At 41.6% G+C, this 70,652-nt stretch overlaps 7 protein-coding genes across 7 annotated transcripts; 2 read left to right on the forward strand and 5 right to left on the reverse strand.

Moving 5' to 3' along the window:
• Positions 1–12,220: 12,220 nt before the first annotated feature.
• On the reverse strand, positions 12,221–16,487 carry LOC311491834 (uncharacterized protein; the record flags this gene model as incomplete). Its single annotated transcript, XM_084549873.1, has 9 exons — positions 12,221–12,920; positions 13,032–13,154; positions 13,234–13,323; positions 13,415–13,527; positions 13,609–13,757; positions 13,836–13,935; positions 14,029–15,705; positions 15,793–15,906; positions 16,433–16,487. 9 exons carry the CDS (start codon positions 16,485–16,487, stop codon positions 12,696–12,698), a joined length of 2,646 nt encoding a protein of 881 aa, XP_084405999.1. The 3' UTR covers positions 12,221–12,695.
• A 131-nt stretch (positions 16,488–16,618) lies between these two features.
• On the forward strand, positions 16,619–18,449 carry LOC311491674 (glutamine amidotransferase-like class 1 domain-containing protein 3, mitochondrial). The gene is made up of 5 exons (XM_084549659.1): positions 16,619–16,774; positions 17,340–17,452; positions 17,571–17,742; positions 17,831–18,032; positions 18,126–18,449. The coding sequence occupies exons 2-5, from the start codon at positions 17,345–17,347 to the stop codon at positions 18,316–18,318; spliced, it is 675 nt and encodes a 224-aa protein (XP_084405785.1). The 5' UTR covers positions 16,619–16,774; positions 17,340–17,344; the 3' UTR covers positions 18,319–18,449.
• Positions 18,450–19,303: 854 nt separating this feature from the next.
• LOC311491764 (L-threonyl-[L-threonyl-carrier protein] 4-chlorinase-like) lies at positions 19,304–20,991 on the reverse strand. The gene is made up of 6 exons (XM_084549786.1): positions 20,735–20,991; positions 20,231–20,492; positions 20,063–20,154; positions 19,733–19,872; positions 19,538–19,642; positions 19,304–19,449 (listed from the first exon to the last, which is right to left on the reverse strand). The coding sequence occupies exons 1-6, from the start codon at positions 20,862–20,864 to the stop codon at positions 19,363–19,365; spliced, it is 816 nt and encodes a 271-aa protein (XP_084405912.1). The 5' UTR covers positions 20,865–20,991; the 3' UTR covers positions 19,304–19,362.
• A 3,924-nt stretch (positions 20,992–24,915) lies between these two features.
• Positions 24,916–27,112, reverse strand: LOC311491284 (L-threonyl-[L-threonyl-carrier protein] 4-chlorinase-like). The gene is made up of 6 exons (XM_084549187.1): positions 26,590–27,112; positions 26,086–26,347; positions 25,918–26,009; positions 25,589–25,728; positions 25,393–25,497; positions 24,916–25,304 (listed from the first exon to the last, which is right to left on the reverse strand). Exons 1-6 carry the CDS (start codon positions 26,717–26,719, stop codon positions 25,218–25,220), a joined length of 816 nt encoding a protein of 271 aa, XP_084405313.1. The 5' UTR covers positions 26,720–27,112; the 3' UTR covers positions 24,916–25,217.
• Positions 27,113–30,983: 3,871 nt separating this feature from the next.
• Positions 30,984–32,486, reverse strand: LOC311491835 (L-threonyl-[L-threonyl-carrier protein] 4-chlorinase-like; the record flags this gene model as incomplete). The annotated part of the gene is made up of 6 exons (XM_084549874.1): positions 30,984–31,070; positions 31,159–31,263; positions 31,355–31,494; positions 31,685–31,776; positions 31,853–32,114; positions 32,357–32,486. 6 exons carry the CDS (start codon positions 32,484–32,486, stop codon positions 30,984–30,986), a joined length of 816 nt encoding a protein of 271 aa, XP_084406000.1.
• Positions 32,487–37,495: 5,009 nt separating this feature from the next.
• LOC311492200 (L-threonyl-[L-threonyl-carrier protein] 4-chlorinase-like) lies at positions 37,496–39,324 on the forward strand. The gene is made up of 6 exons (XM_084550409.1): positions 37,496–37,916; positions 38,174–38,435; positions 38,508–38,599; positions 38,790–38,929; positions 39,021–39,125; positions 39,214–39,324. The coding sequence occupies exons 1-6, from the start codon at positions 37,787–37,789 to the stop codon at positions 39,298–39,300; spliced, it is 816 nt and encodes a 271-aa protein (XP_084406535.1). The 5' UTR covers positions 37,496–37,786; the 3' UTR covers positions 39,301–39,324.
• Positions 39,325–40,427: 1,103 nt separating this feature from the next.
• On the reverse strand, positions 40,428–46,024 carry LOC311492199 (uncharacterized protein; the record flags this gene model as incomplete). Its single annotated transcript, XM_084550408.1, has 5 exons — positions 45,541–46,024; positions 42,122–42,820; positions 41,489–41,994; positions 41,103–41,228; positions 40,428–40,655 (listed from the first exon to the last, which is right to left on the reverse strand). Exons 3-5 carry the CDS (start codon positions 41,759–41,761, stop codon positions 40,428–40,430), a joined length of 627 nt encoding a protein of 208 aa, XP_084406534.1. The 5' UTR covers positions 41,762–41,994; positions 42,122–42,820; positions 45,541–46,024.
• Between the last annotated feature and the right edge of the window lie 24,628 nt (positions 46,025–70,652).

The raw sequence follows: 70,652 nt of genomic DNA on the forward strand, positions 1-70,652 counted from the left end.
TGAAATTTTACTGAGCTGTGTGTTTCTGATCTTCAAGAGCAAGGCAGGAAACCGCTTGGCGCCCCAGGCCAGTATGGTGCCCCCGAGGGCTGACAATAGGAGGCCTCTGTAAGTTGGCCCCACTTGACACAAGTCTCCACTCTCAATCCTGTTGCATGTTGCGTGTGTGACTATCCCTCTTTCTATAAAAAAAAAAGAGGAAGAGCAGAATAAAAAGCCCAAACCATGGTGAATGAACTAAGTACAACTATTCAACTTTTGTTTATCCTTCTCTAGAGACAGAGAATATGACACAAATTAAATGGAAAGCTCAAAGTTTTTAAGGTCAGAGTGTGAAGAAAGAGTTAGGCCTGACAGCCTCAACTGTACTGCTGTGTACTTTATTTATTATCATTTGTTTATTGTCATTGTCCGGCGAAAAACATCAAAATACAGTTTGGCAGCTGTTTGGTTTGGGGGGGGGGGGGGAATAGAAAGTATAGCAGCATAAAGATATAAAAAACAGCTAAACACAATAAAATACAGTAGCCTGCAAATGAATGCTACTGTACACAACTAAAACTGTTTGTATGATGTTCACAAAGCAACCACTGGACATCATTAGCTTGTTTGATGTACAAGGTGGATGTGCCCCACCTCCCATGTCTGACTTTCTTAAAAAAAGGACTCACAGCAGTCTCATGACCAGGGCCTCCTCTTGAAGGGACTGTGAGGCCACAGAAAAACAGCCTTTGGATAAAAAATTCTCCTTCTGTAAAGGCCAGTAAGATCTGGAACAGTCTTCTACGTTCCATAAGGGAGTGTCCCACATTATAAACCTTCAAAACTCACCTCAAGCAGTGGTTGAAAGCAAACCAGTCTTATAACCACTGACTTTTATTTTCTTAGTAATGTACTGTCTTGTGATGTGCTCTTATTGTGATCTATTGTCCTGTCCTATGTCTTATCATGTTGTTGTGTTACCTGCCTAGGGACTGCGGATACAAATTGGCATTGTTGCTATAATCCAGCATATTTACGTCTATTGCTGTCTGAATAGATGTTCATTAATGAACTCCAATCTGGATTTGATTGGAGTTGACTTAAGTGTCGACTGAGGAACAGAAAACCGATCTAAATCTTAGAAATATCAATAAACTCCATAGAGTAACTTGACAAATCTGCCTTTTTACAGTCTTGTCCCTAGCAAAGTAAATGATGGTTAAAAGACCTCAATATTTTTTTCTCAGACACCACCACCCCAATAGCAACCGAAAGAGAAAGTGTATTAAGGAGGAAACACTTCAATGTTTTTCTTAAATGCCTCATACATTCTGACAAATGACACATTGACAAAAACCCTCATTGTCATTGTCCTGGTATGATAATGATGCCAAAGATAGGAAGATGGAAGAAATTACTTGACCAGGGATTAACAACCAAAACAACTATAGCATTGTTCTATCCATTTCATAGAAACTCCGAAGTAAAGTAGTGTCACGCTACTGCAGTTACGTAAAGTCAGGAGGACAACTGGTAGTGATTACCAGCTACAAGAATTCCTTCTTTGACTTCTTTGAGCTCAACATTTAGCGTTCTTACAGTTTGGTTTCCAGTGAACTGTGACACTTGAGCCATTAAAAAAGCTCCTGTTTCAAATCAAATCAAACATTTAGAGAGGGATTATGAGTGACTTGAAACACTCCTGATCACAGAATTCCCTTGCGGATACACAGAAAGAATCATGCTTCTTGTTCCTCCGTTCTGTTTTGTTGGTTTTGCTTTTGAAAAAATATTTGCACTTTTTGATGCTGTTAATGTGACATGTATTTCTGGACATGAAGCTCATTATCCATGGTTTAACAGTTTTTTTTCAATGCAGCCAAGAAGGATCGTAACCCTAAACACGATGAAGAGATGCGGGGTTGTATTATATAATAAGTAAATCCTCTGGTTCCTGTTTGCAGTACAGTTTCTGTTTCTTGGAAACATATGCCACTAACTAGGGGTGTAACAGTACACACGAGTCACGGTTCGGTTCGTACCTCGGTGTGGGGGTCACGGTTCGGTACGGGTTCGGTACAACGGGAAAAAAGCAACAAAAACTCACACATGTTTAGCTATTTTCATTTATTTTGAACAGACACCAATAGTCACCAAAACTAAAAAACACCTCCTGTTATAAAAGTAAAGTAAAAGTAAACATTTTCAATGGGTCTCAGGTAAATTGCCCAGTTGGGCCCCATTTAAGATCCAGTCTGATCCCTCTTCATACCTATATGGCCAAATATATGGGGCCTACATGGGTCCTGTGCAACTCACCAAGTTGGGCCAAACCTGAAACCCAGTCAGAACCCACTTGGAACCCACATGGGCAAACACAGGCGGGGCCACAGTGGAAACTGCGGACAAACATGGGGAGTATCGCACAGCAGTCTATAAAGGAGAGTTTGAAGGTGAGGGCTTGAGGGTAGAAGCTGTTTTTTAATCTATTGGTTCTGGATTTGATTGGAGTTGACTTACGTGTCGACTGAGGAACAGAAAACAGATCTTAATCTTAGAAATATCAATAAACTCTATAGAATAACTTGACAAATCTGCCTTTTTACAGCCCTAGCAAAGTAAATGATGGTTAAAAGACCTCAATTTTTTTTTTTCTCAGACACCACCACCCCAATAGCAACCGAAAGAGAAAGTGTATTAAGGAGGAAACACTTCAATGTTTTTCTTAAATGCCTCATACACTCTGACAGATGACACATTGACAAAAACCCTCATTGTCATTGTCCTGGTATGATAATGATGCCAATGATATGAAGATGGAAGAAGTGACTTGACCAGGGATTAACAACCAAAACAACTATAGCATTGTTCTATCCATTTCATAGAAACTCCGAAGTAACGTAGTGTCACACTACTGCAGTTACGTAAAGTCAGGAGGACAACCTCTTCAACTTTCCCGTAAAGAACAACTGTTTCAAATCAAATCAAACATTTAGAGAGGGATTATGAGTGACTTGAAACACTCCTGATCACAGAATTCCCTTGCGGATACACAGAAAGAAACAATAGACACTGTTAGCCCTCATGCTTCTTGTTCCTCCGTTCTGTTTTGTTGGTTTTGCGTTTGAAAAAATATTTGCACTTTTTGATGCTGTTAATGTGACATGTATTTGTGGACATGAAGCTCATTATCCATGGTTTAACAGTTTTTTTTATGCAGCCAAGAAGGGATCGTAACCCTAAACACAATGAAGAGATGCAAGGTTGTATTATATAATAAGTCAATCCTCTGGTTTGCAGTGCAGTTTCTGTTTCTTGTAAACGTATGACACTAAGGGTGTAGCTGTAACAGGACACACGAGTCACGGTTCGGTACGTACCTCAGTGTGGGGGTCACGGATCTATGGATATACACACGTGTATAGCTTTTTTCATTTATTTTGAACAGACACTAACAGACTGAAAAAATTAAAAATCACCTGTTGTTATATAAGTAAAAAATGGAATAAAACATAAAACAAATGCATTAGGGTTCTCATACCATTTATTAATTTTGTTCATAAAGAGGAAAAGAAAAAGCACAATTTCTTGTCGGGATAAACAGAGGTAGTGAGGTAGCAACTGGCAATTTTGTTAAGTTTGCCCAGTTGGGCCCCATTTAAGATCCAGTCTGATCCCTATTTATACCTATATGGGCAAATACACTATATTACCAAAAGTATTCGCTCACCCATTCAAATGATCAGAATCAGGTGTTCTAATCACTTGGCCTGGCCCCAGGTGTATAAATTCAAGCACTCAGGCATGCAGACTGTGAAACAAGACATTTGTGAAAGAATGGGCCGCTCTCAGGAGCTCAGTGAATTCCAGCGTGGAACTGTCATAGGATGCCACTTGTGCAACAAATCCAGTCGTGAAATTTCCTCGCTCCTAAATATTCCACAGTCAACTGTCAGCTCTATTATAACAAAATGGAAGCGTTTGGGAAAAACAGCAACTCAGCCACGAAGTGGTAGGCCACGTAAAGTGACGGAGAGGGGTCAGCGGATGCTGAAGCGCATAGTGCAAAGAGGTCGCCGACTTTCTGCACAGTCAATTGCTACAGAGCTACAAACTTCATGTGACCTTCAGATTAGCCCAAGTACAGTACGCAGAGAGCTTCATGGAATGGGTTTCCATGGCCGAGCAGCTGCAGCCAAGCCACACATCACCAAGTGCAATGCAAGGCGTCGGATGCAATGGTGTAAAGCACGCCGCCACTGGCCTCTAGAGCAGTGGAGACGCGTTCTCTGGAGTGATGAATCACGCTTTTCCATCTGGCAATCTGATGGACGAGTCTGGGTTTGGAGGTTGCCAGGAGAACGGTACATTTCAGATTGCATTGTGCCAACTGTGAAATTTGGTGGAGGAGGAATTATGGTATGGGGTTGTTTTTCAGGAGCTGGGCTTGGCCCCTTAGTTCCAGTGAAAGGAACATTGAATGCTTCAGGATACCAAAACATTTTGGACAATTCCATGCTCCCAACCTTGTGGGAACAGTTTGGAGCGGGCCCCTTCCTCTTCCAACATGACTGTGCACCAGTGCACAAAGCAAGGTCCATAAAGACGTGGATGACAGAGTCTGGTGTGGATGAACTTGACTGGCCTGCACAGAGTCCTGACCTGAACCCGATAGAACACCTTTGGGATGAATTAGAGCGGAGACTGAGAGCCAGGCCTTCTCGACCAACATCAGTGTGTGACCTCACCAATGCGCTTTTGGAAGAATGGTCAAAAATTCCTATAAACACTCTCCTCAACCTTGTGGACAGTCTTCCCAGAAGAGTTGAAGCTGTAATAGCTGCAAAAGGTGGACCGACATCATATTGAATTCTATGAGTTAGGAATGGGATGGCACTTCAGTTCATAGAATGAGTAAAGGCAGGTGAGCGAATACTTTTGGTAATATAGTGTATATGGGGCCTACATGGATCCTGTGCAACTCACCAAGTTGGGCCCCACCTGAAACCCTGTCAGAACCCACTTGGAATCCACATGGGCAAACACAGGGGGGGCCAGCGTGGAAACTGCGGACAAACCCACTTGGTACCCTTATCAGCAGCCCAAATATAGTCCACATGGGCCACAAATGGATATACTGGCTAAACAGTAAAATGTAAACAGTGAACATACTCTCACATGAGTAATTGTTTAACACATTTGAATAATATCAAACAAGTCAAACAAATATTTCAAATAGTACTGAAAATCTCTTGAAAATATTACAAAATAAATAATAAGTGTTTCAATTACTCCAGCCTAGGGCTAATGGGCTTCATCTGATTTTCTTCGTCTGTAGGCTAATGACTTTGCTGGCAGCTTTTAGGCTTATTACCGCCACTTGGATTGAAGTGAGGACTCGATTTGTTCTTTTTTTCAATAGGCTACTCACTCAGATGTGTTCGCCGTGTGACTGTGTACACCGAAAGCCCGTACCGTGACACCACAGGACAAATACAAATACTATTACACCCCGACCACTGACACTAAAGAAACAACCGTTCCTTGAATAACAACAGATACATTAATCCCATTTGCTCATACCAACATATTTATATGAAGTCATAGCAAGAGAACAAACCCTTCTTTGTTCTCCTGATCCCTGATGAGCCTGTAAGCGTAACCCTTGCTCACTGACGAGATTTAGGAACAAGATTCAGAACAAGTTTGGGAAGTGCACTGGAAAAAAAAAGTATGACAGAGGCATGATGACACCACCTGATTCAGTCAGTCTGTCTGTATGAAACAATTGCACCAAAATCTGGGTACTCAAGTTGTAAAGACTGCAGCTCAGAGACATAATGGCAAAGAAAAAAAAAAGCACATGTCCCATAACTGAACCTGTATCCCAGGTTGGTTACACCAAGGAGTCCTTAGCACAGCTATAACATCACACCAGAATAAGCAGAATGACGCTTGCACTTGATGAAGAGGTCTTCAGTGTCAGGTCCATCCTAAAATACACCTCATTCATTCATCTACTGTAACCACTTATTCCTGTTAAGGAGGCAGGGCCGCCAGTCCATCACAGGGCTAACACAGAGAGACAGACAACCATTCACACTCACATGCACATATGGTCAATTTAGAATCACCAATTAATCTAACCAGCATGTCTTTGGACGGTGGGAGGAAGATGGAGTACCCAGAGAGAACCCATGCAGACAGAACATGCAAACTCCGCACAGAAAGGACCCAGTCAGCCCATGGATTCGAAACCAGGACCTTCTCGCTGTGAGGCATCAGTGCTAACCACCTCTCCACTGTGCTGCCCCTAAAAAACACCTCGTTTTTATATAAAAAAAAACTTTACTTTTCTTATCAGTGTACTCAAAGCCTCCTCCAGATGAGTGGAATTGCTTTCAAGACACCTTTAGGTCTGCAAGGAATCAAACCAAAACTTTTGTCAGGTTACCAGCTATCTCAACAAACACCTCCAAGCTCTTTCTGGGCACAAGCACACGCGGCCTAGAAGCGGTACATGAATTTCCTCTATCCAGATTCTGCTCCAAGCCTCTCTCCGATGTCAGATTTGACTGCGTCTGGAAGTATGTGCCCCGGCAGAAAAGATTTAAGGCAAGGCAAGGCAAGTTTATTTGTATAGCACAATTCGTACACGAGGCAATTCAAAGTGCTTTACAGAAGCAGAAGATATAAAAGCAGATTTAAAAGCATAGAACATAGAATATAGAAAACACAAAAGGAAATAAAAACAAATTATTTTAAATAAAATAATTACAGTAATTGGAATCATAAAAGACTGATTTAAAATCAATAAAATAATAAAATGTGTCTAAGAAAAAGCTGCAGCAAATAACAATGTTTTCAAGCCTGATTTAAATGAATGAACAGTTGGTGCGGACCTCAAGTGTGCAGGGAGTGTGTTCCACAGGTGAGGAGCAGAATAACTGAAAGCTGCTTCACCTTGTTTGGTTCTAATTTTGGGAACACACAATAGACCTGTCCCTGACGACCTAAGGGGTCTGGATGCTTCATATGGAATTAGTAAGTCAACAATATATCTTGGTGCCAGACCATTTAGTGCTTTGTAGACCAGCAGTAAGATTTTAAACTCTATCCTTTGGCTCACAGGAAGCCAGTGCAGTGATCTGAGCACTGGTGTGATATGATCCATTTTCCTAGTGTTTGTTAGCACTCTTGCAGCAGCGTTCTGGATCAGCTGTAGTTGTCTAATGGATTTTTTGTTCAGACCAGTAAAGACACCATTGCAATAGTCCAATCTACTGAAAATAAATGCATGAACAAGTTTTTCCATGTCTTCTTTGGACAAAAATCCCTTAATTCTGGCTATGTTTTTCAGGTGGTAATACGCTGATCTGGTAATGAGCTTTAGATGGTCATTAAAATTCAAGTCAGAGTCAATAATTACACCAAGATTTCTGGCTTTATCAGTTGATGTCAATGACATGGAGTTAAGGTGAGCCCTGATCTTTGATCTTTCACTTTTGGGGCCAAAGACAATCACTTCAGTCTTATCTGCATTAAGCTGGAGAAAATTTTGGCACATCCACTCATTGATTTGATGAATGCACTTGCTCAGTGAAAGTAAGGGACCGTAATCATCTGATGACATCGAGATATAAAGTTGTGTGTCATCTGCATACGTATGATAAGAAATATTATGGTCCTCCATAGGGTTGCACATCTCTCTCTGATAAACGATTCGATATGCATCTAGATACACAAGTTACGATTCGATTCAAAAACGATATCCTTTTATTACAGACAGATTCGATTCGATTCGATTCGATTCGATTCCGAACGATACGATTCGATTTGACGGTTAATATTCAAGACTCCAAATCCCCAAGCATTGTGGCTTTATGGCACTGGCAAAAAAAACAGAACAACAAAATCACATGTCAATGTATTTATTTTTTAGACATGGACCAAAAAAAGTCTGGCTGAATTGTTGGATGGGAACTCCAGAGGTAAAAGTAGCACAGAATAGTAACAACAAAGTGCAATATTTCAGCCTGAGCATAGTTGGGCATACAACGCTGGCATGCACGTGTTGGTCATATGATTTCGGGACGGTATCTTATACCTGGGCTCTAAGGTATGAATCAAATCCTGAAATCCTTCCCACTCAACAATGTTGTAAGGACATAAACCCTTGGCGATAAAACGCGTAATTGACGCTGTGATTTCCTTAGCGCGTGCTGAATTGTGACCAAGTTGCCCGAATAAGTTAGGAATGCCTGGCTGTGTGCTACTGCTTGCTGCACACTCCTGCTCGTTGGTACGGGGTTTTAACTCACCGTACTCTTGGCCGTGTTTCCTCTTTGCATGCTGGTCGAGATTTGTAGTGCTGCCAGTGTACGTCAACGATGCTCGACACAATTTACAAATAGCATGGCTTCTGTCGAGCTTCCCTTCCTTCTTATAAAACCCAAAAACTTTCCACACTTTAGATTTCTGTCTCCCCGATGCATTGAAAATCTTTCTCGGTCCATTATCACCTTCGGTCAGACTGACGCTTTCGTTCTCCTCCTCCTCCATTTTCCGTGTTGTCCCTTGTTTATCACTCGTGCTAATACCAGCTAGGCAGCTACCGCGTTTAGCGGGTAGCTTCAGCTCTCGCGTTGTTTTAGAGACGCTGGCGCATGTTGTAATGCCGCAAACCGATTCAAAGTCTCGCGATAACCGATCCATGACTCTATAACCGATTCAGCTAGGAATTCATGGATTATTCGCATCGATTGAGGAGTCTGCTACCGATGCAGCCGAGTCGCTCACTTGTTGAATCGAATATCCGGTCGCATCGGTTTATCGTTCACAACCCTAGTCCTCCATAATCTGGGCAAGGGGCAGCATGTAGATATTGAAGAGAAGTGGTCCAAGAATGGAACCTTGCGGCACCCCACACATAATCTTTTTTCGTTCAGACACATGTTCACCAATTGACACAAAGTATTCCCTATCTTGTAGATATGATTTGAACCAGTGTAGTACAGTGCCAGTTAGTCCCACCCACTTCTCTAGTCTGTCAAGCAGTATATCATGATCAACTGTATCAAAGGCAGCACTAAGATCTAATAATACCAAGACTGAAGTCATAGAAGCATCATTATTCAGATGTATGTCATTTAGAACTTTGATAAGTACAGTCTCAGTGCTGTGGTGTGGACGAAAACCAGACTGAAATGCATTAAAGAGATTGTTCTGCGTCATGAAAGCATGAGTTTGCTGAAAAACAATCTTTTCAATGATTTTTCCCAGAAAGGGAAGATTTGATATTGGCCTGTAGTTACTTATTACTGAAGCATCCAGATTAGACTTTTTTAGGAGAGGTTTTATTACTGCAGTTTTCAGTGCTTGAGGAAACTGACCGGACTGAATAGAGTTATTTATTATCTGCAATACATCTGAAGCTATACTATTAAAAACATTTTTAAAAAAGCTTGTTGGCAGAATATCAAGGCAGCATGTTGTGGATTTTAGCTGCGATACAGCTTCCGTCAGAGCTCTGTGATCTAGAAGGTCAAAATGTGCCAGATTAACTGGAGAAAAAGAAGGCACAAGAGGAGTTACAATTTTGCCTGAGCTGGAGCTGCAAACTGTTTGTCTTATCCTTGAAATTTTATCTGTGAAAAAGGCTGCGAAATCATTACATGACTTGCTGGATAGCAGTTCCGGAGGGACTGATGTTTTGGGATTTGTCAGCCCATCCACAACAGAAAACAAAGTGCGGGAATTGTTACAGTTTCTGTTAATAATCTCGGAAAAGAATGCTTGTCTTGCCTTCTTCAGCTCATAGTTGTAGGTGTGGAGACTGTTTTTGTAAATCTCAAAATGAACCTGGAGTTTGGTTTTTCGCCACCTGCGTTCTGCCTGTCTGCAGACTCTTTTCTGGTCTTTGACCAGTGCTGTGTTCCTCCAAGAGGCCTTTTTCCTTCCTGTCAAAATTTTGGTCCTAATAGGGGCAATGGAGTCAATAATAGTTGTAACTTTGGAACTGAAACTATTGACAAGATCATCAATCGAAGCTGAGGGCAGTGTTGGTGATGGTGTAAAAGACTGAGCGAAGACTGCACAGGTGTTATCATTAATATAACGTTTTTTGATTACCTCTGTGACATTTTTGTTATGGATAGCAGGCGTAGTTATTTTAAATGACACACAGTAATGATCAGAAAGAGCAACGTCCGTCACCACAACCTCAGAGATATTAAGCCCTTTGGAAATGATCAAATCTAATATATGCCCTTTATTGTGTGTTGGACATGTTACATGCTGAGAAAGCCCAAAATTATCCAGAATGCCCAAAAGTTCAATAGCACATCTATCTTTGAGATTATCGACATGAATGTTGAAGTCACCCACTAAGACAACGCAGTCAAAATCAATGCAAACAATAGACAGTAGTTTGACAAACTCGTCTGGAAACTTTGCATTGTATTTTGGTTGTTTGTAGATGGTTACAAAGAGAGATCGACAGGGAGATTTTAATTGAATAGCAACATATTCAAACGAGTCAAACTGCCCATAAGAAGCTTTCTTGCCCTGAATGCTGTCATTAAACAACACGGCGACTCCACCTCCTTTCTTATGCCTTCTTACTTCACTCATGAAGCTGAAGTTTGGAGGGGCTGACTCATTAAGAACTGTTGAACTGTTGTCTTGTGTTAGCCAACTTTCAGTTAAGAACATAATATCAAGCTTGTGCTTGATTATAAAATCATTGATTAAGAATGATTTGCCTGCCAGAGACCTAACATTTAAAAGAGCTAAGTTAAATGCGCTAAAAAGTTGATCATTCCCATGTTTGGAAACAGACTGTGGCTGACATGGAATGCGAATTGACATTTTTCTAGAAAGATGAACCAATCTTCTCCTCCGACCTATAGATACATGAATCAATGCAGCTTCCGACACAATGGGCCCTGGATTTTCCTTGGAAAAGTCAGGCACTACATTTGCCTTAAAACCTGGACCCAGAGCACATCAATTCCCAACACAGGTAACAAGCTGTGTTGGGCTCGTATTGGGGGATTGGAGTAGCGTCAGCTTTGGAGGGGGTGGTGGTGATGCCCGTTGGCGGGGAGTGGGTGGTTGTGAGGGCCGAGGTGGAATTTGGGGGGACAGGATCTCAGATTTACTCAAGTAAGTAAGGAGACTCCGCTCTGTCTCACTCAGCTCTGTCACTGTGACAGCAAACTCCAGCTGTCTTACACAGCCGATCATCCCTGAAGGGAGAAAGCACATCCCCTCCAGCATCCTTGGTGGGTGCGCACATGTCACACAGCCATATGCTGAGATTAAAAGGGTCTTTGTCTTCCCCCTTTGTTTGAAGCACAGCACAGAGGTAGCCAGCCAACTAATCTGAGCGTTTTAATACAAAAAATAAGCAGAGCAGAGAGACAAACTGGTCTGAATGGCACTTAATCTTGTCGGAGTCAGACCAAATATGGAGAGAAATGGAATAGATACCCTTCTTCATTTTTTCTCATACATATTGGAAGTGCAGGTCTAACAACAGCTCTCTCTGCCTCTCGACCATGAGATTTCACTCCTAATACAGAAAAAAATAATAGACATGAGGGCGGCACAGTGGCGAGGTGATTAGCACTGATGCCTCACAGCAAGAAGGTCACCGGTTCGAATCCATGGGCCGGCTGGCCTTTCTGTGTGGAGTTTGCATGTTCTCCCTGTGTCTGCGTGGGTTCTCTCTGGGTACTCTGGCTTCCTCCCACCATCCAAAGACATGCTCATTAGGTTAATTGGTGATTCTAAATTGGCCGTAGGTGTGTGTGTGAGTGTGAATGGTTGTCTGTCTCTGTGTTGGCCCTGCGATGGACTGGCGACCTGTCCAGGGTGTACCCCTGCCTCTCGCCCGATGACAGCTGGGATAGGCTCCAGCAGACCCCCGTGACCCTTAACAGGACTAAACGGGTATAGAAGATGAATGAATGAATGAATGAATAATAGACATGAAATAGTCTATTTCAGTATTTTAAATGGTAAAAACTGTCAGGAGACTCACATTGTTGGCTCCATTGTGAGCTTTTCCAACACGATAGGAAAAGCTCTGAAGCATGATACACTGTGTGTGTGTGTGAATTTATTGATGCTTTGTATATAACTGCTATCAGAAGCAGTTATATCATTTGTGCATAAAATGAGACTCAGTAACATGTCTGAACAACTTATTTTAGCCAAAATGTCTAAGTAATATGGCAGAACTTCTCTTTTGCTTAGATATCATGAGTTAATATTTGAAAAAGGTTTATGAAACATTCATCAAACATGATGGCAATTGTCAAAAGGCAATAAAGAGCAAAAATTTTAAAACAGCAGCTGATCCAGGGCACAAGACATGCTTCACTGGATAATTTTAATTGGACATAACACATTTTCTTTGACACTGGTAGAAGTGTATATCAATGTAATGCCTTAAAACATACAAAGTGCCTTCATGTTATTTAATATAAATTAATAATACATTCTTTTTATTTTAGTTTATACAGTAAATTCAACTAATTCCATCTATAAAGATATAAAAACTAAATTATGTGCATGAGAACCGGCTTGTCAATCACACATAATACACAATGTACATTCAACTCATCAAGTAAACAAAGACTCTTGATAAACACATCAGTGTGTTTCAGATTTCATTCTTATATATAAGCTTCAGAAATACATTGATACTATGAGCCATTTCTAAGGACTGGACTGTGTCCTGGTGTAACAGTGGCTGGTGTTGAGTTTTCACTTCTTCTATCTGACTCTGATATTCCATCTTCTCCAGATATGCTGTCTTCTTCAGATATGCTTTCTTCTGGCTGCCTCTCTGAATGCATGTCAGGTTCAAACCCAGGATTTGTCTGTCCCTGCCTGTGACGCCTCTGGACCTCCTCAAAGATTTCAAGAACCTTGAAAGCACAAAGAAAAAAAAGCAGGGATTAAAAGAAGTGGCCAATGTGAACATATACCCAATGAAACAACTTTTTAATAAGAATGAACATAAAGAATACTTCCATTACCTTGGACTTGGGAATGAGACCCACTCTGAAGAAGCCAATGTGTCCAGTTTCAATCTTGGTGCAGTCAACCACAGTGGATGCAATGTTCTCTGGGGAGGGTCCATCACATAACACTCCATCCACCTAAGCAACCAATGAAGATACAGTTCACTTCATATTCATGTCCTTCATATTTTTAATTACACTGAATCATTGTCATTACCTTGTCTCCTAGCTTGGCGAACACTTGGTTATGGTGAGTTGTGTCTGCCTCTCCTGTGGGGTTGGCTGAGGTTACAGCAATGGGCCCCACCTGAAAACATAAGAAAACAGTTGCATTGAAGGGTCTGGTGATTGATCTTCAATAAATTTAAGACATTCAGATTAATATTCATGTTCCATACCAGACTGATGAGATGCGTGGCTACAGCACAGTCTGGATTTCTGATGGCAATGCTTTGTGGAGTCCCTATATGTATGGCAGCATCTCCCAAACCAAAGGTGTCCATCCAGGGTCCTGCATGACACAAGAAATACAGTATGATGCTCATGAAAGCCTCAACAGGCATCAGACACACCCACAGAGTCTTACACCCACCTCTGGGTATGACCATGCTAATGGATGACGGCCACGCAGCCTCCATGAAGTCCAGGAGCAGAGGGCTCAGCAGGTGTCGCACCGGCTCCAGCTGCTTGATGGAGGAGATCCACATGGACATGGGTCGGTCCTGTGCCTGTTTCTTCACCCTGGAAGAAACAGTGACAAAGGTCAGAATATGAAAGCAATAAATGAATGCAGGAACGTGTGTGAGACATGAAACTCACTTGAAAGCTTTAACCACTGCGTCCGGCCGGTTGCAAGCGGCCACCAGCACATAGACGGTGTCAGTAGGCATTCCGCAAATGCCGCCATTCTTCATGATGTCTGTTTGACAAAAAAAAGGGAAAAAGTTAACTTTTAAAAGGTAAATAAACAAGTATTTATTTCAGAAATCAAAGTCACTGTCTTGAATCTCACCTGCAATCTGAAGGACTGATGTGACCTTGCGGGCTGGTAGATGTGGACAGACATCTGCCCCTCCCCCCACCCCACTCATCTTGACTATCGGTTTTCCTAATGGGATCTGGGGGGACTGGAACGTGCCGTTGAAAATGTGTGCCAAGAAACAATAAAAACTGACAAGGCCAAAGATTATGGTGACTCCTATGTCATAACCAAAAGGCAGTGCACCTACTGCATCCAGCAGGAAGCTGATTAGTATGAGCTGGAAGGTGAATGCGTAGACAAACCAGGCCACATTCAGAAACAGAGCTGCAACAGTCACTAAAACGTTGAACAGCATGAAGCTAATGATCCCAACAGCCAGATGAAAGCCTCTGGTTTCACCGTACAGGCCGCCATATCGTGTCAATCCCCACACTATCCACATCACCCCGTACAGATAAAATACTGTGCTCTCAAAGGTTTTACCCCGAGCGAAAGCCACTGAACCACACAACAGCTGCAGGGTCCCACCAGCCATTACCACCCAGGGGAGAACCAACACGGACAGAGGATTTCTGGCACCAATTGTGGCCGTGACGGCAAATGCAGCCAGCACGTTGCAGGCGTGACCTAACGCCTCTGCGTCTGCATATCTCGAGTAGCCCAGGTGAGGAGTGTGAAGTTCTTTATTGTGTGCTCTGAGAGTAAATCTCTGCGTCCTGCTGAACAAAGCCTTGAAATATCCCTGGCCTATGGGAATCATGGTACTGGAGACCATGTTGAATGTCGTAACAAAGAGCATGATTGCAGAAATCACAAATATAGCTCCCTGTACACCCTGAGTGCCTCCTTGGAAGAAGCCTTGAGGATGAGCTGCAATGGCAATGCAATAAGCTGTGAAGAATAACTGGTAGAACCCCTCCAGCAAGCCTTTCTGACAGCTGAACAGAGCCAGGACAAAGAAAAGCACAGAGAAGACAACAGGGAAGGGGACTGGGGAGTAAGGCTGAATGGAGTAAAATGATAATAAAGCTGTGTAACCCTCAGCAAATTTCAACAGGGCTGTGAAACCATAGAAAGTGGCAGCTAGTGTGTCCATATGTCTGTAAAAGAGGATACACATGCCTAGCTGGAAGACTCCAGCTGTCCACAGCCAAGGAACATGACCCACAAAGAGTTGAGGGACCACGCCTAACAGAGGACAGACTATTACACAGGCCGATAACAAGTTCATCACCAAACCTACTGACACTAAATCATTGGACCCCTGTTTCTGCTCTGTTGTCAGCTCCTCTTTTTTCTTCAGGACTGTCCCTGGAGGTTCCACTTTACCATGAGTGATCATGGACAGCAGACGTCCAAATCCAAAGTAAACACACACCAGACAGACAAGTAAGTAGTTAGCAGCCGTGGCAGACTGACCAAAACCTGCAGCTGACAGACCAGCGATCTGATGGGCACAGGCAAAGGAAATGCCGATAGCTATAAGAAACAGAACTGCTTTCTTAGACACCACTGCAGCAACAGCGATGATGAACAGGGCTAATGCGAATGCTGCCAGGCCAGGGACCAGAGCGGCTCTGAGCTCTGTAGGCTTCAGCACCCTCTGTCCCACCAGGATGTACACCAGACCAGAGCCACACCACAGACCAGAGATCGTCAGGCACAGAGTGGAAAACAGCCGGGTGTTGGACAGGCTGTGAGAGACACCTAGAAGAGAAACAAGGCATGGTCAGGGAGATGACTCAGATCTAGGTGCAAATACAAATACAGGAATACTTTTAAATAAACACAAACCAGCATATGCCAGAATGGCTGCAGCGATGAGGAGCAGAATCCCCAGCGCAGTTTGGGGGATGAAGTCATTTTCAGGAGAGATGGGGTAATTGTTCACCAAAAGCAGGAGGGAACCTACAAGTCGAAACGAAAAGTCAATATCCTGGTCCAGGTCACAGGAATACCAAGCATTTAAAAGAAAGCAACTAGAGCTGTTTTAAATTACTTTTGAAACCAAAATAATCAATAATAAAAACGAAACAATAAAAAATAAAAATGTAAAAACTGAATAAAGAAAAAGAAGAGACACTTGGAATGTTTAAATTTTCTGGCGATCTTGTAGCCTACAGCTAATTATTTATTTTGTACGGATCATCTGAGCATGGGTATGAAATTAGAAATAAATCTGGGAAAATAAACATGGCAAACAATATTAAACTACGAGGCTGCGTCTCTTTATTTTCGTGACATGTAATTTTTAATCCGTACGGAGTTGCTTTCTGACACCAGTGATGACACCCTTTAAGTTTTTTAATTTACACAAAATACAGAAAAAATGTCACTTTATACGCCACTATGTTCACTTGATAAAATTCACGAGGATACGTGGTGATAAAATGAAGTAACAAAGGCGTATCTCCGGTAAAGAAGTGCGTCTTACCACCAGAGATGCTCAGGATGCCGACGGACACGTACAGCGATCGTTGCGGGGCCATCGTAGCTCTACCTCCGGACGGCGCGAGGCTGGGCCTTTTTAAAAGGCGCTGTGACGCCAGCACGCAGGTGAAACCTGATAGGTCAAGCTGCAACTTGCCTGGGAAACTCCTGGATACCTTTAAGCTCCATGATACGAGCAGGAGGGTGGAGACAGGAGGGTGGAGGCAGGAGAGGCAGACCGGGATATAAGCGCTCAGCTTCACCGCCTAACCGTCACACGTCCGCCGGAGAGCTCGACTTGACACTGTCTTCAACCGGGACGCCTGCACTACAATACCCTCTCAAGGTGAGCACATCTATTCCTATTGCCTCTACGAAAAAGAGAGAATAAGAAGTTTTTAACGAAATACAGATTCAATACGCAAGCTTTTTTTCAACCTACAAGTAAAGGCGCACAGTGGCGTACACACCTTCCGCTGTCTAAAAGCGAGCTTTTCCGCAATGTTAAGAACAAACGCACTGAGTTTAGGCAACACTTTTAAGCTGTGAGTAGTACAGTTAACGTTAGAAGGAATTGCTGTGTTATTAAACGGCTCTTATAACTTAAAGAGTAGTATTAATTACTTAGAGCTGAGTTTCTCACTGCAGACTCAACCCTGTCAAACCTGTATCGGTTTCCAGGTGTCAACTGTTACCTGGCAGCGGGTCTTACTAAGACCTTTCTCTCACCTGGCTTTATAAATGTTTAGTGTAAACGTGGAACAGGCCTGTGAGGATCAGTTCTTTTTTTTTGTTATTTTTTGCGTTTAATGTGAAACAAGTACGAGGAAAAAGCTGTATCTAATCTAGACTGTTTAACGGTTTGTAAAGTCTATATAAACAAGTGCTGTGTGTGTGTGTTTGTTTTGCAGGAATCATGGCAAAGCGCGTTGCAGTCATTCTGTCAGGCTGTGGAGTTTATGATGGCACAGAGATCCATGAGGCCTCGGCCGTCCTCGTCCACCTGAGTCGCGCTGGAGCAAAAGTAAGAGCACCTAAAAGAAGAGAAGTGAAAAACCAGGGATTTAATGGCAGGTCTCAACAGATCCCTTAAATGCTGAGGCTAATCTGATGCTGATTGTTGAACTAATGTCTGGTTTCAGGTGAAGATGTTTGCTCCAAACTCCGATCAGATGCATGTTGTGAACCACTGCGAGGGGAAACCTACGGAGGAGAAGAGAAACATCCTGCAGGAAAGTGCCCGCATCGCCAGGGGTGACGTGACTGATCTGGACGAGTTCGATGTGTCAGCGTTTGATGCTGTCATCATCCCAGGTAAGTTTACCATAAGTAATCCCACCTATTAAACTCTGGGTGGTTCTCTTCTTTTCTGTGATGTTCTAAATGAATGCTGTTCATTCAGGGGGCTTCGGTGTGGCCAAGAACCTGAGTGACTGGGCTGTGAAGAATAAGGACTGCACCGTCAATCCACAGCTAGAGAAGCTCATCAAAGATTTCCACAAAGCTGGAAAGCCTCTGGGCATGTGCTGCATCTCCCCCGTCCTGGCTGCCAAGCTCCTGCCCGGCTGTGAGGTCACCGTGGGGCAGGACAAGCAGTGTGAAATGTGAGTGAGATAAATTACCATCTTCAGATGTGACTGAAGACTGAGTAAAATCAAATCAAAAGCTGAAACCTTCCCTTTTCTTTTCGTCTTCAGGTGGCCGTATGCAGGTACAGCAGGCGTTATGAGGGAGATGGGCTGCAAGTATGTCAACAAAGACATTACTGAAGCTCACGTTGATGTCAAAAACAAGCTGGTCACCACCTGTGCCTTCATGTGCAACGCTCCCATTCATGAAGTGTTTGATGGAGTAGGTGTCATGGTTGAGGAGACTCTGAAATTGGCCTAATAAGAGTTTCATGTGTGTATTTATTGGAGTTTGATATACCTAATCTGTATTCAACACAATGTTGTTATCTCACTTTTTTCTGAGAGTTAATTTGGTAATGTATTGAGAAATAAATAAATTCTATCATACAAATTACAAATATGCATTTATTGTTTTCCTTTACACAAAATAGAAGGGCATTCAATAAGCCACAGATACATTATAATACAGACAATTAATAACATATTGTTTGGGTTTAACCTGAAAGAGACGGATTGTTTTACACAGAGAAGACAATAATAGAGTACAATCCATATTCAAAGTCCTTTTGTAACCACAAGACTTTCTTCTGCCTTGGTGATAAGTTTTTATTTTATTTTATTTTATTTTATTTTATTTTTATTAAGTAATGGGATATTTTGAACTGTTTTTAGCATATTTCACACACAGACTTTCACTGGACTTTCAGTCAGTGGTATCAGTGTTAGTTTCAACACTATCATCTCAGAATTTTTGAAATGTCCCACCTGTTTCCCATACATATATATTATTATATTCTCTGTATTTTAAAATGGGTGTGAGAGTCTTTTGTGCATTCGCAGGTAAAAACATGCCAGCCAATGATTTAAACAATTAATATTGGGTCCCAAAACAGGAAAATGTTTCACTGTAAGGTTCAAAGCGTACATTGCTCTACAGTTTTTTGTGTGAATCACATTTGTAATGGTAAATGCCTGACGTCAAGATATTCTTTGGCTAAGGAAAAACATAGTTATACCGTATAGAGTGAATTTATGGCGGTCTAGTGAACCATGAATTTAACAGACCAAGAAAAAGTCTTGAATCAGTCAAATTAATTTGTATTTTCACATTTATTTAAAGCTTTATACAACAGTCCAGTTCAATCTGTGTACGGCACAACAAAATGTTCCCATTAAAGCAACAATTTATTAAAACAGGACAATAAGTGCATTTTTAATAAATTCATTTCATAAGCAAAGAATAGGCATTTTCCCTCATTTCAAAGTGTAACATTGACTATTCCTGCGAGACTCCAGTCAGCATTCATGTGCTCTTGTTGGTGAAGTGATTGAACTGGTCCGTTCCACAAGCCAACATTGCTGCACGGAATTTCCTGGGACGATCAGGATCCTGAAACCATTAAAAACACGAGCTCAGTACACAATTCGGTTGTGACGCACTAACTGTATAACCCACACAGAAGAAGTGTTTATCTCACCTCTATGGGGTACGCACAGGTGGGAACATATCGGATCACTAACCCACAGCGCCTCTTCTGAGAGGTGTTGGCATCACTTGCATGGACGAGGAGTCCATCATGAATCTACATTCAAACAGTTTCATACGTTATTAAACCTTATATTATCATCTGAAGTGTTCATGAACATATGACTTAACCTAGAGATATACTCACAGACATCTGTCCAGCTAACAGAGGACAAAACACAGCTTGATCTGCCTGCACCAGCTCCTCTGGGATCTCCTGGTTGACTGACAGCATGTTTCCAGGGCGGTTGGCGTGGCGATGGGGCAGCATGCCAGAGCAGTGGCTTCCTACAGACACAAAGTTCAACTGTGTTGATTTCAGAAAGTACATTTTATATATGCAGTTTTATTCAGCTCAAATAACTTGTAGTTATAGGTGGAAGTCAATGGAAAATATAATTATTTTGAGCTGAGGCTGAAGTAGAACTGTAGTCTCGGCCATAATTTTGCATAAAAGGCGTAAAAGCAGCTTAGGTACCTGGGATGACCTGAAGGGCGCCGTTTTCTTTTTGTGAGTCATCTAAAGCGAGCCACACAGACAGAACAGGGCCGCCATCAATACCCCAGTACCTGAATGCAACAATTACATTTAGACAAAACAAAGAGAAACAAAACAACACAGCTGCCTTTACAGAGTTAGACCTACCTCAGATCCTGATGCCAGGCCACGTATGGAAGTCCACTTTCTCCAACATCCACGTCAGCTTTGGTTTGGTTCTCTTCCTTCTCCTGGATGTCGGCTGCTTTGAGTGCTGGATATTTACAGATGAAGCGGGAGTCCAGCAGGATGACGTCAGGGCCCAGGACGGCTTGGACCACTTGCAGGACACGAGGGTGTTTGGTCAGACCCATCACCCACGGATACTGGAGGTGAACATTGTGGAGGCTGTACTGAGTGTAGTCTTCACCTGGAGGTGCAAGGAAACACATAAGACACCTGTTGTAGTGCAACATTTAAACCACAGCAAGTATTTTTAATCCTCAGTTAGTCTGATGAGGAACAAAGTAAAAGATTGACACTCTGTTTTTAGGACTGGCATTAAATAAATGTACAGATAAAAATCCAAACTATTTTCATCAAGTTCCTCACAGGTCTCTGTCCTTTTATTTCCCTTCCCTCGTCCTCCTCACGTTCATCTGTGCTACTTACCAAACTCCTTCTCCAGCACAGAAAAGGCCTCTCTGGCCTCCCTCAGCTCCGTCTCATTCAGTACAGGCAGTGGTGAGAGGAAGCCCTGCTGGTTGTAGCTCTCCTGTAGTTTAGCTGCAGATGTAGTCATCTCTGTTAGTCTGGTTCTCTGCTGATTCCTCAGGCTCACTGCTTCTAAACAGAATAAGGAGACTGTTTGTGATGGAGGTTAAGGAGTAGAAAAGAAAGAGAAAGCAGAGTTTAAGTATGTCACAGCTCAGTGCTATGTGGTGATATTTATGTAAGTCAAACCCTGCCCACCGGATCTGATGGGAACAACGCGCTATGTTTAACTCTGAGTTACACCTTGTTCCTCCTGTATGTCAAGACCAGTATAATCTTAAAGGATTACCGGCATGAATCAACTTTATTGTCTATGTTAAATGAGTCCAACATCATACTTGTTATTGAAAAGACCTCTGAAAACAGTTGTGCACTCATCCTGCAGAGATGTAAAACGTTCTTAAAGCCTTTTTATTGTCTAAGTGGAAAAAAAAACAGTAAAAACAGTTACATTAAAACCTGTGAGTATAAATTATGACGATTTAAACTGTCTCCATACCAGACTGCAGTTATTCTCTACGAGTCTGGTCTCTGGATACTGACCAGCTCCTCTGTGGCAGACATTATATACTGCACTGACCTCCTTCTGGAAACTCCTCTCCCAACTTAAATTCGCAGCTTCAAAATTTTTCCACGTACTAAGAATTACATAAAAAATAAAAACCCATGACTTCATGACACTGGCTCCTTTTGTATTCTTGTGCAATCCAGGTGTGTTTGGTCATTTGAAGGAGTTTTCTTAGTCAGGAAACATGAAACCTGTTCTTTTCAGGGGGCCTCTGTCAGAACGAGGTTATCTCTATTTATAGGTCTCACGTCACACTTTACCATCAGGAAACATATTCTATGGTTTATCACAAGTGAAACTATTTTTTGGTGCAGCTGTTTGTTTTGAAATCAGTCCAGATAATCCAGTAGATTCCAACTCCTGTCAGCTCAACCTCACCGCCTCATATTGTTCTTTTCTTTCATAGAAACTCGGGGAGTGAAGGAATGAGGACTCGTCATAGGACAATGGCTTATTGTATGATGTGTGTGATGAGAGAGAGAGGACGGCTGAGTAAAGAATCAATAACAGGAGTCACTGACGGTCTCCTTTTATACTAATGGACAACATTTTAACTTTTAATCTTCTCTTTCTCATAACTGTTATTATAGGCTGTCTTCCAGTATCATTGCTTCTATTTTCTAATTCACTCTGTTTTCCATTTAAAAGAATATCATCATAGAAATCGGTTTGTTTCATTCTGCTTGGCAAATGAAACACTTCATTAAAAACCAGTCATAAAAGAGAGTACCACTGTATTTATTTGACTTACAAAGAGCAGTGGAGCGAGATGATGAGCTGTGTTCAAACAGGCTTCCTTTTCTGAAAACTGAGCGAGGTCTAAATTTGAGGATGACGGACGGTATCTGTGTGTGTTAGCAATCACTCTCCACATTAACTTGATGTTTCACAGATTTCTTCACTGGCAGTAGCAGTGAAGCTTACGGAAGTTACACCAGCACGTGCTGTTGATGTTTGACATGAAATAATTTAATTGAAAACAGATCGGGGAAATGAAATATTTGGGCACCCTTCTCAGGCTAGGCATTTCAATAAATGGAGCTTTGTAAAGCCTCAACTGAATCTAATGACTTGACAGGTATTTCAGGAAGGCTTACCTGTGGTGTTATTATAGATGTCAATGAGTGAAGTGAACAAATCAACATCACCTGAGAAGCAAGTGCCAAAATCATCGCCAACTCCTGGTTGCATGGTGGTGGAAATATTCTGATTTGTGCTGTGGAACAGGAGAAGAGACTCCACTAAATTATTATTATTCAATTCTGGGTCTATTGAATTGATTTGATATGAAGAGTGTACTGCATGAGTAATTGTGTAGCAATTTAAACATTGTATAGTGTGAGATATTTTAACTGCTCCACGTTGAAATAACTGACAAAAGAGTGAATCCACTCTGAGCGGCTCCCTAAATGCCTTTTTCCATAAATTGAATCTAATATATCCTTCTACTTTGTGTATTTGTGACATTGCTACAGCTCAAGGTTTATGAGTAAATTAAAGATATTTTCACTGATACACATCTCCAAATGATGTTGGCAAATTATGTGGGTGAATCCAATGAATGAGCTTGGAACTGGAAACTCGTTTGTCTGATTCTTTTATTTGTATTCAAATGTATTCATGGCCTCGCTCCTCAGTATCTGTCCGAACTGCTCCAGCCGTACACTCCCTCACGCTCTCTTAGGTCGGCAGATCAGTCACTGTTGGTTGTCCCAAAGACAAAAAGGAAAATGAGAGGTGACCGGGCCTTTGCAGTTGCTGGCCCCAAACTGTGGAACAACTTGCCATTGCACATTAGACAGGCCGACTGTCTTCCTCATTTTAAATCCTCCCTTAAAACACATTTTTTCTCTTTGGCTTTTAACTCAGCATGAGATGTTAGTTCTTATTGTTTACGTGGTTTGATTGGTTTTATGATTTAAATCCTGTTTTAATCTTTCTTTGTGTTTTTATATTCTCATGTCTGTGTACAGCACTTTGGCCAACCTCGTTGTTTTTAAAGTGCTTTATAAATAAAGATTGATTGATTGATTGATTGATTGATTCTGCTGTGTCTCGGTTTGCAGCTCAAGGTTTACGAGGATGACTTCAGGAGAGAGCGGTCAGACAAACAGATGCTGCAGCGTCTGCTGCTGCAGAAATCCCCTCAGAACAAGGACCCCGTGCTCATCCACCGCTGCAATAACGAGCATCGTCTGCTAGGGGGAGACAAGAGGACGCAGAGTGGAGAGAAAAGGAAACAGCACCACCCACTCTGCCCCAAGCACCCGAGCAGAGACAAAGAGTCGGACTGAGATTCAGAGGGAGAGGAAAAACATCAACAAGCCTGATGAAAATTAAGAGTTTCAGGTAAAAATAAAGATAATCCTGTATTTATGCCACAGTGGGATAAGCAGCAAAGCAGATGAAGTCAAATCAAACTCTATTTACAGTCTTCATTTGCAAACAGAAGCAACTTGCCAACATTAGTACATACTTATTTTTAATAATAATCCAATATGTTTCAAACCAGACTTTCTACATGTATTTTTAAATTTTTCTCAGTATTTCTCAATAAAAGTGTTTACTGTTTATACTTTTATTACACTGGTCAAACGTGACATCAGACAGTCAGATGAGGAAGTAGTGATGTGAGGTCATTCTAAAGAAATGCTGCCACATAGCAGTGAATCACCCATGTTTGCTGTTACTCTGAAAGAAGCTGAAAGGTTTACCACATCTGTTTTTTCTGTGATCCTGATCTGAACCAATGTTACTAGTGAAGTACAGGGACGATAAGAAACTCACATGCAGTGATTTGTAGTGACACTCATCTAGGAAATCAGCAAAGCAGAGGAAGTAAAAGGGATATTATACTACAGTATTTACTATATGGTTGAATAACTCCAACAGAAACATTCACCAACACTGATAGTTATATATATTTAATGAAGCTAACACATCGCTTAGGTTAGGTATTTGGTTTTATGCAGAACCAGCAAACCAACATTTGTTCCATGTTATTTTTTATAATTTTTTAGAGTCATTATTTCTCATTTATACTGTTCTTTGAATTCTATTTAATATTCAAGTGGCTTGGACCACTTGCAGGACACGAGGGTGTTTGGTCAGAAACAGTAAAAAAAAACAGTAAAAACAGTTACATTAAAACCTGTGAGTATAAATTATGACGATTTAAACTGTCTCCATACCAGACTGCAGTTCTTCTCTATGAGTCTGGTCTCTGGATACTGACCAGCTCTTCTGTGGCAGACATTATATACTGCACTGACCTCCTTCTGGAAACTCCTCTCCCAACTTAAATTCGCAGCTTCAAAATTTTTCCACGTATTAAGAATTAAATAAAAAATAAAAACCCATGACTTCATGACACTGGCTCCTTTTGTATTCTTGTGCAATGTTTCACTGTAACGTTCAAAGCGTACATTGCTCTACAGTTTTTTGTATGAATCACATTTGTAATGGTAAATGCCTGACGTCAAGATATTCTTTGGCTAAGGAAAAACATAGTTATACCGTATAGAGTGAATTTATGGCGGTCTAGTGAACCATGAATTTAATAGACCAAGAAAAAGTCTTGAATCAGTCAAATTAATTTGTATTTTCACATTTATTTAAAGCTTTATACAACAGTCCAGTTCAATCTGTGTACGGCACAACAAAATGTTCCCATTAAAGCAACAATTTATTAAAACAGGTCAATATTAGCCAATAAGTGCATTTTTAATAAATTCATTTCATAAGCAAAGAATAGGCATTTTCCCTCATTTCAAAGTGTAACATTGACTATTCCTGCGAGACTCCAGTCAGCATTCATGTGCTCTTGTTGGTGAAGTGATTGAACTGGTCCGTTCCACAAGCCAACATTGCTGCACGGAATTTCCTGGGACGATCAGGATCCTGAAACCATTAAAAACACGAGCTCAGTACACAATTCGGTTGTGACGCACTAACTGTATAACCCTCACAGAAGAAGTGTTTATCTCACCTCTATGGGGTACGCACAGGTGGGAACATATCGGATCACTAACCCACAGCGCCTCTTCTGAGAGGTGTTGGCATCACTTGCATGGACGAGGAGTCCATCATGAATCTACATTCAAACAGTTTCATACGTTATTAAACCTTATATTATCATCTGAAGTGTTCATAAACATATGACTTTAACCTAGAGGCAGACTCACAGACATCTGTCCAGCTAACAGAGGACAAAACACAGCTTGATCTGCCTGCACCAGCTCCTCTGGGATCTCCTGGTTGACTGACAGCATGTTTCCAGGGCGGCTGGCGTGGCGATGGGGCAGCATGCCAGAGCAGTGGCTTCCTACAGACACAAAGTTCAACTGTGCTGATTTCAGAAAGTACATTTTATATATGCAGTTTTATTCAACTCAAATAACTTGTAGTTATTGGTGGAAGTCAATGGAAAATATAATTATTTGAGCTGAGGCTGAAGCAGAACTGTAGTCTCGGACATAATTTTGCATAAAAGGCATAAAAGCAGCTTAGGTACCTGGGATGACCTGAAGGGCGCCGTTTTCTTTTTGTGAGTCATCTAAAGCGAGCCACACAGACAGAACAGGGCCGCCATCAATACCCCAGTACCTGAATGCAACAATTACATTTAGACAAAACAAAGAGAAACAAAACAACACAGCTGCCTTTACAGAGTTAGACCTACCTCAGATCCTGATGCCAGGCCACGTATGGAAGTCCACTTTCTCCAACATCCACCTCAGCTTTGGTTTGGTTCTCTTCCTTCTCCTGGATGTCGGCTGCTTTGAGTGCTGGATATTTACAGATGAAGCGGGAGTCCAGCAGGATGACGTCAGGGCCCAGGACGGCTTGGACCACTTGCAGGACACGAGGGTGTTTGGTCAGACCCATCACCCACGGATACTGGAGGTGAACATTGTGGAGGCTGTACTGAGTGTAGTCTTCACCTGGAGGTGCAAGGAAACACATAAGACACCTGTTGTAGTGCAACATTTAAACCACAGCAAGTATTTTTAATCCTCAGTTAGTCTGATGAGGAACAAAGTAAAAGATTGACACTCTGTTTTTAGGACTGGCATTAAATAAATGTACAGATAAAAATCCAAACTATTTTCATCAAGTTCCTCACAGGTCTCTGTCCTTTTATTTCCCTTCCCTCGTCCTCCTCGCGTTCATCTGTGCTACTTACCAAACTCCTTCTCCAGCACAGAAAAGGCCTCTCTGGCCTCCCTCAGCTCCGTCTCATTCAGTACAGGCAGTGGTGAGAGGAAGCCCTGCTGGTTGTAGCTCTCCTGTAGTTTAGCTGCAGATGTAGTCATCTCTATTAGTCTGGTTCTCTGCTGATTCCTCAGGCTCACTGCTTCTAAACAGAATAAGGAGACTGTTTGTGATGGAGGTTAAGGAGTAGAAAAGAAAGAGAAAGCAGAGTTTAAGTATGTCACAGCTCAGTGCTATGTGGTGATATTTATATAAGTCAAACCCTGCCCACCGGATCTGATGGGAACAACGCGCTATGTTTAACTCTGAGTTACACCTTGTTCCTCCTGTCCGTCAAGACCAGTATAATCTTAAAGGATTACCGGCATGAATCAACTTTATTGTCTATGTTAAATGAGTCCAACATCATACTTGTTATTGAAAAGACCTCTGAAAACAGTTGTGCACTCATCCTGCAGAGATGTAAAACGTTCTTAAAGCCTTTTTATTGTCTAAGTGGAAAAAAAAAACAGTAAAAACAGTTACATTAAAACCTGTGAGTATAAATTATGACGATTTAAACTGTCTCCATACCAGACTGCAGTTCTTCTCTACGAGTCTGGTCTCTGGATACTGACCAGCTCCTCTGTGGCAGACATTATATACTGCACTGACCTCCTTCTGGAAACTCCTCTCCCAACTTAAATTCGCAGCTTCAAAATTTTTCCACGTACTAAGAATTAAATAAAAAATAAAAACCCATGACTTCATGACACTGGCTCCTTTTGTATTCTTGTGCAATCCAGGTGTGTTTGGTCATTTGAAGGAGTTTTCTTAGTCAGGAAACATGAAACCTGTTCTTTTCAGGGGGCCTCTGTCAGAACGAGGTTATCTCTATTTATAGGTCTCACGTCACACTTTACCATCAGGAAACATATTCTATGGTTTATCACAAGTGAAACTATTTTTTGGTGCAGCTGTTTGTTTTGAAATCAGTCCAGATAATCCAGTAGATTCCAACTCCTGTCAGCTCAACCTCACCGCCTCATATTGTTCTTTTATTTCATAGAAACTCGGGGAGTGAAGGAATGAGGACTCGTCATAGGACAATGGCTTATTGTATGATGTGTGTGATGAGAGAGAGAGGACGGCTGAGTAAAGAATCAATAACAGGAGTCACTGACGGTCTCCTTTTATACTAATGGACAACATTTTAACTTTTAATCTTCTCTTTCTCATAACTGTTATTATAGGCTGTCTTCCAGTATCATTGCTTCTATTTTCTAATTCACTCTGTTTTCCATTTAAAAGAATATCATCATAGAAATCGGTTTGTTTCATTCTGCTTGGCAAATGAAACACTTCATTAAAAACCAGTCATAAAAGAGAGTACCACTGTATTTATTTGACTTACAAAGAGCAGTGGAGCGAGATGATGAGCTGTGTTCAAACAGGCTTCCTTTTCTGAAAACTGAGCGAGGTTTAAATTTGAGGATGACGGACGGTGTCTGTGTGTGTTAGCAATCACTCTCCACATTAACTTGATGTTTCACAGATTTCTTCACTGGCAGTAGCAGTGAAGCTTACGGAAGTTACACCAGCACGTGCTGTTGATGTTTGACATGAAATAATTTAATTGAAAACAGATCGGGGAAATGAAATATTTGGGCACCCTTCTCAGGCTAGGCATTTCAATAAATGGAGCTTTGTAAAGCCTCAACTGAATCTAACGACTTGACAGGTATTTCAGGAAGGCTTACCTGTGGTGTTATTATAGATGTCAATGAGTGAAGTGAACAAATCAACATCACCTGAGAAGCAAGTGCCAAAATCATCGCCAACTCCTGGTTGCATGGTGGTGGAAATATTCTGATTTGTGCTGTGGAACAGGAGAAGAGACTCCACTAAATTATTATTATTCAATTCTGGGTCTATTGAATTGATTTGATATGAAGAGTGTACTGCATGAATAATTGTGTAGCAATTTAAACATTGTATAGTGTGAGATATTTTAACTGCTCCACGTTGAAATAACTGACAAAAGAGTGAATCCACTCTGAGCGGCTCCCTAAATGCCTTTTTCCATAACTTGAATCTAATTTATCCTTCTACTTTGTGTATTTGTGACATTGCTACAGCTCAAGGTTTATGAGTAAATTAAAGATATTTTCACTGATACACATCTCCAAATGATGTTGGCAAATTATGTGGGTGAATCCAATGAATGAGCTTGGAACTGGAAACTCGTTTGTCTGATTCTTTTATTTGTATTCAAATGTATTCATGGCCTCGCTCCTCAGTATCTGTCCGAACTGCTCCAGCCGTACACTCCCTCACGCTCTCTTAGGTCGGCAGATCAGTCACTGTTGGTTGTCCCAAAGACAAAAAGGAAAATGAGAGGTGACCGGGCCTTTGCAGTTGCTGGCCCCAAACTGTGGAACAACTTGCCATTGCACATTAGACAGGCCGACTGTCTTCCTCATTTTAAATCCTCCCTTAAAACACATTTTTTCTCTTTGGCTTTTAACTCAGCATGAGATGTTAGTTCTTATTGTTTACGTGGTTTGATTGGTTTTATGATTTAAATCCTGTTTTAATCTTTCTTTGTGTTTTTATATTCTCATGTCTGTGTACAGCACTTTGGCCAACCTCGTTGTTTTTAAAGTGCTTTATAAATAAAGATTGATTGATTGATTGATTGATTGATTCTGCTGTGTCTCGGTTTGCAGGACCCCGTGCTCATCCACCGCTGCAATAACGAGCATCGTCTGCTAGGGGGAGACAAGAGGACGCAGAGTGGAGAGAAAAGGAAACAGCACCACCCACTCTGCCCCAAGCACCCGAGCAGAGACAAAGAGTCGGACTGAGATTCAGAGGGAGAGGAAAAACATCAACAAGCCTGATGAAAATTAAGAGTTTCAGGTAAAAATAAAGATAATCCTGTATTTATGCCACAGTGGGATAAGCAGCAAAGCAGATGAAGTCAAATCAAACTCTATTTACAGTCTTCATTTGCAAACAGAAGCAACTTGCCAACATTAGTACATACTTATTTTTAATAATAATCCAATATGTTTCAAACCAGACTTTCTACATGTATTTTTAAATTTTTCTCAGTATTTCTCAATAAAAGTGTTTACTGTTTATACTTTTATTACACTGGTCAAACGTGACATCAGACAGTCAGATGAGGAAGTAGTGATGTGAGGTCATTCTAAAGAAATGCTGCCACATAGCAGTGAATCACCCATGTTTGCTGTTACTCTGAAGGAAGCTGAAAGGTTTACCACATCTGTTTTTTCTGTGATCCTGATCTGAACCAATGTTACTAGTGAAGTACAGGGACGATAAGAAACTCACATGCAGTGATTTGTAGTGACACTCATCTAGGAAATCAGCAAAGCAGAGGAAGTAAAAGGGATATTATACTACAGTATTTACTATATGGTTGAATAACTCCAACAGAAACATTCACCAACACTGATAGTTATATATATTTAATAAAGCTAACACATCGCTTAGGTTAGGTATTTGGTTTTATGCAGAACCAGCAAACCAACATTTCTTCCATGTTATTTTTTATAATTTTTTAGAGTCATTATTTCTCATTTATACTGTTCTTTGAATTCTATTTAATATTCAAGTGGCTTGGACCACTTGCAGGACAAGAGGGTGTTTGGTCAGAAACAGTAAAAAAAAACAGTAAAAACAGTTACATTAAAACCTGTGAGTATAAATTATGACGATTTAAACTGTCTCCATACCAGACTGCAGTTCTTCTCTATGAGTCTGGTCTCTGGATACTGACCAGCTCTTCTGTGGCAGACATTATATACTGCACTGACCTCCTTCTGGAAACTCCTCTCCCAACTTAAATTCGCAGCTTCAAAATTTTTCCACGTATTAAGAATTAAATAAAAAATAAAAACCCATGACTTCATGACACTGGCTCCTTTTGTATTCTTGTGCAATGTTTCACTGTAACGTTCAAAGCGTACATTGCTCTACAGTTTTTTGTGTGAATCACATTTGTAATGGTAAATGCCTGACGTCAAGATATTCTTTGGCTAAGGAAAAACATAGTTATACCGTATAGAGTGAATTTATGGCGGTCTAGTGAACCATGAATTTAATAGACCAAGAAAAAGTCTTGAATCAGTCAAATTAATTTGTATTTTCACATTTATTTAAAGCTTTATACAACAGTCCAGTTCAATCTGTGTACGGCACAACAAAATGTTCCCATTAAAGCAACAATTTATTAAAACAGGTCAATATTAGCCAATAAGTGCATATTTAATAAATTCATTTCATAAGCAAAGAATAGGCATTTTCCCTCATTTCAAAGTGTAACATTGACTATTCCTGCGAGACTCCAGTCAGCATTCATGTGCTCTTGTTGGTGAAGTGATTGAACTGGTCCGTTCCACAAGCCAACATTGCTGCACGGAATTTCCTGGGACGATCAGGATCCTGAAACCATTAAAAACACGAGCTCAGTACACAATTCGGTTGTGACGCACTAACTGTATAACCCACACAGAAGAAGTGTTTATCTCACCTCTATGGGGTACGCACAGGTGGGAACATATCGGATCACTAACCCACAGCGCCTCTTCTGAGAGGTGTTGGCATCACTTGCATGGACGAGGAGTCCATCATGAATCTACATTCAAACAGTTTCATACGTTATTAAACCTTATATTATCATCTGAAGTGTTCATAAACATATGACTTTAACCTAGAGGCAGACTCACAGACATCTGTCCAGCTAACAGAGGACAAAACACAGCTTGATCTGCCTGCACCAGCTCCTCTGGGATCTCCTGGTTGACTGACAGCATGTTTCCAGGGCGGCTGGCGTGGCGATGGGGCAGCATGCCAGAGCAGTGGCTTCCTACAGACACAAAGTTCAACTGTGTTCATTTCAGAAAGTACATTTTATATATGCAGTTTTATTCAGCTCAAATAACTTGTAGTTATTGGTGGAAGTCAATGGAAAATATAATTATTTTGAGCTGAGGCTGAAGTAGAACTGTAGTCTCGGCCATAATTTTGCATAAAAGGCATAAAAGCAGCTTAGGTACCTGGGATGACCTGAAGGGCGCCGTTTTCTTTTTGTGAGTCATCTAAAGCGAGCCACACGGACAGAACAGGGCCGCCATCAATACCCCAGTACCTGAACACAACAATTACATTTAGACAAAACAAAGAGAAACAAAACAACACAGCTGCCTTTACAGATTTAGACCTACCTCAGATCCTGATGCCAGGCAACGTATGGAAGTCCACTTTCTCCAACATCCACGTCAGTTTTGGTTTGGTTCTCTTCCTTCTCCTGGATGTCGGCTGCTTTGAGTGCTGGATATTTACAGATGAAGCGGGAGTCCAGCAGGATGACGTCAGGGCCCAGGACGGCTTGGACCACTTGCAGGACACGAGGGTGTTTGGTCAGACCCATCACCCACGGATACTGGAGGTGAACATTGTGGAGGCTGTACTGAGTGTAGTCTTCACCTGGAGGTGCAAGGAAACACATAAGACACCTGTTGTAGTGCAACATTTAAACCACAGCAAGTATTTTTAATCCTCAGTTAGTCTGATGAGGAACAAAGTAAAAGATTGACACTCTGTTTTTAGGACTGGCATTAAATAAATGTACAGATAAAAATCCAAACTATTTTCATCAAGTTCCTCACAGGTCTCTGTCCTTTTATTCCCCTTACCCCGTCCTCCTCACGTTCATCTGTGCTACTTACCAAACTCCTTCTCCAGCACAGAAAAGGCCTCTCTGGCCTCCCTCAGCTCCGTCTCATTCAGTACAGGTAGTGGTGAGAGGAAGCCCTGCTGGTTGTAGCTCTCCTGTAGTTTAGCTGCAGATGTAGTCATCTCTATTAGTCTGGTTCTCTGCTGATTCCTCAGGCTCACTGCTTCTAAACAGAATAAGGAGACTGTTTGTGATGGAGGTTAAGGAGTAGAAAAGAAAGAGAAAGCAGAGTTTAAGTATGTCACAGCTCAGTGCTATGTGGTGATATTTATATAAGTCAAACCCTGCCCACCGGATCTGATGGGAACAACGCGCTATGTTTAACTCTGAGTTACACCTTGTTCCTCCTGTCCGTCAAGACCAGTATAATCTTAAAGGATTACCGGCATGAATCAACTTTATTGTCTATGTTAAATGAGTCCAACATCATACTTGTTATTGAAAAGACCTCTGAAAACAGTTGTGCACTCATCCTGCAGAGATGTAAAACGTTCTTAAAGCCTTTTTATTGTCTAAGTGGAAAAAAAAACAGTAAAAACAGTTACATTAAAACCTGTGAGTATAAATTATGACGATTTAAACTGTCTCCATACCAGACTGCAGTTCTTCTCTATGAGTCTGGTCTCTGGATACTGACCAGCTCTTCTGTGGCAGACATTATATACTGCACTGACCTCCTTCTGGAAACTCCTCTCCCAACTTAAATTCGCAGCTTCAAAATTTTTCCACGTACTAAGAATTAAATAAAAAATAAAAACCCATGACTTCATGACACTGGCTCCTTTTGTATTCTTGTGCAATCCAGGTGTGTTTGGTCATTTGAAGGAGTTTTCTTAGTCAGGAAACATGAAACCTGTTCTTTTCAGGGGGCCTCTGTCAGAACGAGGTTATCTCTATTTATAGGTCTCACGTCACACTTTACCATCAGGAAACATATTCTATGGTTTATCACAAGTGAAACTATTTTTTGGTGCAGCTGTTTGTTTTGAAATCAGTCCAGATAATCCAGTAGATTCCAACTCCTGTCAGCTCAACCTCACCGCCTAATATTGTTCTTTTCTTTCATAGAAACTCGGGGAGTGAAGGAATGAGGACTCGTCATAGGACAATGGCTTATTGTATGATGTGTGTGATGAGAGAGAGAGGACGGCTGAGTAAAGAATCAATAACAGGAGTCACTGACGGTCTCCTTTTATACTAATGGACAACATTTTAACTTTTAATCTTCTCTTTCTCATAACTGTTATTATAGGCTGTCTTCCAGTATCATTGCTTCTATTTTCTAATTCACTCTGTTTTCCATTTAAAAGAATATCATCATAGAAATCGGTTTGTTTCATTCTGCTTGGCAAATGAAACACTTCATTAAAAACCAGTCATAAAAGAGAGTACCACTGTATTTATTTGACTTACAAAGAGCAGTGGAGCGAGATGATGAGCTGTGTTCAAACAGGCTTCCTTTTCTGAAAACTGAGCGAGGTCTAAATTTGAGGATGACGGACGGTGTCTGTGTGTGTTAGCAATCACTCTCCACATTAACTTGATGTTTCACAGATTTCTTCACTGGCAGTAGCAGTGAAGCTTACGGAAGTTACACCAGCACGTGCTGTTGATGTTTGACATGAAATAATTTAATTGAAAACAGATCGGGGAAATGAAATATTTGGGCACCCTTCTCAGGCTAGGCATTTCAATAAATGGAGCTTTGTAAAGCCTCAACTGAATCTAATGACTTGACAGGTATTTCAGGAAGGCTTACCTGTGGTGTTATTATAGATGTCAATGAGTGAAGTGAACAAATCAACATCACCTGAGAAGCAAGTGCCAAAATCATCGCCAACTCCTGGTTGCATGGTGGTGGAAATATTCTGATTTGTGCTGTGGAACAGGAGAAGAGACTCCACTAAATTATTATTATTCAATTCTGGGTCTATTGAATTGATTTGATATGAAGAGTGTACTGCATGAATAATTGTGTAGCAATTTAAACATTGTATAGTGTGAGATATTTTAACTGCTCCACGTTGAAATAACTGACAAAAGAGTGAATCCACTCTGAGCAGCTCCCTAAATGCCTTTTTCCATAACTTGAATCTAATTTATCCTTCTACTTTGTGTATTTGTGACATTGCTACAGCTCAAGGTTTATGAGTAAATTAAAGATATTTTCACTGATACACATCTCCAAATGATGTTGGCAAATTATGTGGGTGAATCCAATGAATGAGCTTGGAACTGGAAACTCGTTTGTCTGATTCTTTTATTTGTATTCAAATGTATTCATGGCCTCGCTCCTCAGTATCTGTCCGAACTGCTCCAGCCGTACACTCCCTCACGCTCTCTTAGGTCGGCAGATCAGTCACTGTTGGTTGTCCCAAAGACAAAAAGGAAAATGAGAGGTGACCGGGCCTTTGCAGTTGCTGGCCCCAAACTGTGGAACAACTTGCCATTGCACATTAGACAGGCCGACTGTCTTCCTCATTTTAAATCCTCCCTTAAAACACATTTTTTCTCTTTGGCTTTTAACTCAGCATGAGATGTTAGTTCTTATTGTTTACGTGGTTTGATTGGTTTTATGATTTAAATCCTGTTTTAATCTTTCTTTGTGTTTTTATATTCTCATGTCTGTGTACAGCACTTTGGCCAACCTCGTTGTTTTTAAAGTGCTTTATAAATAAAGATTGATTGATTGATTGATTGATTGATTCTGCTGTGTCTCGGTTTGCAGCTCAAGGTTTACGAGGATGACTTCAGGAGAGAGCGGTCAGACAAACAGATGCTGCAGCGTCTGCTGCTGCAGAAATCCCCTCAGAACAAGGACCCCGTGCTCATCCACCGCTGCAATAACGAGCATCGTCTGCTAGGGGGAGACAAGAGGACGCAGAGTGGAGAGAAAAGGAAACGGCACCACCCACTCTGCCCCAAGCACCCGAGCAGAGACAAAGAGTCGGAGTGAGATTCAGAGGGAGAGGAAAAACATCAACAAGCCTGATGAAAATTAAGAGTTTCAGGTAAAAATAAAGATAATCCTGTATTTATGCCACAGTGGGATAAGCAGCAAAGCAGATGAAGTCAAATCAAACTCTATTTACAGTCTTCATTTGCAAACAGAAGCAACTTGCCAACATTAGTACATACTTATTTTTAATAATAATCCAATATGTTTCAAACCAGACTTTCTACATGTATTTTTAAATTTTTCTCAATATTTCTCAATAAAAGTGTTTACTGTTTATACTTTTATTACACTGGTCAAACGTGACATCAGACAGTCAGATGAGGAAGTAGTGATGTGAGGTCATTCTAAAGAAATGCTGCCACATAGCAGTGAATCACCCATGTTTGCTGTTACTCTGAAAGAAGCTGAAAGGTTTACCACATCTGTTTTTTCTGTGATCCTGATCTGAACCAATGTTACCAGTGAAGTACAGGGACGATAAGAAACTCACATGCAGTGATTTGTAGTGACACTCATCTAGGAAATCAGCAAAGCAGAGGAAGTAAAAGGGATATTATACTACAGTATTTACTATATGGTTGAATAACTCCAACAGAAACATTCACCAACACTGATAGTTATATATATTTAATAAAGCTAACACATCGCTTATGTTAGGTATTTGGTTTTATGCAGAACCAGCAAACCAACATTTGTTCCATGTTATTTTTTATAATTTTTTAGAGTCATTATTTCTCATTTATACTGTTCTTTGAATTCTATTTAATATTTTGGTTTCAACTCACCACGCATTCAACTGTACAACAAAATGTCTGATGTCAGATGCCATCTAACACTACCAGCCAGATGAGGAAGTAGTGGTAATGGTCATTCTCAAGAAATGTTTTGTTATGAAGCAGTTTGCTCCTCCTCCTAAGGAAGCTGAACTCTTTACCGCTACTGTTGGTTCCTGGTCACTGATCCTCACGGGTCATCAGTCAGCAGAGGCGACCACCGGCTGATCAGGGTTTTCCCTCTGTAAATGATTTTCTCTGACTTAACAGATCACCAAAGATTCCTGTCTTTATATTAAAGGTCTTGGGTCGAGTTGCCCTAGTAATGCTAATTTTCTGTGAATTTCAGTGAATAGTTTTCTAAGACTTCCTCTTCCTATTTATATTAAAACAGCTGACATAAAGGGTATGTTATAAATAAGTTTTTGAGATTGTTTTCATATTCGTTCGTTTAGTCATCGAGTTAATGGTTGGCGGAAATCCATATAATAAAAGGAGACTGTCAGTGACTTCTCTGATTGATTCTTTAATCAGCCGTCCTCTCCCTCTCATCACCCACATCATACAATAAGCCATTGTCCTGTGACGAGTCATCGTTCCATCACTCCCTGAGTTTCTATGAAAGAAAAGAACATGAGGTTGTGCTTACTGGGAAAATGAATCTAGTAAGTTATAAATTAAGAATAAGTTTCTGTGAACTGATAATCCATTGGATCATCTGGAGTAATTCCAAAACAAACGGCCGCGCCAAGATTAGTTGGTGACGAAGCATAGAACATAGATAGATAGATAGATAGTTTCTTTATTAATCCCAAACTGGGAAATTCCTCTGTTGCAGCAGCAATGTAGTCTTTCCTGATGGTAAAGTGTGACGTGATACCTATAAATAGAAATAACCTCGGTCTGACAGAGGCCCCCTGAAAAGAAAAGGTTTCCTATTTCCGAACTAAAAAAACTCCTTTAAATGACCAAACACACCTGGATTGCACAGCAATACAAAAGGAGAAATCAGACCAAAGGTCAGTGTCATGAAGTCATGGGTTTTCATTTTTTTATTTAGTTAAAGAGAAATAAGGTCACAGGTGAAATGCTTTTAGTACGTGGAAAAATATTTAGTCGCTGACGCAGGGAGAGGTGTTTCCAGAAGGTGGCCAGTGCAGTATATATTGTCTGCCACAGAGGAGCTGATCAGCATCCAGAGACCAGACTCATAGAGAAAACCTGCAGACAGGTATGGAGACAGTAGAGTAGTTAATGCTATACTCAGAAGTTGCTTTGCATTTGAAGATTTTACATCAACAAATACAAAAATTGCATTGGGATTTATTGGGATTTTTTTTTTTTACTGTCATTTTACACTTATTTAGTGACAAAATGACTCATAACATAGACAGTAAAGTTGATTCATACTGGTAATCAGGTGTGTCCTCATTACAAGATTATATTGGTCTTAAAGGGCAGGAGGAACAAGGTGTAACTCAGAGTTAAACACAGCGCGGCGTTTCCATCAGATCCGGTGGGCAGGGTTTCACTTCACATAAATATCACCACATAGCACAGAGCTGTGACACACTTAAACTCTGCTTTCTCTTCCTTTTCTACTCCTTAACCTCCACAACAAACACTCTCCATCTTCTTCTGTTCAGAAGCAGTGAGCCTGAGGAATCAGCGGAGAACCAGACTAATAGAGATGACTACATCTGCAGCTAAACTACAGGAGAGCTACAACCAGCAGGGCTTCCTCTCACCACTGCCTGTACTGAATGAGACGGAGCTGAGGGAGGCCAGAGAGGCTTTTTCTGTGCTGGAGAAGGAGTTTGGTAAGTAGCACAGATGAATGTGAGGAGGACGGGGTAAGGGGAATAAAAGGACAGAGACCTGTGAGGAACTTGATGAAAATAGTTTGGATTTTTATCTGTACATTTATTTAATGCCAGTCCTAAAAACAGAGTGTCAATCTTTTACTTTGTTCCTCATCAGACTAACTGAGGATTAAAAATACTTGCTGTGGTTTAAATGTTGCACTGTTTGTCAGAGAACAGGTGTGTATGTATTATGTATTTCCTTGCACCTCCAGGTGAAGACTACACTCAGTACAGCCTCCACAATGTTCACCTCCAGTATCCGTGGGTGATGGGTCTGACCAAACACCCTCGTGTCCTGCAAGTGGTCCAAGCCGTCCTGGGCCCTGATGTCATCCTGCTGGACTCCCGCTTCATCTGTAAATATCCAGCACTCAAAGCAGCCGACATCCAGGAGAAGGAAGAGAACCAAACCAAAGCTGACCAGAATGTTGGAGAAAGTGGACTTCCATACGTGGCCTGGCATCAGGATATGAGGTAGGTCTCTGTAAAGGCAGCTGTGTTGTTTTGTTTCTCTTTGTTTTGTCTAAATGTAATTGTTGTGTTCAGGTACTGGGGTATTGATGGCGGCCCTGTTCTGTCTGTGTGGCTCGCTTTAGATGACTCACAAAAAGAAAACGGCGCCCTTCAGGTCATCCCAGGTACCTAAGCTGCTTTTATGCTTTTTATGCAAAATTATGTCCGAGACTACAGTTCTACTTCAGCCTCAGCTCAAAATAATTATATTTTCCATTGACTTCCACCAATAACTACAAGTTATTTGAGCTGAATAAAACTGCATATATAAAATGTACTTTCTGAAATGAACACAGTTGAACTTTGTGTCTGTAGGAAGCCACTGCTCTGGCATGCTGCCCCATCGCCACGCCAGCCGCCCTGGAAACATGCTGTCAGTCAACCAGGAGATCCCAGAGGAGCTGGTGCAGGCAGATCAAACTGTGTTTTGTCCTCTGTTAGCTGGACAGATGTCTGTGAGTATATCTCTAGGTTAAAGTCATATGTTTATGAACAGTTCAGATGATAATATAAGGTTTAATAACGTATGAAACTGTTTGAATGTAGGTTCACGATGGACTCCTCGTCCATGCAAGTGATCCCAACACCTCTCAGAAGAGGCGCTGTGGGTTTGTGATCCGATATGTTCCCACCTGTGCGTACCCCATAGAGGTGAGATAAACACTTCTTCTGTGAGGGTTATACAGTTAGTGCGTCACAACTGAATTGTGTACTGAGCTCGTGTTTTTAATGGTTTCAGGATCCTGATCGTCCCAGGAAATTCCGTGCAGCAATGTTGGCTTGTGGAACGGACCAGTTCAATCACTTCACCAACAAGAGCACATGAATGCTGACTGGAGTCTTGCAGGAATAGTCAATGTTACACTTTGAAATGAAGGAAAATGCCTATTCTTTGCTTATGAAATTAATTTATTAAAAATACATTTATTGAAAAATATTGAACTGTTGTAATAAATTGTTGCTTTAATGGGAACATTTTGTTGTGGCATACACTGATTGAACTTGACTGTCGTATAAAGCTTTAAATAAATGTGAAAATACAACTTCATTTGACTGATTCAAGACTTTTTCTTGGTATATTAGATTCATGGTTCACGAGACCGCCATAAATTCACTCTGAGCTCTACTGAGAACTGTTCAAATGTTGCACAATATTCTGTGTGATATTCATAAAATGTTTAAACAGTCTAAAACTGAAACATTTTCCCCTTCAAGGTCTTAGTCACCCAGTGATTTTTGTACGGGGAAATTAGGTTTCTTCCAGCTAGACAGGCTAAGGATTCTTTTGTGTCTGTTGAGTCTCAGAATATCATTAACAGAGGGAAAACCCTGGTCACCTGGTGGTCGCCTCTGCTGTGTGATATGTGTCACTAGTTTCAGTTGAGATGAGGATCAATGGCAAGGAAACAAAAGATGCGGTAAACCCTTCAGATTCCTCCAGAGTAACGGCAAACGTGGGGCAATTCAATGCCACACAGCTTTAGAATGACCTCACATCATTACTTCCTCGTCTGACTGTCTGATGTCGCATTTGTTCAGTGTAATGAACGAATATACAGTAACCCCTTTTATTAGTAGATAACATAATTTATTATAGTTTACTGTGTGGTAGTTTGGGAACAAATGAACAAAATTCAAAGTACAACATAAATGAGAAATAATAATTGCACAATAAGAAATGTAAAAAATACATGTAGAAAGGCTGACATTGACATTTAACCACAAAAATATATTAGATACAGATATATTAGATATATTAAAAATATAGTACTAATGTTGGCAAATACTTCTGTTTGCAAATGAAGACTGTAAATAGAGTTTGATTTGACTTCATCTGCTTTGCTGCTTATTCCACTGTGGGATAAACACAGGATTATTTTACCTTTTCATTATTTTTACCTGAAACTCTTAATTTTCATCAGGCTTGATGATGTTTTTCTCTCCCTCTGAACCTCAGTCCGACTCTTTGTCTCTGCTTGGGTGCTTGGGGCAGAGTGGGTGGTGCTGTTTTCTTTTCTCTCCACTCTGTGTCCTCTTGTCTCCACCTAGCAGACGATGCTCGTTATTGCAGCGGTGGATGAGCACGGGGTCCTTGTTCTGAGGGGATTTCTGCAGCAGCAGACGCTGCAGCATCTGTTTGTCTGACCGCTCTCTCCTGAAGTCATCCTCGTAAACCTTGAGCTGCAAACCGAGACACAGCAGAATCAGACAAACGAGTTCCGAACTCATTCACTGGATTCACTCCCATAATTTGCCAACATCATTTGGAGATGTGTAGCAGTGAAAATATCTTTAATTTACTCATAAACCTTGGGCTGTGGCAATGTCACAACTACACAAAGTAGAATACATACATTAGATTCAAGTCACAAAGCTCTTGTCATAATCATTTATTTATATGTGTAGCAGTGAAAATATATCTTCTTTAATTTACATTAGGCTCAAATTCAGATTATTAGTTTCATACATCTACTGTATTACCCATGTGCTCTATGTAAAGTCTCTGGTTAGTCATTTAATTTACACTTTCTGTTGCACATGCACCTTTTGCTGGGTTCAGATCAAGGTTCAAGTATGAAACTGCGAGTGCTTTTGTGTGCGTATGTTGACAGGCAATTAAAACACTACCTGTTCTTGCAACAATGCCACCTGTTGGCGCATCTCCTCCCGCTTCTTCCTCAGCCTGCGGTTCTCCTGCAGCGTGTGCTTGTGGTCGTTGTGCTCCGTCTGATATTCCGCCTCATAAATCTCGGTCTGCCGACACAAGACATCAATATGGCAGTGAGCCAATATCAAAGCTATAGCTTGTGAATACGTCTCAGATATGATTGTGAGTTTCTTAGCAGGACGGAGCCGCCACTTGGTGGTGCAGTTCACCGTCTCATTGCAGCGTCTAAGCAGTAAGGCAATCTTTCCCTGGCAACAGTGAGTTTACATCAGATCTGTTCTCATCCTAGACCGATTGGACAAGGAATTTTTTTTTTTTTGATGCTGTACTGAAGAGATCAGCCCACCTGACATCTTAGTGCCTCCAGCTGCTCTTTTAATTCCTGGACGTCCTGCTGGGAGTCTCCCAGCGCTCCCAGTGTGTTACTGCTGCTCCGGCCTTTTCCCTGCCACTCTGCCTCTGAGCTGGGAGAAGCTGGGAAAAATGAGGATGATGATGATGAGGTGTTGTATCCAGACGCATGGCTGCGTGACAGGTCGGGACCTCCGGCAGGATTGCTGGGGGGGCCCAAACTAGGGCCGCGGATCACAGCACTAAAGCTGCCCTTTGGTGAAAACATAAGAACAAGCCATGAGCGACGTTCTCGTCACAGAGCAGAGATATTTAACAAAAAGAAAGTGTACAACGTGATCCACTGCACAGGCCCACTGGCAGGAGGAGTACCTGTTTGGCAGTTGTGAGGTCTCTCTCTGGATGGTGCATCCTGCTCTCCATCAACCTGATGTATTCTTGCAGCTCCTGATTCTTTTTTAGCTCATGCATCAACGCTTGCTCGTAATACTCCTTTGCACTCTGCAACGCCAAAAATCTGCATTTAAACCACCTCCAGTGTTTTCGGTTATTCGCTTTCCTACGTGCACTTTTCGGTGCACACACCAGTGCAGTAGACTTGTGGCTTGAAGTACTGTTGCGTGTTTACCTGTTGATGTTCCACTTTGAGGAGCAGTCTGCTGTTTAGCTGCTTTATGGTGTTGTTCTCCAGCTCCAAAGACTCCACTCTGTGCTGGAGACTCAGTGTGGCACTGCGGTACACCTGGTCCCAATCCTCATTCAGCTTCATCAACTGTGACACACCATCATCATCATCGTCACAAAGCGTTCAGTGCAGTAATCAATAGTATCACTCATTTCATATTACAACCATTTCCCACGTCATTGTGGGCATCTAGAAGTGAGGTGAGATACTCTTTTCTCTTTGAACCTCTACATTTCCTTCAGCTGAGAGAATAATTTTCCATCGTCTCCTTTTTATTTATCTGTTTATCGAATTAAAATCAGGAAGCAAGGATTGCATAGTTGTGAGAAATGTTAACTTAAATGATGGATCATTACAGCTTAGCAGCAGTTTTCACACAACGCCCACAGTCCTCTTCTGGTTTTCAGACAGAACTAAATCTAATTGCCAACATCAGCAATAAAATGTGAACCCGTAGAGAATCAGCAGTGGTTTAAGTGATGCTATACCTCTTTGTTGACTCTGCGGAGCTCTGTGTTCTTGTTGAGCAGCAGCAGTTTCTCCTGGTCATTGGAGGTGACCGTCAAACTCTCAGTGATCAGAGTGACCTGCTCCTCCGTGGACAGCAGTCTGTCACCCACAGGACTCACCTCCTCTGTCCTCCTGCACACACACACACCAACACACAAGTTATGCGTGCATGCATACAAGCGGATGTGTGCCAAAAATAAATTCATGATGAAGAACACTAGAGGAGGATTTCCATTAATAAGCAAACACATGTATGCACATAAGAACGTCAGGGTACTTTTGAACACCCACTCGCATAGAGTGCACTTACAGAGAATCGAATAGAAGCTATTATGCACACCCACGCACACGCACACACACACACACATATGTACAGTCACATTATGCACTCAAGACACTCAGACACACACACACACTGTGATGCATTTCTCTGCATCGGCTCGCGGCCAATCGCAGCATCTGTTTACTATCAGATGTATTTGCGTCCTGATAGCCTGCAGAAACAATGTGGGTGATGATCCCTGGAAAATGTTGATTTCTGTTAAATCTCTTGGAGAAAAGACAAAAAAAATATTTGCACGGATTAATTAGTCAGACTAGCTTCCTCTCCACTAACTCCGTTGCGAGGTCTGGGCTGCAAGAAACTGTCGACAGTGAGGCAGCAGAGAGAAGCCCTGGGGGAATCTTCTCACTCATGGAGGAGCACACATCTCTGCATGTAGCCCCCAGGGCTTCTTCACACAAACATACTGGTGGCCTGTTGTAACCCCACACATCTAAGCACCACAAAGACTCGCAACCCGCGATCACCTGTCATGGCCCTTAAGGTTTCACTCCTCCGCAAACACATTCTTTCATCAGCTTACCTGCAGTGTCCCACAATGTGAAAACCTTTGTAACACAACTTCAAAGAGCAGCATGGTAAAGGTACTAGAAAAATATGGACAAAGACTATTTTATACCAAAGTGGTATTAGTGAGAAGATTTCATGTGCATTTAACATAAATGTCATGCAAAAATCTGTCAAAAAATCGCACTTTTCTATAAGAACATGTGCTGTTTATGCCGTTTTGAAGGGTTCAGCAAAACAAAAAATATTAGAAATTCTTTGTCCTCTCAAGATTATAAGGATAGTTTGACATTTTGGATAAGGTGCTTATTTGTTTCTTGTCGAGAATGAGATAAAACATTTGATACGCTCTCATGTCTGAAGCTAAAGCTAGCAACAGCAGGTTAGCTTAGGTTAGCATAAACAACAACTCAATAAAAACTCTAGAGGTTTGTATTCATCCCTGCCAATAAACACGTGAGCCCCGACTGAACAGTGTCATTTCTGATGCTAGACTGGTTTTGATTTCCTGTCTTCCCAAGTTTAGACAAACAGGCTGAGGTTTTTGGTTGGTTGTGGTTACTTCTTTTAGACATGGTAGCTGTTTCCTGTATTCTACAGTCTTTGAGAGTGTTGAGAGGCTATTGTTTTTATGAAAACCTCCCAAAACCCCTGGACAGTTTGTAGTACTCTATATGCTGTTGACAAAACACAAGACAAAGGCATTTTCTGTGTTCCTTTGAAAGGTGACATTTTCAGAAAATACACTATCCTCGAGCATGTTCTCAAAACCCTGCGCTTTTTCAGAAGACACGGATGTGAAACTGTGTAACCTTATCTGATAATCAAATATGTTTATTATAGAAAGGTAAAATGCTTGTATCCAGAGTCTACTCTCTGTAGCGTCTGTCATCCCTATGGGTTCAACAAGCCTTTAGTGAAGGTTGTGTTTATGGCCAGTAATAGATGAATCAGCCATGGTGAAGTGCCAGCTCTGCAGCATGGGGAGTGTAGGATGGGCACCGAAGCTGAAATAGAACAAAATGAAATGAAACGGAGCCTAATTTTAGTGACCAGCAAGGCACAGCTTGCTAACCAGTGTCTGTGTGTATCCCACTGGAGCCACACCATGCTCTGTGTCTCCCTTCACCCGGGAGCGTTTTCTCTTTTGGCTTTTCTGAAAGCTGATCTTTGTGACCCACTTTCACAAAGTTTTCGTCTGAGAAGGACATGAAAACGCCTCTGCTGGTAATTCACTTTCATGCTGTATGATAAGCAAGGAGATAACAGCTTTGTATTCTTGCTGGTGGCAACCCCGACAAATATCACTCTAGATATGTCTCTGTGTGCAGCCAGTCACACAGATGGCCACAGCTGAATCCCCTACCACAGAACAGTTTCACTATTCAGTCATAGTTACTTTAAGGCAGACTAACCTTATGAGTAAGTGCGTGGTCACGGCATTTACCTAGAGTGCCCACATAAAAGACCCATGGCTATTAGCGCCTCAAATAAAGGCACCACAATGAAATACTACAATCATTTCAGGTAGATTGATTGAGATTATACAACAGACAGCGTTTTATTGGCCCTTTTCATTTTATTTTCTAAACACAACAACATGATCGAGTCAGTCTTGTGAAACAACAAACTGAAGACTTCATCTGTAATGACCTCACGGGAAACTCCGCAGTCGCTCTTTATTCCTCCTCTCACTGAGACTCCACTAAACTCTCCGATCACCTCTACAAACTTAAATGTATCTAAAAAAAACCACTTTCTAGAACCAGAGAAGTAAAATCTAATTAATTTAACGCTCAATGAGTATTAAACTGTATATTTTAGGACAAACATGGGGTAAACACATATTCCACAACAAAGGCTACAATATAAGTTATAAAGCAGAATTTACAACAATACGAAGAGTAAGACTGACTGGCTGATCATGTGAGATCACACTGCTACTATAGGTGTTCCTGTTTTTGTGTCGACCACATATATATAGAAAATGGCTCACACATACCATAAGTCTTCATTTGGATTGTGTTCCTGTTGGCTCTGAGAGAGGCTGTTGTCACTCTTAGGTGTAGTGTCATTCTGTGCTGCCGCCGGCGCTGCCGCTGATGAGGAGGATAACGACGAGGAAGATGACAAAGACAGCAGATCTCCATCCATGACTGGTCCGCTTTTTCAAAATGTTCATAAAGCCTTCAACGGAGCTGCTGCTTGCAAGGTCTTGCCTAAGCATGTGGTGGAAAGTAAATAGTGGCGTCGGTATTGGTACGTAGCAAAAAGAGGAAGTCGCCGAGGCCGAGAGACACATGACGCAAAGAATAGGAAGTGACACAGAGAAGCTGTTCCACCCCTGGGTTGAAGGGGGCCTGTCCCATTGTTAGTTACAGTATTTCACACTGTGCGATCAACCAGAACTCATAATCATTACTCAGATGACATACTGGTATTTTGTTTTACATAATTTGGAGAATCTGGGAAACTCCACTCAGTGTTACATGTGGGCGTGTGTGTGTGTGTTTCTTCTTGTGTTGGCCGATCTGATGTCTCGTGTTCTCAAATGAGAATTTGAGCTAAGAGCTGATTACATATGCATAATTTCTGAATGATTATATACTGCTTGACATGTAATTGATAATAATGGTAATGCATACATTTATTCATGACACATAATGATAGGATCGTGCTGACTGCATTCACCAGTCTGCTCATTACAGGGACAGAGGGAAGGGAAAGGGGCCGCAACAGGTTAATTAGTAAATCACACGTTCATCCCAGGGACGATCAACTCAATTAAAGGATTTTTGTTAATTATGTTCATCTTAGTCAGGCTAAGCTGTCTTTTATTAACACTAAGGAAATTAATTAGCAACCTCATTTGCTGCACGGTCTCCTTCGTCAACTGAGTCCAGGGGATTCGAGGCCTCTTGTGGCGAAGAATGTGGTGGGAAATAGGCGCCAAATGGCAAAGATGGTACAGTAGTTTCAAGAATACATCCCACCTCATGACAAAGTTTATGTCAAAAGGTCAAAGGTGTAGAGACAAATTTCATTAACCTTTAATTATCAGCGTGTCTAATCTACCCTTTACCTGGGAACATTTCAGATATTTAAGACATACTGCTGCTGGTATTTCCATCATTTTGGTCTAGAGTAAAATATTTCATCTATTTAATAGATTGCCTTAAATCATTTTACCAATTTCTCTTGACCTGACTGTATGGATTTCCATAATCATAATTATTTGCTTCCAGTAGGCTTATTCAGGGAGGATATTGGATTCATTGAAATGAATGTGGTGACCCTCTGACTGTTTGTCTAGTACCAAAATTAGCACAAAATTCCAGTCTGCAAAAGTACTGACATCCCCAGGGTTTTTTTTTTTAGTGTTAGTATGTAAATGTTAGCTAACTGGCTAAACTAGGCATACAGTATAAACCAGACAGCATGGTAGCCAATTATTATAGTCAAACTGGTCACAGATTTCTTTACATTTGGACAAAGACTGACTGACTATTTATGTGTGAGACAGATAAATTAGCTTGTTTCTTCCAAATGGCCAGGAATACAAGCAAAAGATCATTTTCAAAAAGGATGCTTTTTCTTTGTTCTGTGATTCAATTGGACAAAAATTGGGGAAATTTTGCCAAAATCTTGTACAATTCAGACAACAACATCACAGCAACCAACTTTATACACTCTACCCACTAAAGTTTTTAACTGTAGTGTTGCGTAGAGCAGGTTTGGTTGAAGCTGCTGTCACTTTACCGTCTGATGCACCGCCACGAGATAAAAGCAGGAGAGGCAACAAAATATTGTTGCTCTGACCTGCCCCAGCGATTCCATTCACATGTCTGTGCCATCTATCATGGACACCAGTCAGAGTATTGCTGTGCCAAGCAGAGGCTTTGCTGGGAGTAGCGATGCAGTGCCTTTATTGACCCAAGCTTCTGTCAAAGCCAAGGACAAATGGGCTGCTACTCCACAGTGGGATTGATTTTTAGTCTAACAAGAGATCGTGGAGAGGAATGGAGAGTGTCCCACGGAGTGAGGACGACTGAGAGGTGGATGGTTCTCCTGGGTTGCAGCTGCTCATGTAGGTGTGTGTGGACGGCACAGTGGCATGGTGGTTAGCACTGATGCCTCACAGCAAGAAGGTTCCAGGTTCGACCGGGCCTCTCTGTGTGGAGCTTGCATGTTCTCCCTGTGTCTGGGTTCTCTCCGGGTACTCCGATTTCCTCCCACTGTCCAAAGACATGCTCATTAGGTTCATTGGTGATTCTATGGCCTTAGGTGTGCACGTGAGTGTGAATGGTTGTCTGTCTCTCTGTGTTAGACCTGCGATAGACTGGCGACCTGTTCAGGGTGTACCCCACCTCTCGCCCGATGACAGCTAGGATAGGTCCCCCCTTCCACGACCCTTCACAGGACAAGCAGTTACAGAAGATGAATGAATGAACGAATGTAGGTGTGTGAAGTGAATTCTTCATTGCCTGAAAGGAAAATGCTTGGGTTTGAAAAGTGGACTGGGACAAATGAGGCTCTTTAGTAGACTCACTCTAACTTTATCAATAGTTTCACATGTTTAATCTCGGCAGCTCGAGTTGGTCAACCAGGGTCAATGACAGAGAACTCTCCAAATGAAACGAGCTCAGGCGTGTTTACCTGAGTTGCATGACTGTGGCTGAATGTGCGAGTCGAAGGTCCTGGAGAATTTCTGCCGAAATTTAACAACAAATTAACTTGTCCTCTCCTGCTTTTGCGACAAAGGGAAGTGACACATGAAGGCAGTTTGTATTCACTCACATACACAGACATGTACTCTAAGTACCACATTAGTGCTTAATGTATGAGCTACTGGGGTTATGGGACCACTACAGTGGAACTGCTCTGACTAGCATGTGAGGTGGAAAAATAATCCATGTAGAGCCACAAAGAGCAGCTCTATATAACAGAGTAGTTTCAAATGCATGGCACCATGGATTATATTTTGAACACATGAAGTGTAATAGCTGATTTGCGTGTTTCACATAAGACTGAAAGACAGAGATGAGGCATAAATCATTCTTCAACGAAGGAGAATGTGTCTGCATTCAGGCGGAAATGGTTTAAGGTCACAAACTTTCAGTAATATAAAAGGTTCTTTCATTAAGCATCTGATGGCATGCTCAGCCTTCCCCTGTTAGTAATATGAAAAGAAAGCTGATGTTTAAAAACACAAGGCTAATGCATGGTGCTTTTTCCAGCTTCAGAAAACCCTTGGGTCTCAGCGGATTTCAGAAAGGGAATTTATCAAGTGGACAGTCTTTCTAAATTGATTCTGATCTCACGATGCGGCCCTCTAGTCCGGAACATAACTAAAGTTACCACTCGACAACAAACAGACACTGGAAAATGATGCTTCAGAGAAGTCAGAGACAAATGAAATAAAATGTTTTTGTTAGGTATAAAGCTTGAACGAGCTCACGGTCAGTACATCTCTCTCTGTAAGCGAGGGATCGGCTATTGGTGCCATGTCAGAATCAATGAAGGGCTGAATTTATAAATTTGATAACTTCAACACTCACTATGATAAAAAAAAGATCAGGACCATAACAGCATTAACATCAAAATGCTTGTTCACTTTGTTCACATGACTTTTGTGGATGAAATCTGTAAATTTCCTCAAGAAATTTTACTTGAGTCAACAGGGATTCTGAAAGTAATACCAAAAAAAAAAAAAGTTTACGCCATTCAAAATAATTTAGGTTACCAGAGCTCTTTCTACTTAGCTCAGTATAGCACTCCTGTTCCTGTTGCCATCTATAATATGGATAATGTAGGCACCAGGTTTTACTAGGGAAGAAGCATATTGGAACAAAAGACACAACTGGTTTTGCTGCATCCCTTTCAACTTTTTTCAGTACCTCATCTTGTGAAGTGCTAAATCAGAGGAGTTTACATTAAACTTCTCATATATTTCTTATTGTCAATAAGCCCCACTGTAAAGAACAATCGATCCTCTAATCAGGTCTTCTCACTGTTTATTCCTCCTCTGTGCCACAGACCACCAACAATTTAAATGTTTTCATTCATTCAGCTCTTGGCAGCTCCTGACTCCTAACTCCCGGCCAATTCAAAAATGGATAGAGAGGTGGAGCATGAGTGCAGCTGAGGTGAGGAATTTTTGGTGGGGGGGGGGGGGATGCATTATAGGGCTTTTATAGATTGAGAAAAATAGGCCAAAAGTTCATCTGTGGGCCCCTTTCAAATTTCTATTTTTTTTCCCACGGGGGTCCCAGACACTTGCTTGGTTCGTCTATCTAGACCTGATACGGCAGATGACTAAAAGCAGCCCTTTAATTATGCATAACTTTAAGCCTCGATGCAGTTTAAATAATGGAGTTACATATAAATTCACCCCTGTACAATTGACATTAAGGGGAAAATAGTTTGTATAGTTCTAGTCTGTACCAGGCTGTAAATATATACAAATGATCATGTGTTATATCTGCAGTATAGTTGGGACTCATTTTTTGGGGCCAGGCTCAAGTGGTCGCTGAAGTAACTGCAGCTTTTGGCACTTGTAAAGTAACTCTCTGACTTTTGCTTTAGTTATGGATCATTTTCTCACTCTAAATATAGAATCCCTTCCTACTGCGTCTGAAAAGCAAAGAAATGCGGACACACTGAGTTCAGCAAAGTTTTAATGTGACATTTGCTATTAATTTGGCCAGTTAATCACAAATGCTCACTACTCTCCATTAACTACGCTTTTAATGCTCCCATTAAGAATTAATGCCACTCTACTTTGCACTTCAACATGGGTGAGCTCATTAGAGACAGTCTCTTAACATGGCTCTTTTCTGCCCGGCCATGACACGATACATCATAGCCATGGCTCATTGTGTAGATGATATTGTTGGGGAGTAAATCTAATCTCCAATACATTTACATCTGAAGACCAGTCAGGTCCATCTTTATCCCATTGTCTTATATCTTCATTTTAGTTTCTGTCTATATCCGTGCTCAATCCTTTTTGTCCTATCTCCCTTGTCTTGTTTCCTCTGACAGGACAGAAGGACAAGAGCCAGACACTTTGCATATCTGGCCTAGACCTCTGCCAGACAGTTATGCCCCCTATTTATCAACTGTAGAAACTATAACAGGTGACAGAAGCTGGGGAAGCACGGTGTCCTTAAGCTGCTTAAACTGTGAATCACAATCACGGTGTGATGGCGGAATTACAGTAAAATGCTGCCTGGCTCTTTTTCATTTAATTAGAAATGGTGTGGAGCTGAAGTAGCCATGCATATCGCACTGCTGACTTGTGGAGGGAGAGGAAGGGGGCACCCCGGTTACACAAAAAAACATCCATCAACACACAAACCTGCCGAGAGAGTGCGTGCGTGCGTATAATAAATAGTGAGGGCAAAACGGTGTGTGTGGGTGTGAGGGCAGCAGGAGTTTGCAGTATCACAGCAAAATATTTCATTTTCTGCTGCCTAATCTGTGTACCAGCTTAGAGCCGGAGAGTTAAATGAGGGGGAAGATGGAAAGGTTACAAGGAACATGCAAAGCATCACAGTACTTAGAGGAACTCAAGGGAAAAGAATCATCCAAAAATAGACCTTTGGCAGAACAGTGTTACTGCACCACACTCTCCACTCTTTACTTAGTCCAGAGTCCAATTACATTCTACCATATATGCACTATAGTCATAAAATCTGCCATCCCTACACAATATTATATGACTGTTTAGTATGTACTTCCCTGGCACTGATAGTTTCGACCTCACACCAGGTGACGATCACCCGTGTGTCACCCGTGTGCAGATCACTGGACCATAATGTGACCTGAAATGAACAACCGAGCCAAGTATTGATCCTCACACGCAGACTCCAAACTGGCCATGACAATATGAGCCCACTCATAACTCTACTGACGCTTCTGCAGAGCGAATCTCTCCGGCAACACTGCGAGGTTACCATGTGTCATATTTCCCGGCCAGCCCCTCACTGTATTACAATTGCTCAGCTATATGAATGAACACCCACAGCATCGCTTACTTGCTGAGACGACAGAATTTCCCATTATAGTCATTTCAGAGCAGTGTGTGGTCATTACGGGGTAGGAGTAAAGTAAATAAGAGCTCCACGACCTGTGAAATATGTATTTGTATGCTGTATATTGCTCCGGTGAAATGCTGTGTGTATGTGTGTGCTTTGGTTAAGGGAATATGAGGTGGGAATGTGTGCTGAAGGGGGTGTGGTTGCTCTGAGCGTGTAGGCTCTGGATCAGTCTGACAGAATCAATGGGGTCAATTAACATAGGGTCCCACTGAAAGCAAACACTATATCAAATCCATCTGTAATCCACTATGTGTTTCTTCGGCGCGCAAGGGCTTGGAAAGGCACACGTGATGCTGTGGGGATCAGCATAAAATGTGCAGAGAAGAAATGGAAAAAGGCAATTTACCTTCACTGGTGGATGAGCCGTCTGAGCCGGTTTAATGTAATAGAAAGAAAGAAAGAAAGAAAGAAAGAAAGAAAGAAGACAACCTCATACATGAAAAAAAATCGGATCTCAAAACGACATGTACGATTTGAAGGTGAAAGAAGGACAAAGACAACAAAGTCCACAGAGGATGGTGACATGAACCTTACATCAAACTTTTCACCCAGAAGGACATCTTACTACTCCCCCTTTGGATTATTACTTTCCTTTCCAGTCGTCATTTGGTCCTCTCTCCCTTGTCTTGTTTCCTCCGACAGGACAGAGGGACAAGAGCCAGACACTTTGCATATCTGGCCTAGACCTCTGCCAGACAGTTATGACCCCTATTTATCAACTGCAGGGATTATAACAGGTGGTTTAGGCAATTAAACTAGCCTACGTGCTGAGGCTTAGAAAAAGAACATGGTTTCAGTGAAAATAAACCCCCTGTCCAACATTTTCTTTTCTCATTTATTTGCTTTCCTGGCTAGCCGTGGCGTTTAGTCCTGCACCGACCAGGAGATTTTAAAAGGCTCTTATTTGCGGGATGCATGCCAGCATCAATACGATCTGTTTCAGTCTCCCAAACAACTGTGACAACTACAGTCATTTTTTTTTCCTCATGAGGTCAGACCCTAATGTCTGTTACGTAAAGAAAAGTAAAAATTTTTTGTGTTCAAATGAAATACAAATAAAGAAAAGAAGTGACTGCTGAACATTCAAGAATAATCAAAATCTGAGCTATAGAAATATCCTTTCATCTAGATTTATTCTTGACACAGGAGATGATGGAAGCGCTGTTGGAGGCGGCGTATACTTTGATTTACACGCGATCACGTGTTTTATTGACTGTGTGAAAAAGCAGATACATTGGAAAAGAAATACATTTGTTTATACTAGGGCTGGGCGATAAAATGATAACGATATATATCGCGATAGACACGTGATCGATATCAATAGAAAATACGTTCGATAGAATGTTCGATAATTTCACTTGAGCCGAGCCAGAACTGCAAGTCTTTCTGGGGGATGTAGGCAGAGGAAGGTGGGTTGGTGGCATCAACAACAACAAAAAAAAAAAGAAAAAAAAAAAAGAACGGCGTGGAGTGAAAGGAGAATATGAGTGCGACTGCGCGAGAGGAAATTGTTGGTAAAAAAGGAAAGGTCACGTCACCAGTTTGGCAGTATTTTGGTTATTTTAAGTCTCACAAGAGTCAGACCGATGTTGTCTGCTAACTTGGTGACGAGTGAGCATATTAACTGGCTCTTGTCTCTCTTGATTAGTAGCGTAAGAGTCGGTTAAGTTTCGTTTATCTGCGGGCCAAGTGAGTGGCTGCTGGTTAAGCAGGGATCCACGAGCAGCGGTTATGAGTCGGTTAAGTTTCGTTTCTCTGCGTATTGTGCGTAAGTGAGTGAGCGTCTGAGTACCTTAGTTCGCTAGTGGTCAAGTCGGTTAGCACGTTTTGTTTCTCTGCCGCGTGAGATGTAAGATATTTGAATGGTGCCGTTTATATCAATCAAACGTGGTAGGACTCAACTGAGCCGGTTAAATAGACTCTAGATTCATGATTCTTGAGTCGTCTTTGTTTTAAATTAATTAAATGCTATTGAATATGTCATTGTTATCATTTTAAAAAAAGTTTTTATGACACGGTCAGTCAAAATGACAGACAACGAAAAAGTCTAGCGCAACCTCTGATCAAGAGGTACACGGCAGCAGTGCCATACGACAAAACATCAAAGCGATATAAAGAAATAACGGATGCAGTTCAGCACAGTTGAGAAGTCTGGGTAGAATAGGTTAAAAAAACAAATCAATAATTATCGATATCGACTGATATGAAACACTTATATCGTGATACATTTTTCAGCCATATCACCCAGCCCTAGTTTATACTAAAGACTGACAATGATTGAGAACATTGTGATCGCGTTAATCAGAAAGCCACAGAAGTCGTGGCTTTGCTAGATGTGTGTTATTGAATGGGACATGATCATTGATCTTTATCTCCACTACTGTCGACTGTCACTGGAAACTCGTAGAAGAAAACTAGTCCTAGTTTTTACTGACATCTCTTCTGCAGCTGCTAAAGCCACAAAAAAGTAAATTTTTTGAGAATGTGGTTCGCTGTAAATTGTGAAAGCTCCAAAAACACTGACTCTCTGTGATCTCTGTGATCTCCCTGCAAAAGTCCCTCGTATATCAAAATCAAATTTGTGAACTTTTGTTATTTGCCTCCACACACCCAGAAGATATTAATTCTGTTAAATATGTGGGATGTCTGTTTAAATGAAACCTTCAAAAGTGGCACAAAGATTTTCGTGGTGAAAATACAGCAGTATTCAAATATTTTCTTTATTATAAACTGAGTATGTGGCGGTCATCAGGCTCTACAAAACAGTAATTTTGTCGTTTGTTTGACAAGTGATCGGTCTGAAATATTGCTGGAAACATCGGAAGAAGAAAGAGGAGCCACAGTGAGCCGCTACATGAAGAGCTGCAGGCAGTGCGGTCTCAAGTAACCAGCTCCTTTCGCTGTGCCCCAATGTAGGAAAAAAAGGACAATTATTGTTGAGCTCAGAATTGTTTTACATGCAGTATTAGATAGATAGATAGATAGATAGATAGATAGATAGATAGATAGTCTACCTCAGGGCCAGATATGAAAGATATTTAAGTTCTATAATAATATAAATATATAATGCTGTGTAGAAAATGTACAGTATTGGCAATGACCCAAGTCCAGTTGTCGTATGGCCTGAGGGACGAATGACCTCCTCAACCTGTCCGTGGAGCAGGACAGAGACAGCAGCCTGTCACTGAACAAGCTTGTCTTCCTGACTATGGTGTCGTGTAGAGGGTGGTGGACATTGTTCATAATGGACCGGATTTTGTTCAAGATCCTTGCCTCTACCAGCTCCAGCTGTACCCCTACCACAGAGCCCACCTTCTGTATCAGTTTGTTCAGCCATGAGGTGTCCTTCTTCTTAGTGCTGCCTCCCCAGCACACCACAATGTAGAAGAGGGTACTGGTAACGATAGTCTGGTAGAACATGTCCAGCAGCTTCCAGCAGATATTAAATGATCTTAGCCTGCTGAGGAAATAGAGACAGCTCTGACTTTTTTTGTATATTGAGTCTTTGTTAGCCGACCAGACCAGTTTGTGATCCAGCTGTTGACCCAGGTACTTATAGGTCTGAACCACCTCTACACATTCCCCGTTGGTGGTTATGGGCTGCAGGTGGGGCCTGGACCTCCAGAAACCCACCACCATCTCCTTGGTTTTAGCTGTACTGATCGCTCCGCACCATGAGACAAAGTTGTTCACCAGATTCTTATACTCCTGCTCTTGTCCGTCCCCGATACACCCCACAAATGCAGTGTCATCCGAGAACTTCTGCAGGTGACTGTTAACCACCAGTAATAACACGTGTCACCAAATTAACCGGGACCGACGCCATCCAGTTGGTCGCGTGTAAGGAAACGTGAACGCAGTTTCCACGGCCAGCAGCCACGGGTCTCGCCACACAGACAGTATTAAAAAACTCACTTCTTTTTAGGAGCGAGTCAGATAATGAGCCAGCGAGACAAATACCTGGCCCTGTTATAGTATATGCAGGCACTATTCCTCCTGGGTTCCAGACAGTTAGCTCTGCCTTCGCCTGCTTCTCATTTACTCAAAGCCAATATGACTTTTTATGCGGGGTGATGGGAAATGATAAATCACGGTGCGCTGCGTAATAAATATGAAATCCCTGGATCATTAGCTGGATTAGATTGGAGGGAAAAGTGCATAATCAGCCGGTGGAAGCACTGGAGTCAGGCAGGCATCGATAGCATCGCACCGGCTTACCCTCAGAGAGACAGAGATAGTTAGAGAGACAGTTAAAGGAAGGGGGGATGAGAGAGAGAGAGAAAGAGGGTAGTCTGAAAGGATTAATTCAGTAATAGACAGAGAGCAGGCTGAAGCAATTACACAGTATGACCTTCTATTTAGCATTCAAATGGGACGACCATGGATAGGGCCCTTGTTTAGTCTTGGACCTTAAAAGTGTTGCATGAATGTAAAGTGGGGAAGAATAAGGAGGTAAACAGATAAAAGTTTTGAATTAATAGCAGAAAGAAAAGAGGGTAAACAGTGGAGATAGAGATATGCTTGTCCATGTTGTCAAATGTATTGTGCTGACACCACCTTCCGTCCTTAGCCTCCAGCTAAGGCTCAGAGATGTTGGAGAAGTAGTGCCACAGAGTGCTGCAGCGGGCCATCCCTCCAGCCTGCTGACAGCCCAGTCGATGTGTTTAATCAACCAAAGACACGCTATAGGGAAACAGGCTCTGCATCAAAGAAGTGCTGACACACTGACTCACCTCACCTCGAGCCATAACATACTGTACGCGGGACGCGCACGCGCGCACATACAGTCGACATGGGCGGAAAGAGAGAGAGTGCGAGCCTGAAAGACGGGATATCGAGCAGGAAAAGGAGGATGTGTTGCGCTGGAAGATCAATATGTTGCTCAGGCATTGCTGTGTTCTCACATCACAACAGGGCGGAATTGAACCAGACCTCGTGGTCAATCGGACGGCCCCGAGATTTAAACCTTTAACCGCAGTCATTGTTTCATTTAAAAAAAAAGTTTCTCAAGCTGCAGTGCCGACTGCAAAGCCCCTCTCATCTGCTACCGCCCGTTTAAATTTGGAAGCTCTTCACCAAATAATAAAGATGAAGTGTGATGTCCTCGATACGCGGGCTCCGTCTCACTTCCACTGCATCCATGTCTTTCTCCAAGCAGCCTTCTTTGAGCGACTGAAGTATTAGGATGCACAGGCTTTACAAGACACTGCCCCCCACACACGCGCATATTCGCATTCATCATTTCACCATCTCATACTCTCACCATACGTCACTGCTCTGCTGTCTGAAAAAAAGGTTTATTTCTGGTGCAAATTTCAGTGTCGCTGTGGGGAAATGGGCTTTTCTATAATTTATTATCTCCCTTATCCTTTGACATGGGCTTTCTCGCGCTTGAATTTTTCACACAAGATAAACCGTGAATATTTGTCTCATATATATAACAGCAAACATAGATTTCTTTTAGGACATTTCATGTAAGATTACGTCTCTTTTTTTCTTTTTTTTTACCTACTTTCCGTCCTCCCACAAAAAGGGGCTGACGGAGGCTCTGCTGCAGCAACCCTCTAGGTTTCCTTATTCATCCCACTGCCCCTCGCCCCAGCTCGGCATCGTTAGCTCACTGCAGGCCTAATTGGGCTGTGTCTAATAACAGCAGTCCCCAGGGTGTGCTCTAATGAATAGAGAATATAATTAATGCCACGGTGACGGATATTGGCTCAAAGCCCTCAGGCAGAACCTGCTCAGTATTCGACTTCTTCACCAACTTATCTCCCTCTGCTCTCCATCCACCCTGCTTAGCCTACCTGAGCTTTGCTGGTATTACATATTCAGCCGGGTTACATGCAGTGGGTTCTGCTCACAGAGTGAATGCTGCAGGGGTGATCATTTACATTTGTGACAGCCGATCGAGCGGAGAAGCGATGTGAATCCTGTCGTAAACAATGCAGTGGCTGTCTGCCCGGCCCGCTTTGTGCTCTCGCTTCTTTTCTTTCTCCACTTGCAGGACCTGCGCTGAATTCTAAACATGTTTGTAAGCGTGTGTGCGATTAACTGAGGGTGGACGCGTGTGTGGGGTACCGGTGCTGTGTCAGCGTATGTGTCAATGGGGCATCCAGGTGAAGCCAACAAAAGACGGAGGAGTGAACAGCCAGCTGCTCTGCCACTCAGTGAGCACACCTACGGGCATCCATCTAGCTGTCCGCCGCTGTGTCACACCTCACAGGGAGACGCTGATGGATTCACCCTCCACCCTGCCCTTTCCTCTCTCTCACAATGCCTCCCTTCTCCGCCCTCCCACCTCCATCTGTCTACCATCTGCTCCATCCTTCTAACTCCTTCTCTCCCATGTTACCTCATGAACAGTCTGATTACGCTCTTCTCGCATAGTCGCTTCACTGACTTCGTCACGCGTGTTTGGGCGGCCTGGTTGTATTTGTGCCGTGATTTTCATCTCAGCAGTAATACAAGTACAATTGGGAGTACAGAAGTTGTTAGTAAAGACAAATACTTTATGGCACAATCCCGCCCCTTGCTGGTAGCACACTGCAACTACACCCCACATGCACGGTTTCTTCCTCCACTTTGACTGGCAGCCTCTCTCTGGCCCGGCTTTCATCCAGGGAAGCTCTTAATGAGCCTCGAGCAAGGACCAAAATGAGAGGGGGGGGGGGGGGGGGGAGAGGTGTAGAGGACAGGAAAGAGCTGGAAGAGAAAGGTGGAGGGAGAAAACAGCTGGCAGGATAGAGAGCTGTAGTGAGCGTGGGGGTGAAAAGAAAAGTTCTAACAAGGTGTTGCTCTTTTCCCTCAGTTGGCGTTAAACTAAGCTCGAATTCAAGGCTTTGGCAGAGTTGGAGAGACAACATCTGCACACTGAGAGACGCCACGCTAATGACCATTCTAGAGATGGATGGACAAACGACCGCACAGATGCCCCTCTCTGCTTGTCGCTACATCTGCGAGTGCGAACGTGTCTGCATAAGCGATTTCATCTCATTGTATGTGCGTGTTTAGGTCATGCTTGTTTGTCTGAGGCGCCGCTTCTCTTTGACTGACAGGTTATTAATGCACGTCGAGGCCCACGTACTTATCGGGCTGACAGAGTAAAGCCAAACCATTATGTTAAAACCATTAGAGGAGGCAGAAAGACATGCATGGCTTCCATGCCAGTTGACTGAAATAGCTTTAAATGGATTAAATTAAATATGCACACATCGAGACTGACAGAGGAGAAATGCTGTGTTCCATCTACGGTTTCGCAGACGGTTTTGGCCTCAGCAGTGCAATTCTGAGGGGTAATAATAATGGCTTTGTTTTATTAAATGAAGATTTCCTTTCCATTCTCCCGTGCGTGCACACTAGTGCGTACGTGACTGCGCGTATGAACTGAACAGAACGGAACAGAGATGACATAAAAGCATCCATTCAACGTCTTAACATCACAGTGCACTACACTGCATTGCGCTGACCTTGGCTATAATTGCAGAAGGACCTTTTCTTTTATGCATTGGTCACCAGGATAGAGAAATTAAATGTCAACCAAGCCTGAGGGAGGGAGAAGAAGCGGAGGTGTTGCACTGTATCGGATTGGAAGCCGTCCAAAATGTCCGGCTGTTCTATCTGCTCGCCCTCAGGAGAGAGCGCACACATGCACACACACTAAAAGACGTCAAAAAACAATAAAACTCCTCACTGAAATGGATACTGGTGGAATTCTGTGGGAGTCTGTTTAATTGCGGAGCACAGGCAAGCGAAGTATAAAAATACAGCACACATTCACACACACGCAAACACTTGTCACTAAGCGGTACAGACAGAGGGATTGAGAGTATTTACATTTGGAGGGGAAATAGAGCATGTGGTGACAGCAGAGTGGTGGGAGTGTCTGGAGGGAGTCTGTGGTGTGCAGCAGAGAGGAACAGCTTTCAGTCAAGGTTCCTCAGAGTCACAGGGGGTGGAACACAACACCGGGAGTTTTTACATTATGTTTTTTTTTCCAATTCAAAAAGTGTCCGAGTCCTGCTCTGGGTGTACACCACCGTTGCAGCACTGCATTCGAGTGTTCACAACACAGGACGCTGGAATAAAACTTTGTTGTCCAGGTCTTTGTTGTTAGTGTGTGTGTGTAGGTTTGTTTGATCTTACCATGCTCTTTGTTGCTTCTTGCCTTGTGACAGACACACACACACTGCTTCACACGGAGTTTTTCTGTTGTTAATGTGTCATGGCACATTTTCTTCCTCTTTCTACTCACTTTCATTTTTGTCAGCAGCAGCAAGACTAAAGGGCCTCAGGAGCTGTCTTAAAAAAAATGTTCCCCGTTGTTTTTTTTTTTGGAGCTTTGCAAAACTGTAAAAGACAGTGTTGTGGTGTAAGATGAACACAACTTCTCAAGCTCGGATTTGACAATGCAACTTTTAATTTTGTGCTGTTTTTAATATAATGCATAATTGTTTCCATCAATGATCACAAGACACTTGAACCAAAGAGCATGCATCGCCTTTGTTGTTTTTAAAAAACAACCCTCCTCCACTAATTTCATTTTCTGCAGGTCTACCTCAACCTTGCTTTAGCGTACTACTAGCTTTTAGTAGGTTCAATGCCAGTATGTTCTTATTCAGCCAAGGCTTTTTCTAGAAAGGTGGTTCCAACAAAGTTTTTTTTTTCTGTCCTTGTGATCTGATGGTGTGTAAAATCCCAGTGTTAAAAATGGTGGCTGCTCCACAGAAGGTCTGAGGCGAACTTTCCTCTACTAATGAGTAGACATTAAGGCTAGTATGGGGATACGTCTCACCCAGGGGAGGAGAAAAAAACACAAAGCACTTGCAGTTCCACTAATACCTCTAATAGATCACAGCACACAGCGGAAGTAAGAGAACAATTCTATGTAGCTCTTTTATTATTTGGAGTTTTTCCGTATTGAATGCAACCAAATGATCCTCGCTTGGTGAAATCTCAAAGAGAACTGTGAAATAATATAAAGTAAGTTAATTTGCTGTCGTCCAGTGAAAGATGATACACTTGTCTAGTTAGGGTGCTCCCTTTAAAGCATGTCAATCTCAACATCGTAGTATTATATGAGGAGTCATTGTACAAATAAAAAGTCTTCCATTGAACACTTTCTCCCACCTTATAAACCATTTCAGAGGGAACAAACATAAATAAAATGATCATATTGAATGGTTTGCAAACACATTTTACACATGCAAAACTTGAAATTGGATGTTTTCATTTACTTGAAGCCTGAGGTTTCTAGAAGAACTTACCTACACTGAAATTAAACTAATAAAATCAGCTTCACAGAATCTAATGTCTGAGCAAGCTGGACTCAAAACACTTCATATTCTTGAGATGCTTTAAAAGTGCAAATGTGTTGGGCAGTATGGGGAGGAACACAATCAGCTCTTTCTATACCACATTAGCTGAAGACAATATGCAATTTGCTACTTTGAAATGGAAATTAAATGTCTGGGAAAGCGTGTTTACTATACATGGGGATAAGCTTGAGTCGTGAATGATTTGTAATATATATTTTGAATATGTGCGTGTGCAGCTGTAATCTATGGAAGAGGATTAGGGCTACGGGAAAAAAACTTTATTTCAGAATAAGACGCTATTCTCAGAATAAAGTCAAAACTCAGAGAATAAAGTTGGAATTTAGCGAAAAAGGTCAGAATTCTTAGATAAAAGTCATAACCCAAATACATTTTCTTTACACTGCCGCTGATCCTCTTTCATAGTAATCTATTCTTTTTATTTGAAAAATATATATGTCTTTATGTTTGCCTCACAATGCACAACAATACATCCAGAATGTGGAAACAACCTTTATCTTATCATTCTCAGCATTGAGAGGTTTTTAAAAGGCAATACAGTATATGCATACACACACACAAAAACATAAACAGTAAATGATATATATCTGGACTGAAAATTAAACTATGAAATGTAAATGGCTGGAATTTATCTGCACTTTTGATAATACCACATTAATAGTTCAGCTCAGGACAATTTAACCTCCTCCTCATGTATGTATACTGTTATCCAATAGAGAACTTAAAAATAGCCCAAGATATGTGAGGTGAAAATGTCCTAACAAAGATCTATTGAAGGGTTTGGCTGTATTGTGTCATTATGTTCAGTCAGAACTATTCAATGAATCAACATTTTCCTATTAAAACATAATCAAACGACACCCTTTAACGTGAAAAAATAGAAAATAGATTTACTTTCGGCAGGTTGATCATAAAAATACAAGAAGAAAATTAAAAATAAAAATCAAACCTTTTTAAAAGGTGATTTTTTTCCACAAACATTCATCTTCATTTGTGAGACATTTTCATGTCAGGCCACATGCTGACAGCTAATAACTGTAGCTAATGTACTGAATCTCACTGTCATAGACAAAGGTTATGCAGCACTGGTTAAAAACATGGGAAACTAACAGCACATACAAAATACCCCTCATTTGCCAGATATGAGGGCAGTCACACTGAATTTAACGAATGCAAAGCAATAAATCATGAGGCAAACCCTCATATAGGAGGCCAGAAACTGGATTAAGCAGACCAAGTTAGATTTTTATTTTGTTTTATCTGGAATAAAAAAATCCCAATACAGTCTGCAGCCATCAGTTTACCACGCCGGCCAAGCCTAAATAGCAGCTGCTACCAGATTGCACACTTAATCTTTAAACAACAACAACAAGCACTTAACATTGTATTGATCAGAAAGCAGTGATAATACAGCCTGATAAAGTGTTTCACTTCCCCTTAAACCACCAATTAACATGCAGCGTTTAATGCTACAGCAATCGGCTGTGTTATTGAGCCAGTTCAGGGGCTTCATAACACAACAGATCACTTAAGCTATAAGCATTTATACAACTGTTTACTCTCAGCTGAAAGAGAAGTTTCCATCTTTGGGATACTGAATGTTCTTCATTCATCTCGATGGGTGGAAGATATTTGTCATGCTTAACGAGCTGGACTAAGGTTGGGTTCATAAAAGTCATAAAACACTGGGTAGCCTGCTTAAGTATGCTTGTATTCTACTCTAAATGACGTGCACCTTTGAGGGGATACCACTTGCGTTTTGTTTCTTTAACAATGCAGGATTTAAAATGCTTTCTGCAGCTGCAGTGCCTCCATTTAACATCCCACTAGAAACAAATAATGACGACCAGCAGGTAATTCATTTGTATCTTGATAAAATGTTATTTTATTTTTTCTCTGGCAGTGGTAACTGTTTATGTCCAGTGGGGATCATAAGTCATGCTATTTGTTTATGCAGGTCTTTTATAGATGCGAGCCAAGCCCTTGGAGGACAGGCAACTTTGGATTAAACAGAATAACCTCCGTGCATACACAGAGGGGAAATGTGGGCGGATTTAATGTAAATAAAATTAGTATTCCACATATGTTAGTGCCATTGTGCAAACTTTGATTGCGGGTACAGTCACCCTGATAGATCAGATTGCTGTGTTTACTTTGACTCCATTTTTTTTGCATTAACTGCATCACAGCCACACAGCCATCTAGATTTATATGTTTCTAAATATCACTGTGAATCAGGGGAGTTGGAAGACAGCTTTGGGGTAGGGTTGGAAAGAACTGAGACGTTGCGGAATAGTTTCGAGGAGATATGACAGAGACAGATATTGCCGCATAAATCAGGCCTGAGTTGACGCTGAGACACTGGAGAACCTCAGTCCTCAGAATAAGATTTAACACAAAATTAGCACATATTATCATAATCCTCTCTGTCTGGATCTTTTCCTATTTAGACTCCGTATTACACCAATCCAGTGTAATTGCGAGTCTTTCCTTCCACGGTGACAGAGCCGAAAGGTCACAACTCCAATTCCGCTACATTGCTGTATACCAGCCGATAACAGCCGCACAGCGATCTGACAGATAAAATACTGTATGTAATAAACCGTACACAAGATTTATTATAGGGGGTGAGGAATGAGGAATGTCAAGATTACAGGAGAGGGAGTGAGGCTGTCGCTCCGCTCTGAGGTGAGTCACAGGCACTTACCGAGCGACTGACAGTCCCAACTTGGGTACAAACTTCACTGATAAACTCTGAATAGCTGAAAACAAGACCGGATTACTGATGAGGGGGATCGAGTGTGGCCATGTGCATCCAGGTGTGATTTCTCAAGGCTTGGCTGCACATCACCAGAGTTTTTTCAGCACTAGTGCAAACCCCGTAACAAAACCAAAGCAATACTTCTTACTGATGTCTGCGGCGTGCTCTGCGTATGTTCAGGTTAATCCGTTGGTCGGTCTATCCATTGTCTGTACAGGAGGGTGAGCAACAGGTATTCAGTGGTTCCTTGTTGTGTTGCTTTGTTATCTGGTGAAGTTCTGACGTAAAATTCAGCTCTTTCTGGAAAACTCCTTTGTCATCCTTGAAAATATATCTTTTTTTTTTTTGTGCTCTGACTACTTATAAAGTGAGATTGCAAACTTTGTTTTGTAGCCGCTGGTTGTTTCTTCTCAGTAAGTAGTGCATGCTGAGCAGAAAGCGCAGTTTACAGCCCAGTGCATAAACAATTTTGGTCTATATGGCTAATTTAACAGTTCATCTCAACTGTACAGAGTTGTGTTTTTTTTTTTATGCAACCCCTTTTAAAGTGACAAAAGGGTGCACTCACCAGCTGGCATTTTAGCCACAAGCTCCCCGGGATCAAGTAGTGTCAGGCACTGCCAAGATGGCGACGACCAGTGCGGCCCACATTGAGCTTCAAAACTGGTCTTATGGGATCTTATGGGTAACAGCTTCATGTACAGTCGACTACACGTGGTGGGTTCAGAAAGGCATCAGGAAAAAGAGAACACTTATTTTTTATGTGATCAGGTCAAGGCATGATTCTGGTGATATCAGGTTACAGCTACAGCGACAGGAAATGAATGGAGGAGAGGTGCAGCTATGAATGTAACGGCTGTTACTTGTACTTCCCTGCTATGGATGTATGTCATTCAGCGCAAAAAAAAAGTGTTAAACACTGATCTGCCACAACATTAAAACCACTGACAACCAAGTGAATAACATTGACCATCTTGTGACAATTCAAAGTTCTGCTGGGAAACTTTTGGACCTGGCATTCATATGGAGGTTACTTAGACATGTACCACCCACCTAGACCAGACCAGACACCCCCCAACCCCATAGCAATGACACTTCTTGATGGCAGCAGCCATCCACAGCAGGATCAAAAAACAAAATCAGCACAATACTCAACTCACATTCTATAAGGGCTCATTCTCAGTATGTTTCACCACTCTTCTCACATTCTCTCCCTGAAATCAATATCCATTTCTGGAGTGCAGTGGGGAGATTAAGTGCTCATTAAAAGCAGATTTGCTGAAGGTCTCAGTCTGAACATTCAGAAATAAAATCACACACATACAGAGTCATAAACACTCATTTACACGTGTTTCGAGGTCCTGCTTTCCTCTGGCACAGAAGAGAACCTCTCCTGAACACCACAGCGCCATGTGTAGCGGGGGGGAGGTAGGACGGAGGTGGTAACAACGTCATGCTCCTGCTGCCTGGCAACGTCTCTTCACTGGAGGACGAAAAGTGCTTCATTGTTTTTCTGCCATTCACAGCAGCTGTCTCAAGGTCCCTGCCTCCAAGGGAGAAGAGGACACCTTTCCCTTTTTATTCTGTGCGCATTTGCGTTTGTGTGAATCTCTGTGCGAATGCGAGACAAGACGACATGTGCTGAATAAAACAAACACGGAGGACCCTCGGGCAAAGCAGCGTCCAAGGTCTCCGTTAAAGCAGGCTGTGCTTCTCCTGCTCACTTTTGTTTCTTGCCTCTCTTTTTAGAGATGTTCAGACGCTAGATATTCCGATCACTGAGAGAGAACGGGGCAGGGACAGAAAGAGGAAAAGGAACAGAGAGACCGACTGATACAATTTGGGAGGGGATGAAGAACCGGCCAGTTAAAGTCCATCACTGTCACAATTTAAGTGTCCAGTCACGTAATGCTGCCTCACTCATGTGCTGCTGTTTAGCCCCACTTTGGCTGCAGATCAATAAAATGTCACCAATGAGCAGACGCACGGTCTCTCATACAAACCCCGAAGACAGCACGCCAGGTCTTTAGCTCAACCTCAAATTTATCTCCCCCTCCCAAACATTCTTTCTCCCCGAAGGTCCAAGAGGTTTAAAAGCAATATACTCATTCTCTGATTACACTTCAGTGCTTTGCTGGAGAAAGTCTCCCAGTTGACCCAGTACTCCTACAGCAGTGACCGTCTTTTCAAATGAGAGAGAAGGCTATTCTGTCTGATAAACAATACCAAACAGCTTATCGCACATATGCCTTTATTATACACACACACACCAAAGAGCACAGACAAAATAGAGGCATGCGCGCACACACACACATACATAATCTAACAAAGGCAAAGCAGTGAAGTGAGGGCATGGACGCTTTTGCTCTTGAAACCAATTGCACCATCGGGATCAGAGCAGATAAAATGAAGTCCGGGTGAAAGAAATAAAAACGCCACTCCATTTTTAAACCTTTAATATAAGAGCCAGAGTCTCCCTTTGATTCTCAGGGCCTGTAAATTGGAGAGATGGCGAGAATGCACCTTATCTTCTGGCAGCACCCTGTCACTCTTTTGTGCTCGTTTCAGTTGGCCTCAGAAAGAAGCTGGTGCCTTTGATAATGGAGCTCAGTGTCAGACTCCTTCACCTCCATTTAAAGGAGCATTATTACTCATCCACAGCCGTTGGAGGAACAGAGGACAGTGCGGCATGAGGGTCGTACAGTTATCGCTCCACGTGAGTGTACAGTTGGCAATTAAACTTAATGTATGATCAAAACATTGTAGGACATTAAACTCTGATTAACATGTTTATGATGGATTTTGGGGTCAGTAAAGTAACTGTGCAAAGTCTGGATATCTTTTTTTTCTTTCAAAATGCCTTGTAAGATTTCTACTTACAGCTTATGGTATGAACGCTGTTTACTGATTTATGGGAAGGTGTGTTATCAGAGCTCAGCAGAACAACCAAAGAGAATTGCAGCCATGCATAAAGATCACAGAAATGAATGTTCTGCTCAAGTTTTACTAAACTGGATTATTGTTCAAAACATGAAAACATTTATACTGTTATTGCTCACTCTACCAGCTCCACCATCTCAGATGTTCTTTTTATGCCGAATAATTACTTACGGCAAACATGTGCTGATAAAATGACGGGATTTCATCTTCAAACCATGTAAATAAAAGCTGCGAGCGGACTTTCCGTGTGCATTACAAACATAAATGCAGGAAATAGTTTAAGCGCATTGTGAAATGATTAAAGGTCAGTGTTTTTGCTCTTGCAGTCTGAGTTAAGTAACTGAGGCTTTTCACCACAATAGCTTAATTTGTACTCAAGAAGCTAATTAGAAAAGGAAGAAAAAAAAAAGGCAAACAGGATAAAAGCAGTCAACAAAACACATAGCCGCCTTTTCTACCCCTAAATCTGATACCGTTTCAAGGGAAACGTGGAAACTGTGTGCTTCATTTGGCTAAACGGTTTCACTTAATGAAAGCGTGCCGCGATGATCTTGTTAAATCTACAATACCGTCAAAGTTGGGGAGCAATTTTAGCCTTAATAGACTCCGTGTGCTTGGATGATTAAGTTTAAACAAATAAGTGACGGCATGGTCCGCTGCCTTTGATGTATTCAAAATAGGCACATTTGCAGGAATCTCTCCACAGACGGATCCGCGGTCAAACTGTATTTTGTGTTTGGATGGAGAGGTAAGTATCAAAGGAGAATGAAACCCCAGGCAAAGAGTCAGAGGACCATTAAACCCTGCGGCTAAGACCGAGCTCTTATAATAAACTAAACATTCATTTTGGACTGCTTTACAAGAACGGCTTTATATTTGGGCTAAATGAAGCAGTTAGCGAGTGGAGCTAATTTAGCTGAAATCTGAGCACAGTGGGAGGGTTTTTATCCTGGATGGAAGCATTAGCACAATGAACTGTTGCCACACTGTATATAAGGAGAGAATACTCCTGTTTTCACTCAGTCACTGTGACAAACTAGCTGCTTGTTTGCATGTGGGCAGGCAGAGTGAACTTAAGTGAACCGCGAGCAGAAATTCATTAAATATTTAAAGAAAATGTATTGGCTAAACTTTTTTTTTTTGCAGTTTACCGTAATATTTTCATTATTCCCATTTAACACTTCTGAAAGGGAAAGCACTTTAGGCATTACTAGTTTGACAAAAGACCATCTAACTCTCTAAATATTCCTTTTTCTTAGCGAGCAGACCAGAGACAACAAGACTCAGACAAATGATGGATAATGCCTCCATCCCATAATGGAACATAAAAGCTTTTCACTGATTTATGGGAGTAGTTAAAGGCAAAAGCAAGTTTTTTTTTTTACGCTGCCATCAGAAAGTAATGTTCTGAATAATGATTTATGCTGCTGGCTTTGAGCACACGTTCGGCTACATCTGAATCAGATAAACTGAGAGTAAAATTACAAAAGACCATCACAGAGTTGGCGCATAGCTTTGCCTCGGGCCTGCAAGTTCATCACCACAGCTGGTTATTGAACGGTGTGCTGTTGTGTGGATCACTGGTGCGGCTTAAAATCGTACACTGGGTGAGTTCACACAAAATGAGCCTGTCCGGAATTTAAACACCGACAACAAAAAGTTGATCATCAGATTAATTCTGCCTCAGCTATTTGTAAAATTAGTTTTTTTTTGTTGAGAGTGTGGGGTTTTCTGCGATTCCTGGCCACAGTCAGATGAGTAGTGATAGTACACCAATCAGGCATAGCATTATGACCGCCTTCTTACATTGTGTAGGTCTCCCTTGTGACTCATCAGAGAATGGACATGGGTCTTCTGAGGGTGTCCTGTGGTGTCTGGCAACAGAATGTTGTTAGTGGGGGTCTTTGGGGGGAGGGGCCTCTGTGGATCATCCCACACATACTTGATCACTTTGGGATCTAGTGAATTTGGAGGCCAGGTCAACACCTTGTGCTGTTTTTTTTATGTTTTTTGAGTTGTTCCTAGACCATTTTTGTGTGTGTTTGTGCAAAACAGAGTTAGCATACCACCGAAGCACTTCAACCCGACGGTACCATCTAAATGCAAAGCATGTTGCACCGAGCACAGAAACCGCCAGAGCTGTTAGCGCTAGTCCCAGTCCGAGTACCATTTAAAGTCAATACTTTTCTGAAATGGCACTTTAACTTTAGGTCTGTTCAGTTTTGACCAGGGATATTTTCTATTTCATGTTTTGAATTGAAATTCAATTAAATGCATTTTTCCAGACATTAAAAGAGCTTGAGTTTACAATATTCATGTCGGTGTCTATTATTTGATTCACTAAAATCCATTTAAATGAAAATAAAAAACAAAATGTTGCGTTTGGGGTCAAATGTTGTTATGCGATTAAAATGCGATTAATCAAGATTAATTAATTACAAAGCCTCTGATTAATTAGATTCATTTTCGAGTCCCATCCCTAGTTATTAATGTTATTAACGTTGTAGTGTGTAGTAGTAGTAGTTTTAATGTTGTGGCTGATCGGTGTATGCGGTAAGGACAAGAGGTTTCAAACATTCACAGTTTTGTAATTTATAAAGTTTTTTTGTATTTTCTTTTTATTCATTTTTTTTTTGTTTTTTCTTTGCATTACAAATTTTTTATACATTTAACTTCATTTGAATTTATTCAAGTTTTATTAGTTTGTCCATTTTTCGCCCATGACGTCCTGTCAGATAAGTTCCAGTAGCCCAACATCCGTCATGTCACAGATGTCCCCATTTGATTCAAGTTGAAACTACTTCAAATATTGTCACGATTCATTTGTTTGCAGTTGATCAGTCAGTGTTTAGGCCAGTCTTGACTTAGCATTCATACCATGTAGAGCCAGAACTTCGATGATTCAGGTATCGACCGCATTTAACTAAATATTTGACTATGTCTCTATTACCTGTAGATACCGAACTACATTATTTATCATTTTAGCTATTTAAGTTTTTTTCTTTTTTACCACCTATTGCTGTTAAATGCATTTTTCAGTTACTTGCAGCATCACAAAGAGCCTATCGACAAATGTTATTTTAACTTTTAACAAAAGCGATTGTAGCGTCTGTGGAGCCTGAGGCAAAAAATGTCCACACTAGATTTGGTGAGGGACAACACAGCTGGACACACCGCTCAGCCAGATAAGTTAACAACTGCAGAATCCCCACAGGGATACAATAGTTCGGAGTCACTATGTTAGTAAACACTTGAAGATGGACACTGGGAAATCTTTACACACTGAATTGCACATTTTGTGGAAACATTTGAGTCCACAACCATTAGTTCTCCAATGCTAACATCAGAATTAGGGTATTTTACTTAGAGTCTGACTGATGCAACAGCAAGGATAATATATCAAGATTATTTTAGATCATGACACTTATGCTGGTACTGACACATATATCAACCAGTAATTAAAAGAAATTGGAATACAGGCATGTCAGTGATGTATGTGATGGGCCTTACAGTGTCTTCATTGACTCGCATGATATTTATTTTTATTTTTTATTTTTTACCCTGGCTGTAAAAGGCCCGAATTGGCACAAATCTCTACCTCTAACTAAATTTAGGCTTGTAGCACTGTTGCCTTAGCTCTTGAACTACAGCTGGATGATAAATTGGCAGCATAATTAAATCATATGTGAAGATACACAAGAAGGACGAGGAGTAAAAAAAACAAAAAACCTAACAGCTTGGCACAGAGGCAAAAATCCTTCACACACACACACACACTTGATCTCACACACAGACACAGACACGCACCTAGCAAACACAGAAACATCTATCTTTCCATTTTTATACCTGCTTACCCTTTCAGGCATGCAGAAATAGCGTCGTAAAATCTGATTGCACTCATTAAGTCTCCATTAACAAAATATGCCCAATAAACAATAACACTCAACGTAGCCTTCTTTTGCTGTCATTTGGCGATAAC

The sequence above is a fragment of the Chelon labrosus genome, assembly GCF_963514085.1.
Source record: "Chelon labrosus genome assembly, chromosome: 8".
Lineage (NCBI taxonomy): Eukaryota > Metazoa > Chordata > Actinopteri > Mugiliformes > Mugilidae > Chelon > Chelon labrosus.

What these genes read in the sequence shown, in the direction of transcription:
- LOC311491284 (XM_084549187.1), bottom strand. Translation starts at nt 26,719, where the DNA reads ATGACTACATCTGCAGCTAAACTACAGGAGAGCTACAACCAGCAGGGC. An exon ending in GCCTGGCATCAGGATCTGAG is followed by an intron (nt 26,010 to 26,085) that starts GTAGGTCTAACT and finishes TGTTGCATTCAG; the next exon opens with GTACTGGGGTATTGATGGCG. An exon ending in TGTTAGCTGGACAGATGTCT is followed by an intron (nt 25,498 to 25,588) that starts GTGAGTCTGCCT and finishes GTTTGAATGTAG; the next exon opens with ATTCATGATGGACTCCTCGT.
- LOC311491674 (XM_084549659.1), top strand. Translation starts at nt 17,345, where the DNA reads ATGGCAAAGCGCGTTGCAGTCATTCTGTCAGGCTGTGGAGTTTATGAT. An exon ending in TGAGTCGCGCTGGAGCAAAA is followed by an intron (nt 17,453 to 17,570) that starts GTAAGAGCACCT and finishes GTCTGGTTTCAG; the next exon opens with GTGAAGATGTTTGCTCCAAA. An exon ending in TGATGCTGTCATCATCCCAG is followed by an intron (nt 17,743 to 17,830) that starts GTAAGTTTACCA and finishes CTGTTCATTCAG; the next exon opens with GGGGCTTCGGTGTGGCCAAG.
- LOC311491764 (XM_084549786.1), bottom strand. Translation starts at nt 20,864, where the DNA reads ATGACTACATCTGCAGCTAAACTACAGGAGAGCTACAACCAGCAGGGC. An exon ending in CGCCCTTCAGGTCATCCCAG is followed by an intron (nt 19,873 to 20,062) that starts GTACCTAAGCTG and finishes TTGTGTCTGTAG; the next exon opens with GAAGCCACTGCTCTGGCATG. An exon ending in CCTGTGCGTACCCCATAGAG is followed by an intron (nt 19,450 to 19,537) that starts GTGAGATAAACA and finishes TAATGGTTTCAG; the next exon opens with GATCCTGATCGTCCCAGGAA.
- LOC311492200 (XM_084550409.1), top strand. Translation starts at nt 37,787, where the DNA reads ATGACTACATCTGCAGCTAAACTACAGGAGAGCTACAACCAGCAGGGC. An exon ending in TGTGCTGGAGAAGGAGTTTG is followed by an intron (nt 37,917 to 38,173) that starts GTAAGTAGCACA and finishes TTGCACCTCCAG; the next exon opens with GTGAAGACTACACTCAGTAC. An exon ending in TGTTAGCTGGACAGATGTCT is followed by an intron (nt 38,930 to 39,020) that starts GTGAGTATATCT and finishes GTTTGAATGTAG; the next exon opens with GTTCACGATGGACTCCTCGT.